The 72089-nt window shown below is 41.3% G+C and overlaps 1 pseudogene; it reads right to left on the bottom strand.

Annotated features, from left to right (window-relative positions):
• Window positions 1-55697: 55697 nt before the first annotated feature.
• Window positions 55698-66918, bottom strand: LOC116866373 (annotated as a pseudogene).
• Between the last annotated feature and the right edge of the window lie 5171 nt (window positions 66919-72089).

Here is a 72089-nt window from a genome sequence, read left to right as displayed (position 1 = left end):
CCAAAGCATCTAGTTCATTAGGCAAGAGAGGCCTTTATAAAGTCTGATTCTGGTGTGGTCATCAGGCAAACAGAATGAGAAAACATCAAAGAACAATCCCATTTCCAGAAATGATTAAAACAAATACTTCCTCTGCAGTCCCTGGTGTTCCAAGGGTAGGGGGTGGACCTTGCAGGCCAGGTGTCCTGGCACCTTTCCAGTTCAGCAAAGATCTGAAAATAACATGCTCCGTTAACACCCATGGCTTCACCTTGAATAAGCAAAACTTTCCATGCATGCCACTGCCACTTACTATTCCAGAAATGGATTAAAACCCAGAGCCACTCACTAGTTGGGTGACCTTGAAAAGTCTCGAAGCCTTAACTAAAGCCTTAGTGCTTTGCACTCTTCCCTCCACCTATGTCGTTGTAAGCCCAGCAACAATCAGTAATTCGCAGGTGCACTGTGTTTTATTTTCCTTAGAGCATTTAATATTTGAATTATCTCACTTATTTTTGCTTGTTTATCACAGCTGGCTTCCTGAGAACAGGGACTAAAACTGCCTTATTCATCTCTGAGACCTTGGTACTTAAAAAGAATATTTGGTACCTAGCAGATAATAGATATCAATAAGTATTTGTCATGTAAATAATTGAAAGACATTTAAATTATTTGAGTCAGAGTTCTATAAAAATAATAATAATAGTAATAACAATAAAAGAAAATACTTGCCCTTTTGGACTATTTTAAAGATAAGTGAAATCACGTCAACAAAAGCAGAGCCTGGCATATTGTAAGATGATCCATAAATATGAACTTAAGAAATACATTAGCATTCCTAATTCCACAAAGGTCTTTTTTTCAGGTGGCTTTCCAGAAACAAAAATTCTAAAATAATTCATACTTAGATATGATTAACTAATAATGGATCAATAAATAATATTTATAATATTCTAAGCTACCATCTACTGAAAATGCATTATAAATTCAATAAAACTTTTTTGGGGGGAAAATACTATAATATATTCATCACTTATAATGCATATCAATTTATCAAATTCTAAAAAAGTGAGAAAGTTTTTTAAATATTTTTAGAGATTTTATTTATTTATTTTAGAGAGAGAGACAGAGATAGCAAGAGAGAGCATGAACAGGAAGGAGAAGGAAAAGCACGCTCCCCGCTGAGCAAGGCGCCCACTGCGGGACTTGACCACAGGACCCTGGGATCATGACCTGAGCTGAAAGCAGATGCTTAACCAACTGAGCCATCCAGACGCCCCTGAGAAAGTTTAAACACACAGACACACACGGTATCACTTATCCCTGAAAAAAATAAAACTATATTTTAGCCCAGGTGAAAAACTCTCTACTAGTAGAGTTTAAGGTTGTACAGCTGGGTGGTGGGAAAGTTAGTGGGGAGGAAGACTATCCCACCTTGAATTACACTGTATGATTCTATGTCCTGGCCCAAGTGTGGAATGTGAGCAATGGTTCTTGCTTTTGGACTTAGGAAGTAAACAAAATCATGAGCAGACATACAGCTACCTCTCAATCCGCTTCAGTAACTAGGGTCAGGGTATGCTTGACTGGTCAAACACCCTGAGAAATCAGATTACTGAAAGGCAGTGGCTCGAAAATAAAGAACAGACTGAGGGGACACCCTCCTTTTACCACATGAGGGACAAAGATTGAGCTAAACTCTCTTTTATTAAGTAGAATCAGATTCATCTTCTCTCTAACAGAAATGCTCACTTATGGAGGGGTTTTTTTTTGGGGGGGTTGTATTTATTTTTATAGTTACCATGCTATATGTTACATCCAGGACTTATTTATCTTATAACTGGAAGTTTGTACCTTTTGACTACATTTACCCTCACTAGTTTTAATTTTATCCCCTCGTCCTTCCAGCACTCAGTTGCTGGGCAGCAGGGTTAATGACCAAATAACAGGATGATAAGAAAACAAGAAGCCTAAATATTCCAAGAGCTTAACAATCAAGACATAGCTGACCGGTCCCCCTCTCCCTCATGAGTGTCCAGTTTCTTCTACTGAATGGAAAGCGCTGTGGGCCCATCCATAGCATTTAATGAGCCTCCTCTTTTTCCACTTTCTCACTAATCACAGTCAGCAACAATGAGAGTTCAAAGGTCTTAGAGTAAAAGCTGAGATCCTGGGAAGAGAAGACAGGAGGGATTTTCCTGTTAAAGCTGTACTTCTGATATCCATACCTGAGGTGAATTGTTCCCATTATGATATATCAGTTTATTTTTTTTTTTATTTACGAACATAAAAAAGGAGTTAGACTGGCAGACAACATATTCTAAAAGTCCAGACTAAGTGCAAAGGGACGCCTTAATGTTCCTTGGAGGTGGGGGTGATCACTAGCAAGTCATGGCCTTCCTCTTGCATTTCTTTGTCCTGCCCTCTCAAATAACAGACTGGGGAGGATATGGGGGGAGGAGCAAGAATAAGGACAAAATTAAAAGGTCTGTTTCCAAAGGGAATATCAGTATATTTTCTTAAGCCCCCTGCCAGCTCCTGAGTCTGGGGAACCATCAGATTGTCTGAGAGGAAGAAGTGGGCTACTTCTAGAATAGAACAAAAATAAAAACAATTTAAATGAGCTTACCTTACTGACCTGACTAAAGAAGGGCCCTTCGATGACAGGTGGAATTTCCAAAGCTGTAAATCCATACAAGAGGCACTATTTTCAGGAAAGGCAAAACCCAGGGTCAGATGGAAAAACAGCCTTAGTTTCATTGGGGTTTTGTTTTGTTTTGCTTTGCTTTGTTTTGTTTTCCCTAAAAGGAGTCTATAAATCAATTGGCTCCTTTGTGCCTTCCTCCACACAATACAGGGCAGATTGCCCAAAGGGGAAAAAACCTCCATCCTTGTCAGACTAAATAGCAGCTTGGGTCCAGGCTGCACACACCAGAAAAGGGACAGTCGTGTGTGGCACTCATCCTTTTCAACCATCAGGGCTAGTTCTGTGTCCTCAGCAGCAACTTGAGATGAGCTTCCCTGCAGAGTCAGGCAGGCCTCTACCGCCCTCCTCTCCAGCTGTGAACACCATCCCCAGAGGCATTTCCTATAGGCATTTCCTATAATATGATGCAGGGAGTTCTAGGAGTCCTGGAGAGACCCTACAGAGATAACCAGATGACCAACATCTGGGAGTCATCCACTCTGTGCCCAGCAAACAAGACGAATGGCTGCAAAAGGAACAGAGGGTGTCACCAGGAGGTTTCCTCTTGTACTTTTAAATTTTGTTCTGCCACTGACCACACATATCCAACACAACTGAAAACCCTGAGCCGCATAGAACCTTGTTTCATCAAAGGTTCTTTGGGGTGAGGAAAAGCCCCTTCCACCTCCTCCGACCACCATTTCAGTGTGTTCCCACACCTTCCCAATACAATACAAAAGGATTTTTAAAGAAGCAGATGATTTCTTTACAAAACATGGTCAGCAAGGGGCTGAGGTAGAGCAGTAGAGAGCTAACTGTATCAGGCCCTGGCTCAAGGTTAATACAGCTGGTACAAACAGATATTTAAACTATGAATTTTAGCCCTGTTATCCATTAAGTTTTTACTTCTGCTCAAGTAAAGTAGTTGCTCTGGGAATGCAACCTCAGTGATTAACTGAGCGATTTAAGATCTTCTAAAGACCACATTTCTTCTTTAAATTAAACCAAGAAGGTATGGAAGCCTGCCATCAATAGCTTAGAACTCCGCGGACCCACCATAAGAAAGGGTTTCCCTCCACACCCTGGTGCACACCCCCATAGCGATGTGTGACTGAAACAGAAGTGTCACGAAACAGTGCTCACCCTGGCTAATTTCCACTCAATTTTTCCCTTTAAAAAAAGTGCTGCTGCAAGTTGGAGCCCACTCTATCGAGTTGATGGACCACTAACAGGTGAAGAGTAGCATTTTTTTAAAACCCTGCTTTAAATTAGATCCAGAAACCAATACTAATGCTCCCCTCTCTATTTCTCCAACATCAAATGCTTTCTCACTAAAAGCATAAACATCCATATATTCTCAGAAATGCATCGTCCAGGGTGTGTTCAGGGTGAGAGAAAGGGTAATGAGTGGGGAGAATTATTTTTAGATCATACACACCAGGAAGTATCAGCTGAAAACTTTCAGTGAGATTAAGGAAATGGCCCTAATACTACCCCACAGTTACCTTATAATGCCAAATACAATCAACAGGCTCTGAGTTCCTTCCACAGACCAGGTGCCTTGGGAGGCCCGTGGAGGGGAGGATAGAGCTGCAGTAGTGTGACTCTTTGCCGCTCGCATATTCCCCACTGGACAGACTCCCCCACACACATACACGCCGTGGGGGGGTGGGGGGCAGAAGGAGCAGCCCAGACCTGGGTGCCTCTCCATTCTCATGCTGGAGAATGCAAACCCCATGCCCTTTGGGGGTGCTGCGGAAAGACCTGAGCTCTCCTCCCTTCCCTGTCAGAGGAGCCTAAAGCCCCATGAAATTTCTCTGGCCAATCCCAAGTTACTCATCTGACAAAAAGCAGAGAAGGGAAATTGTTTATATTCAACAGTCTAAATTTCATTATTAATTGTTAAGTATTTATATCTTGGCAGGGATAAAGAGTTTATAAAGCACATTTTCCGGCCTTACCTTTCTCCTTCCAATTCCTTTCTTCATAGGGGAAAAGAAAGGGAAAGAGGGAACAATAAAATATAGAAAGTATGAGAAACGAGGGGTAAGAGAGGAAGGAAGGAGGGAAGGATTACCAAAGCTAGGATCTAATCATATCTCAATTCAACTAAACTCTGAAAATTTTTCCTTATATCTTTACAGTGAATTTTTCTTTTTTTTTTTTAAGATTTTATTTATTTATTTATCAAAGAGAGAGAGAGAGAGCACGCCCACAAGCAGGCAGAAAGGCAGGCAGAGAGAGAAACAGGCTTTCTACTGAGCAAGAAGCCCAACACAAGGCTGGGTCCCAGGACCCTGGGATCATGACCTGAGCTAAAGGCAAATGCTTAACTAAGTCACCCAGGTGTCCCTGCAGTGAATCTTTCAAGGCCACATGAGACCAAAAGTATTTGGAGTCTTAGCTGGGTCTTTATAAAAACAACAAAAATCACACATGTACTAAGGTGTGATGTGAAGTGTGTGAAACTAATGTAATGTATACTAAAATGCATCCTTAGTGCCTTTCTAGAAGTGATAAAAAAGGTGTCAAGACCACCGACCCATTAGGGTTTAGTTTCAAAGAGGTCCTATGGACTTCCTACTTCTTAAATCATTTTTATGGGTCACCCACCCCATTGGCTTCGTTTCTGCCTGTTCTTTCCATCAACCCAGATGTGCTAATGCACACACAGCTAACATCAGAGTTAATAATTTCTTTTCCAAAATGACTCTGTGATGTTTGGGGTGAGGGTGGGAGGACCAGGAGGCAGCCGAGAAAGCAGTAATTAAGCCAGGATGGCAAGCAAAGACTACAAATATTTTCTAGAGAATTAAACATAAAGTGAACTCAACCTCTCTCCATCTAATTCCAAAGGCCTTCAAACTTTCTCTTAATGACATCTTGATGCTCTCAAAGATCTCACTTCAACTGATTGCCTGCTCTGTTGGTGTTGCCAGCTTGCTTGTTAGCAGACAGGCAGGCGATGTTTTCAAGCCAATCATGAGGGAAGTGCTTAACTTGAGATGAGTCTAAAATAAGTGTTATACTCCCACCCCCCTACCCTGCCCCGTTTTGATCCTACAGATATAACTTAATGTTTAATAGGTGATCAGCAGGGCCCACTTCATTGAATTTTCTTCTCTCAGCAGGAATCCAAATTTACATAAGATCACATTCAGAATTCCCTGATGTCAGCAAGCTAAGTGAAAGTAACTGTGTGTGTGTGTGTGTGTGTGTGTGTGCGCGCGTGTGTCTTATTTAAAACTTCTTATTTAAAACTGTCTTATTTAAAACTTCAGCTTGGGGTGGAAATGAAGCCACATAGCCCTCCCTAGAAGTAAAAACATTCTCTGTGGTGGAAATTAGCTTGATGATAAGGAAAATATGTGACATCCACATTGCCATAGAAAGACACCACTAGCATGCATTTCTTACCTCCCAGAGTATCTTCCTAAGTTAGGTTTTCTCTGAGAAAAGCCACATCACAAATGTGCTATTAGGAGTCAGCAGAACTGGGCTTCAAAACACCAGCTTTGCTCCTTACTAACTTTATGACCTTGAACACATAACAAGCAAACCATTCCTGCCCTCTGTTTCCTCAAACACACAGGAGCATGCGCACATGAAATCTTATTTTTAAAATGGCAGCACTTGATTAGATGCTGTCTAAAACCGATTTCCATTTATAACCTTCTATTCTAAACATTGGAGACAGTTTAACCCCTGACAAGTATGTACGGGGTTAAAAATCTCCAAATTACCAGAGTTCCCCCTAACAGGTAACAAATGCCCCTTGCATTGAGAACAGAGGTTAATTTCACTGCAAGGCTTCCAAGCCAGGGTCATTCATTCCTTCCTTCTAGTCAATAAAATGTACTGAACATCTGCTACTTGTCCTGAGCGTAAGTGAACCTCACAGAGAGAAGGCAACAGATTTCAAAACCAGCAGCTCTGCAAGGAGGTGGGAAGTGGTTAGGGAACTTACATTGATAAATCATTATACTTAACTTTTTCAACAGATGAAATTCACATATCTGTTACTTTCTTTCCAACCCATCACCCCAACCCTTAAGGAACCAGAGCAGACAGAAATAAGACCGCCCTGCTTTTCAAAGTCTGGTGATCAGCTAGTAAACCATGGAGGTTCACAATCAGGGCAAGGAAACTCCCTGCAGCCACTGGAGCAACTATTAACATTGAGAACTGCTCTTGGAGAGAATGGCTATTTCGGGCCATTCTTCCCAGCAATTCCTTGCCCCTCACCCCCCCCACACACACACACAATATTATTCTACCTCATAAACCTCAATAAGCTCTTTTTTTTTTTTTTTTAAGATTTTATTTATTTATTTGACAGCGTGCAAGTAAGCAGAGCAGCGGGCAGAGGGAGAGAAAGAAGCAGGCTCTCTGCTAAGCAGGGAGCCTGATGCGGGGCTCGATCCCCAGACCCTGGAATCCTGACCTGAGCCGAAGGCAGCGGCTTAACCAACTGAGCCATTCAGGTGTCTTCTTTTGTCCAGGAGGCTAGGGGGTATTTTCTAAGAATCCTTTTACTCTCAGACCTAGGAGGTAACACACGTCTCACTAAGGGATGTCATAAACTCTTAGAGGGGTGCTTTTCCAAACTACATACCCTTCTACCACCCTGCCCACCACCATGAGTCAGATTCAGATACACCTTTGGGATGTGCACCCCCTGCCCTGGTGTAGCCTAGGGTTTAAGCTGAGTGTTCTGAGGTGTTGCGGCAGGTTAAGGATCTCTGCTAGAAACAACACAAATGCACAAAACTAAAGTGAATTAGCTCATCTCCCCAATTATCTTGCTACCTATCCTAACCAAAATACTTTAATTAAAACTAAGTCTAGATGTTAAAACACACACGCGTGCGTGCACACGCACACACACACACAAATATAATCATATTCCAATACAATATATATGCCCTGTTTAGGTCTTTAAATGTAAGGAAAATTGACCCCTCCTATTTGAGGAGTCAAGAAAACTCAACATGAATTTATATGATGAATAAAAAGTTTTTTTCTTAGATTCCATCTACATGAGGGAATTTGCTTTATTCACCAGGGATAATTTCAGCAAGGAATCTTACTTACGGGCTAAATTTAAAAAAGAGGAAAGGGAAGGCACAACAAATATGCCCAGTCTTCTTTCAAATGCTAGTTTTAATTCCAACTGTCCCTTTTCTGATCTGCCTTCCTTTCCTCCTCGGTGGGTGGGCAGATAGGGGGACAGGGAGACTCACTGGGGATAGCAACTGCTCTCTAGATCTGAACACAGAGATCAGATCTGAGTCAAACCAAAGAGTAGGTTCTAGTCCCAGATGGATTACAAGCTTTGTGACACTTGGTTAAGTCTTTACTAACCTTTCCGTCCAGGATCCTCTTCTATAAAAAGGAGGTAGTGTATGATCTCTGTGGGTCCTTATATCCCCATGCTCTTTTTTTTTTGTTGTTGTTCAAACAGCAATGTTTAGTTGTACAACACATAAAGTCTAGCAACATTTATACAACCAGTTGGAGTGTCTGTTGGCTTGTTTTCAATTGGGAAATTTAACCATAATGTCACCCAAAGGTTGGCTGGGACTGGTAACATTTAAGAAATGGGTCGTTCTTGCATCCGCTAGGCTTGGGCCTCTTGCTCCATCAGGACTTAGTTGTAGATAAATGGCCCACAAGTTACCAGCCTTTGAGAAAGTAGTGTCCAGGTAGAGATGGCGGGGGTGGGCAGGTGGGTGGGGGGATCCCATAAAGACATAGTATGTGGGGCAGTGGCAGCCAACATTCGCAAACATTCATGCATCTGATGGGGGGCTTTGCCCTCCACTGGGTATTTTCCACTAGCCTACAGTGACCAACTGGAGGCTTGCTCTAACCAATACAACTGATACACCCGGTAGGGCTTTTCCTACTAAGGAATCTTGTATTTATAGTCCAGAAATACATAAGTATACCATCCTAAGCAACTAGTTATAAGCATACTTTGCCTACAAGTCTGGCTTTGAGCATCAGTACCTTCTTAGGAGCAAGTAAATGATCACAAGTCAATTTGGGGGTAATCAGTTTTTCCATCTTGTCCTGTTTCCTGGTTCGCCATCAGTCATGCCCCTGTGTATCTGAAAGGTCATTCAGTGACTGTATCCTTCAATGATCTTCCTGAAAGGGCTCCATTATGCCAGCTGCAACATTTTGATAGCTCTTTTCCTTTGTTCCATGCTCTTCATTTCCTGTCTGCTTTCTTTTGTATGTTCCTCCTACATTTGTGCATCCTACGCATAGCATTAAGCTCACTGCTGCTGTTGTCCCTGCATATTTTCTCTTCTTGGAGGCTTTCATGCAATGGACTTGGGCTCAAGACTATTCCCAAAACTTCTCTGCATTGACTGCCCATTCCCACTCCCTCACACACACACACACATATGTACATCTCTAATTCTGTAAGTAAAGATCTCAGACAACCTGCTCTTCACGTCATTGATCACTCCCTAATTCCGTATCAGGAACTGAAGGTCTCGAAGCTCAACCCAGTCCACAGACATGTTATATCTGCCCCCACCATGCTTTAATATCCACAAATATACCCAGATATATTGAAGCTCTGGGCACCAAGTTCCCTGCAACAATCAATAGAAGCTGAGGATAAATGGGCTGTTGCCTCCCAGCTCACCCCAATGTCCAGTCTAGGAGCAGGTGCCATTTATTATCCCGTTTGGGCTGCTACCTCCTCACAGCTAGCCTCCTTTGTACTCCACCTGGTCATTAAAGGCATTTCAAGTTGCCACCCCAAGTCTCCATGATGGAAGGATTTTTTAATTTATCTCAGAAAATTAAATGTAGTCTAGGCAGAGCCAAGACTTTTTCTGGAAAAATGTTACCAGAAAGAACTTGAGGAACTTGGGACCCAAAGTTTCCAGATCTTTTAGTATTTCAATAATCTTCATAGATAAAATCCAGCCTTTATTTACAATATGGGCTTACCGGATACAAAAAGACATCTCTTCTTTTCTATACACAGAAGTTAGGGGAGGATAATGGCAGCAAAGGGAGGGAAATGGGATAGGGAAGAAAAGACAGTATTAGAGAATTTGTAATTTCAAAACTGAAGATTCATCATCTTTGGTCAAAACAACACAGAACTACGAAGTAAAGCCAATTAAATATAGTCTTCGGACCTTAGTTTGTGACCTAAAACAAATCCAGGGTCAGATACAGGCAAATTTATTTCCCTTTCCTCATCCTCAAATCAATTTCAATGAGCATTTATATTTACTAGGCACAGAATTAGCAAGTATTTCTACTCCTTCCCTACGGGCCTGTGGAAGTAATCACCAATGGACAGGGACATCATTCTACACTGAGCCTGGTAAGCCTTCAGACTCTTCTCAGTGTGAGGGACTGGGCAGCCCAACCCCTAGAGCTGGCTGGCAGGATGAAGCTGCTTCTCCGTGTGGACCTAACAGCCTCTTGACACCTTCTGTACATGAAGGAATAACCCTCTAAGACGTGTCTTAGTAGGAAGATGGCAGGGGGGAACATTTGAGGGAAATTATCAAGAAATGTCAAGTGAGGAAGGCAAAAGTAGACTCTCCCTGCATCTTTCTGAAAGGTAAGCAAGATCTCTCCCCAACACAGAAGGAACAAACCATTTTTCAGGGGTTTTTAATATAAATCATCTTACTAAATTCTCACAACAACCCTATGGGCTAAATCTTCTCATAGCCATTACTCAGATCAAGACACTTAGGTTACCCAATTAATAAGGAGCACAAATCTTGGCATGTAGCTATGTCATTCTGAAATCAGCCTAGAATACAGGTGACCAGCAGGTTTTATCAGCCAATGGATATGGTCAGTTTGGCTCACACAATTTTTTTAATGTGGTGTTATATTTAAAATCATACATATTTCCTCTAAGATGTCAGATTTCCCATGTCTTTTGAAAACTGAGAAGACCTGGCAACATTATGTCCACAGAGCAACAATCAGCTGGAGCTAAGGTCAAGCAGCTAATTTGATTAGAAGGAGACCATCTCCTTTCCAGTCTGCCTCAACCTCTAGCCCCCTAAACACACACGCGCGCACACGCGCACACACACACACACCCCACACTCCATGAAACGCATGCACAGTAAATACAATAGCCTGACCCCTAGCCGCCTTTGCTCTTTGCTTATGCTGGACCTTAATCCCAGGGTGGCCACACTTTCTAGTTCATTGTCCACCAACCTCCCACGTGAAGTAACTCTTCTCATACATTCTCATTCCTTTTCAAAGCTCTCTTTTCTTAAACTAGCACTGTTGACTTCTGTAATCGTTGACTTTCTCTTTGGTCCTTCACAGTCTTTCCTCAGCAGTCTTTCCAAGGGACTGCCCAAAGGCCAGAAGACTCACTGTCAAATTCCTGTAAAACTAAAATCCTGCATATTGACTGACAGGAATTTAACACTTTCATGTCACCATTAATTTCCATTTTTCCACAATCACGTTCATTGCTATTTACTAATTTTATCATTTTCTACCCTCCAGACCCAGAAAATGCCAAGTAAAACAACCTATACAAAAGAAGAACTCAAAGAATACTTCTCCCTCCTAAATTAGCAAACACGATATAGTAAATATTAAAAACTACCTGGGAACCTGGGTGGCTCAGTTGGTTAAGCAACTGACTCTTGATTTTGGCTCAGGTCATGATCTCAGGGTTGTGAGATCATCCCCACATTGGGTCCCCCGCTGGGCATGGATCCTGCTTAAGATTCTCTCCCTCTCCCTGTACCTCTCCACTCTTCCCACTTTCTAAAAAGAAAAAGAAGAAAAAACCTTCTTAAAAACAAAGCAGTGTTCAATAAAAATCTCTGTGTTTATTTCTACCCTTCTACACTGTTTCTTACCTTCATGATACTACTCTATCCAGAAAGAAGATCTGAAAAGTATAGTGAAATGTATCACCCAAGACACTATCTTGGCATAAGCTTTAAAAGCACTGTTTGATATGCAAAGATACTTTTTAAAAAATGTGCTGTATTAACTGACAAGAAAAGCCTTAATTGCTATGTATCAGGTGTTACTAGGAAGGAAGGCTACAGTTGAAAAGGTCAATAGTGGGCAGAATTGTTTATTGCTGAATTCTCTGTGTAGCACCCTTACAAATTATCATTTGAGTAAATTCATCAGCAAACTAGTCTCAGTCTCAAGCCGCCTTGCAAGGAATTCTACCCATTGGCTAATAAGGCTCTAGCAACGTCCGAACACGTGTTTACTCATATCCGTTAATTCACTCAAAAAATAATTAGCAGGCCTAAAAGACTCGGTCCTGGGAGTCATGCTGGTGCAATGCTATAGCCATCCCATATTTTCCATGCTAACAAATTACTTTCCATTGCTTCTGGCTGAAGGTATGGACTCTTCTTATGTTTATGACTCATGAAGTGAAGGCAAGACCATTGCTGAAACAAGTTCCAGTGACTGAAATCTAAACCATCAAGCCCCTGGGCCTCCCAGAAGCTCCACATTTTCTTCCTGTGTATGCCTCTGCCTTTGGATGTCACAAAACACTGCTGACTCTCTTCCCCCCTTAACTGTTATCACTTCAAATGCATTTAAGAATACTGTCTAAAATTAATTTTGTAGTATTTTTAAAAATGAATTAAATGTTTTGGATAAGTGAAGGCATGAATCTAACGATATTATCTGAAAAGGCAAAGAAAACCGGAACATGTTTGAACTTTTTAAGAATCCTTTAGAGATATTAATGAATTCTCACTTCATCTGGTCTCATGAATAAAACTTCAAGGTCACACAAGAGAAACGTCTGAGTTTTAGACAACCACTTTACCACATCAATGGAGTCAAACCAAACTCTCAGATAATATGAAAGCCTTTTTTCTGCCTTTGGGAATAAATAAAATACCAATTCGTGATGGATTCCAGTGTGAAATGGTGCTTTGTCTAACATTGGGTTAATGAGTTCTCTCTGCCTGAACACACAGGGACTGACCGGAGGGTGGGGCTGAGGGAAGACCAGGCAAAAGCACAGGAAATGATGAAAGACATTCAGTCCAGGGTTTGAGACACTCCAAAAGTAACCTACAACGCAGATAATCTACATGAAGACTAAAGATGAACAAACTACTGAAAATAGCTAACTTTAAATTCAGCAAACTCTATCAGATTCTGGTTTGCAGAAAGCTATGCTTTTGGCCACAGTATCAGAGATGGAAGTTGGTAGCACTAAAGACAAAATCCACGAAAATATTTTGGCTTCAGCTGGAACAAAAACATGATCTTTTAAGGAACTGATATTGTAGAGACTTGATGATATTCTAGGAAATGAACATGAGATAATGTTTTCAAAATAGCCCCATGATAATGTCAATGAGTAATTTCAGTTCTTATCACCATATTATGTAGTTCATGAGCAGTGCTGATATTGAGGCAAGGAAAGGTGTTAGAATGTTAAAAATAAATAAATAAATAATGCCTGCCTGCCTCCCTCCCTCCCTCCTTCTCTCCTTCTAAGAAAAACAGCTGATGAACAGCTCTGACGGATGTAAACCTAACAGTGCTCTATCACGGAGAAAAAAATGAAAATGGGTTTATTTCCCAGCATACACTGAGCCAAATATCTCGATCCAGTGTCCATCAATACACAGATGTTCAGCTTCATCATCAAAGGAAAAGTTATGGAAAATAGAGCTCTAGATCACTTAAGCTGAAAAGGGCTTTAAAAATCATCTGGCTTGGGGTGCCTGGGTGGCTCAGCAGGTTAAGCGGGCAACTCTTGATTTTGGCTCAGGTCATGATCTCAGGGCTGTGGGATCGAGCCCCACTTAGGGCTCCATGCCAAGCATACACTGCTTAAGATTCTCTCTCTTCCTTTCCCTCTGTCCCTCCCCCTCCACCCCGCTTGCACTCTCTCAAGGAAAAAAAAAAAATCATCTGACTTGTGCCCAAACTGACAGATGCCCAGAGATATTATGTAACTTTCCTCAATTACACAGCACATGAATTGCAGAGTCAGATATGTAGAACCAGGCTCTCCCCTTTCTCCTCCTTCTGGTTCTATTTCTCCTCTTCTTATAAAGACAATATGGATCAGCAAGGAAACATTGCCTGCAATGCCTATTGCAAATCTGGGAAAGTACAAAATGCTACACACCGTGGTTCCGTTTTCTCACCTCCCATTCACTCCTAACACACTGTGACTCTCTCTGGGAGCTTTTCCACTCCCACCTGCTTGACAGGTTTCACATCCTCTCTGGCAGTTTCTCCTACCCACAAGCCAGATGGAGTTAGGGGCTCCCTTTGGCTCAGCTTCTATAGCAAGAGTAATTTATTGCCATGTTGTATTTTAACCAACTGATAACCTTTCTATCTCTTACCACACCCACAACACTATGATTTCCTGGGAGCTGTGATTTCAGCTTCCTTATCTTATAGATGCTATTATACCTAGCTCTTAGCAAAGATCAATTGATTATTGAATGAACAAATGTTACCAAATTTTTGCCTCTTTGAACATAAGAAAAAGCAGACAGCCAAAATAACATGATAATACAGGATAATATATCTACACTATATAAATAGTTTTCAAATTGTAGAAGATACATGATTCAGTGCTATATAATTTCTATAATTAAAAAAAAAAGAAAAGAAAAGAGCCTAATTCTCAGATAGATACATAGCAAATTGTGCCCATGGTTTAAAATTCAAATTCATCTCTGCTTTCCCTCTCATGGCCTCTCTGCCTCAAATATTCTTCCCCCATAATTGTCCCCTGCCCATCTGTGTTCATGGGTCAGCTCAAACATTAGCCCCACACAGGGCTTTCCTCCACCCCTTGGTGACTTCAGGGCCCTTTATCATACCCTCTTCTGAAGTCTCACAGCATTTTATCTGAACCTCTTTATGACTGTATTCTACTTAAGTAAGTGGATATTTTATCTCCTCTATCTCCCTAAGCAACCTGAGGAAAGCTTTCTGTCTTTATACCCTGAAGATGTCTAACATAGAGCCTTGTCCTCGGCATATCCTTGGTAAACAGTTTCTAAATGGCCAACATAGGGAGTTTGGATTCCCTTCTTTAAGACAGCAAGGTGCATACAGACAAATCTCAACCTACAAAATCAGGGGGTGATCTTTTCCAGCTGGAACACACCATGACTTAGGAAACCACCTGTGTGAGCACTGGCCAGGAGGACAGGGCAGAACAGTGAGTCTATCAAGAGACATTTCTGAAGCAGATAGGTAAGAAGGATGCCTAACTTGGGCTGGAGGTCAGAGAAGACTTCTAGAAGAGGTGCCCCTGGACCTAAGGCTCAAAGGTTGAGTTAAACAAAGAGAAGGAAGGGCTTTCGAATAGAGGGGGTTGATTAGTTTTTAACTGTCCTTAACTTTTAAAGTACATACAGTATTCACAGATGAAATCATATGATGCCAAGGGTTTCCTTTAATATAATCCAGGGGAGCAATAGAGGCCAGTGATGAAACAAGACTGGTTGTGAGCTAAGTAACAAATATATGGAGGTCTATGATATTACAGAACTTTTATGTCTGAAATTTTCCATAATGAAAATTTTTTTCACCCAAAAGAAAAGTGTTTTAAGCCTGAAGAAAAAAAGTAAGCAGTCATAGAGAATGAAAGAAAAGGGTAACTACAGAGGTACAGAAAGTTAACCAAACAGCTCTGCAAGCCTGCCTAAAGTTGAAGACAATACATTTGTTGTAACAAAGCTGAATGACTGTTTTCCTAGAAGAACTCACAAGCTTGATGAAAAAGTGGATGTGAAGAAGGTACACTGGTACAGGGAAAAGGATCTTGAAGGATATCATAGCAGAAGGAGGGGCAAGGGATGTGACAGTATTGGCTAGAGACAAATCGAAGCATGAAGCCATCATCCTGTCTAGGTTGGACAGGAAGGGATAAGAGTATACGGCAGAAGCTGACAGACTAGGAGAAAAAGGAGCTGGAGGTCTCAAAGAAAATGCATGGATGGAAAATGGGGGTAAAAAAGCTGGAAGGACAGAAGGCTGTAGTCAGCAAGCCAGTCTATGGAGTTTATTATTTCAGTTCTGGGTGATGACAAGGTCAAGTGTAATTGTAAATGCCCGTGAAGTGCCTATGTTAAAGGATGGCTGAAGTGGAATGGAGGTGAAAGTCAAATATAATTAAGACAACTATGGAACTGGGAGGGTTGGAAGCTGAATGGGTCCTAATGAAGCCCTAAAATCTCCCATAAAGCTGAGGTTAGGTTTTAAGTTCCATAAAGACAAGGATTATGTTTCTCTCTCTCATTTTTTATTTAATATACATGCAACATCTAGTACACTGTTTGGCACAGAAGACATGTTCCCAGATGGTTGTTGAATGGGTGAATGGAAGGACTATGTCACTAATGCCTTAATGTCAAGCCCTCAAGTCTCCATTTACCATTGGTTAGTTGGTTAGTTGGGAGTGATAGAAAGGGATGTGGAGAACAAATGAATGAATATACAACAAAGCAGGATTCATAGAGCAAAAGAAATATAAAAAATAAGTAAGAATTAGACTCCGAGAAAAACTCAAGGGTTCACTTTATTAGTCATTTATACCTGAACTAATGTATGAACTGCGAGTAAGTTAATAACAGTCTTTGAGTGTATGAAGGTTATTTTAAGGAAGAGGAAAACAAGAGAGGTCTGTTTGCCTACTGCCTGTCCGGATGCTGTTTGCCAGGCCTAAGTGGGTGTTGTTCTGGATCACACCAGCCTGAGGTCACCTCTGGTTCAGAAGCCAGTGGGCAGGGCAAGGAAATCTGGCTTCTAGGAACCCCTTTTAAGTCTATCATAGAGAAGAATCAACTCTTCACCCTGCAGCTGGTCTGCCTGCCCAGGATGTTCTTGTTCTCAGAACAAAGTAGAATTTTTAAAACTATGGTAGGCTCTTATAATTGGGAACACAAACCACTACCATTCAATCATTCATCAAATTCATTTATTCGACAAATACTGAGAAACAAAATAAAATTGAACAAGTGACTTAGAAAAGGCAAAAAAAAAAAAAAGAAAGAAAGAAAGAAAAACCTAAAATCAAAAAATAGAGACAAAGTTGGGTTACAAATAAAATTCTTATTAATGACAACCTCAAACACTGGATGAGCTTACCACTGGCCAGTTACTAGGCCACATGCTTTACCTAAAGTTTCATGTCACCATCATAGCAGTCCTATGACTCAGCTAGTACTAGGATTCCCATTTAAAGTTGAGGAAATCAGCTAAAAGATGAAATGACTAGCCCAAGACCACACAGCTAGAGAGATGGAGCCAGGTCTAGCTCACACTGGTATACATGCCCTCACCTGTACTCTAGACTGCTTTATTAAACCCTGGGGAAGACACTGTAGGGTGTAAATATAACTTCATCTAGACAGACAAGAAAGACGACATGAAATACTAGTGGTGGAAGGGCTGAGCCTTTCAGGAGTAAGGAATGTTAGATAGAGGAACTTCTTACAATTATCTCTCTGGTCTCTGATCTTGCATTCATGCAATTCCTATTTCCAAAAGAGAACGCAAAGCCTGGGTTTGGGGGACATGTTAAGGGCGGAGAAAATCCTCCCAGAGATCATTTAGGCTATCAAAGAACAGGAAGAAAAAGGGAGGAACTCCAAAGTCCTTGAGTCCCTATTCTTTGAATGAAAGAGACTAGTATGTAAATAAGAGCTTTGCATACGCCAGACATTCTTTCAAGTCCAGTTTATCTACAGTATGAGTCACTTCCTTTTTAAAGCAGGAATTAAAAGAGATAGAGGCACATAATCATTACCCAGCACAAACCTTAATAGATCTTTTCTTCTCGTTCAAATGGCAAGAAGGTAAATGGCACCTCCTTTTTTACAAAACAGCAACATCATTTTGCATGTAGTATACACACCATTTGACTGGTTAATATCCTCATTCAGCAGAAAGAAATGAGCAAGTGAGATCAACTCTGCAGATGAGATGATAGCAGGAAAGCCACAGGTCCAGCCCGGTTAACCAGACACATACAAAGAAATTTGAATAATAAGAATCTTTTGAATGACTCAGGTAAGATTTATCTCCCCCAAAAGGAAGTTTAACCCTAAGTTATCCAGGAAAGATACTCATAAACCTTTAGAGGAAGTCTCACAGCAGCCCAAGGCCAGAAAATGGAAATGCAAACAAGCTACCTGGACATCCACAGATGGGAGGTCTGCCCAAATATAGTTGTATTCTGGGATGGTCAGAAAGTGAACAGGAAAGTGACTGGCCTCTTCCCCATCCCAATGCCTACTGCAAGTCTTGTCCAGCCCCGGGAAATAGGTTTTCAGGAGTAATTCATTGTTCAGGAGTTAAAGATTCTAACTGAAGAGTGAAGCATGGAGTTAAGAAAGCAAGTAAGAAGAAGCTAAAGCACATGCCTATTGTCTGGGGAATCCCAGGGGCCTCATTCATCTTTCCTGTATATGCTGCATGTGAGAGTATGCCCAGCAAGCCAACCCCTCCAGTGCCCACATTTACTAATGCTCAAAACTGACAGCCCCCAGCACCAAAGTTTAAAGGTCTTGGGATGCCCTACATAAAAGAACAAAATTTCACTGAGCATCTACCATGTACTAAGCACTGTACTAGTGGCCAAGTTTACAACAATAAGTAAAACAGATAGTATTTCTGTTCTCATGGATCTACAATCTAACAGGAGAGACAACAGGTTGACTGTTGGTTCCAATGCAGCATGCTAAGTGCTATAATTAGGATGTAGAAGGTGGGAAAGTTTCTTATGGGAACTCCAGGAGGGAAGGAAGTCTTCTCAGAGGACCTAATGTCCAAGCTGAGACCTAAAAGATGAATAAGAGTAAAGGGGATATACAAGAAAAAGAGGTAGTTTTGATTGGGTATACAAAGGGCTTGGAAAGCCTTAGGTCTGTCTCATAAAGAAACAAACCCCTGTCACTTAAGAACAGCACATTTTCTCTTTTAGCATTTTATCAATTAATCCTCCTGCATCACAAGGAAAACTCTAGCCTTTGCTCTCAAAACAGGAATTTTCCTTCCTGTTTTGGAACAGGAAAAATCCTTCACTTTGCTTATCTGGTAACTTACCTGGTAACTTGTGAGCCCACAGTAAACAGTACTTGGGTGTTACATATATCTGAGGATTGGAAGGGCTTCTCCATTCCTAGAATTTTTCCTGACTCACTCATTAACTTTTCTTAATGTACTATTAAAACTAGATAGGTGATTACTATACACACAAAACATTATACACTTTAAAGCAAATTTGGGGGAGGGGGCGCATGGGTGGCTCAATCAGTTGAGCATCCAACTCTTGATCTCAGCTCATGTCTTGATTTCAGGGTGGTGAGTTCCAGCCTTGTGTTAAAATATAAAAAGAAAAAGAAAAAGAAAAGCAAATACATAGGAACAAGTGAAATAAAAAGGGAGTCCTAGGATACCAGAGGCAGAATTATGAAAATAAACAGCTAACGTTTATCAAACGTTTACCCTGAACCAGACAGTTGTTCTAAGTTCCGTATGCATGTTAAGTGAATATATTCACATGATAGTAGGTTCCACTGAAATCTATATTTTACACATGGGTTTACTGAGACACAGAGTGCTTAAGCAATTTACCCCAAGTCATAGCGCTAGCAAGTGTAGAGTCAGCATTTGAACTCAGGCCATCTGACTCCAGAGCCCATGAGATCATCTGAGATGCTTGCCAATCAGGACAAGCATGGGAACAAACTTTGCCTCACAGGTTTGTCTCTGACCAATTCTGTATGTGCTGGCAGTGAACTGCAAACCTCTCTACTGTATACAAAGACCAAGCAACACAAACTATTCTGTGTTCCACCTGTTAAATCCCAAAGGCTGAAAATTCCAGAAATGTCCAGACCCCTCTGCAAATGCTTTGAGCAATATTATTTCCTTTGAGGGATACTATATTCTTTCATATTTTAAGCAATTTCTGGTCATGGGGATTGTTGCTTCAGGATAACTATGATTACATTAGATTCATCAAGTTCCAGACACAGTACTTGCTAAAATTGCTTTTCTGAGGAAAACTAAAAAGTCTTAAGTCATTCCTATGTCTTAGAGGAATTAAGCTGGCTGGTTGTATTGTGGGAAAGTTATCTTTAAATAATTTGTGTACAATGTGAAAGAATGATTTCAAGGAAAAGTTGTTTTTTTTTTTTTTTTTCATTTAGTAAAAAATGTTCTAGGTTTCTTCTGCCTATCCACAGGAGAATGCAGTCAGTTGATTTATTTTTTAAAGGTACCACTTATAGGTCATATGCCATTACATGAACAAAATGCCAAAATTTCTGAAAGAATGAGAACTATGGTTTATCTCTATCATTATTCTTCTATTTACAATTATCATTTTATTCTGAATTTTGTTTTATTTTTTTCATCATGATCACTGTACTCTTTAATCCCCATTACCAATTTAACCCATCTGAACATCATTTTATTAATTTTAAAAAAAGAAAGAATCTGGGGGGAAAGATTTTTAAGAATACCTATCAGTTTGTTTTTTACTGCAACAGACACCCCCTCCTAGAAGTTCTTGCGGATTAACTTTGAGCCCCTATGAGTATTCTTTTCTGTTTATCCAGCCAGGAGAATATATTGCTGTTATAATTGGTTCTCTTTTTTTTTTTTAATTATAATTGGTTCTTTTTAAATAGTAGTTGTCAAAAAAAAAAAAAAAACAAAAGTTAAAACAACTGGACCAACTATTTTGTACCTAGGGGTCAGTACTTCTCGGATCATCATTTCTATTTTCGCCAAATTAATCAAAGCTGGATGAGAAGCCTCAGTAAAGAATTATGTAAACATTGCTTGTTTAAGATAAGCCAACATTAACTAAGACCTGCAGAACTAGAGAATTAGTGGAAACTTCATATTGATATAAACAGCTCTGAAGGCTGGTAGAGAAGACAGCAGTCATCCATTATCAATTGTTTTGATAACTGATAGCCAAAAAAATAAAAACATACATACAAACAACTGAAGACCAAGAAAACATTGAAAGCCTAAGGATAGAGGTAGTTCTAGAAACTGATTTCAACAATTTCAAATCACAATTTTTTTTATTTCAAGACATTTTATTAAGAACAAAGTTTCCTCAAAAAAAAAAAAATCAAAGCTTTTCATTACATTTATTTATAATGCCTTACTAGTCAAAAGGGAAACAAATAATAAACATCTTTATCTTTAGGGAGCTTTTAACAACAGTTAAAAACAGTTTTGTAAATCTGAGTTTGTGTTTGTCCATGTTTAATTATTGTAACTTAGATGCCTGCAAATATGCCATATCAAGAATATCAGCCTTAAAAATATCAGTAACTGACATATCGGTTAGTAAATTGTGTTTAAAAAATCATATCTCGATTCTTTTTATTTTTTAACTACTTCTAAATTATCAATCATGGAAGTGTAGAATTTCCTTCTTGCTCTTAGATTTTTAATATATTGACATAAGAAAATTAAGCATTCCCTCCTGTCAAATATTGATACTCCATCTTGGAAATAAGCTGCTAAAGGAACTAGTACAATGAGGAGTATAAGCTTACCCCAATTTTAAACAATGGCCAAACCATATTTATGAAACAGATGGGAGAGCAGAATTGATGAATACTGCTTTCTAAAACAAACACAATCGTCTCGTTATTTTCTGTCATTACCCACTGCTCTCAATAAGAAAAAAATTTCCTGACAGTCTATTTATACACACCTTTATGCAAGAATTTAAGTACTTAACTACAGAAAGAGTAACCTAAAAGAAATCTATGTCTATAAAGATAACTGGTACTTCTATTCTGATTTTAAATATTGAAACACTATGATAAACATCTGGAGTTCCTTTGTCATGAGTTTTATTTCCAGCTGCCAGATAGGTCCATATAACAAGTATTTCCTTTCTGGGTATCAGGTATTTATTTCTATAAAAGATCTTATCTGTCTGAATGAAAGAGACAGATAGAATTGCTACAGTCCCAGATATGTTTATCTGTTTGCTTTTACAGTGGCACAGTTTCTCTTGCCTGTTTTTCTTTGTAACCAGTTAAGACTATTTGAGATCATTCTGCAGCTCCAAAATTTCAAAGATGCAACTGTATTGCACCAAAAAGCAGCTGAATTCAAGTGGCTCATTATTTAAGGACAAGGAGTCAAATTCATTCAGGCAATGAACAAACAATTCTGACTGTTTATGATTCAGTGTATTAACTTTTTTAAAGAGCTGGTTTTCTAGGAAACCAATTCAGTTTTTTTACCCCAAAACCATTTACACGGGTAGGTCTAAATTTTAACAGAGTAGTCAACAAAAACTGTATGTATACAAGAGCTGTTCATTGACAGTACTGAACTACATTAAACACGGATTTTTCTATTTAGATAAAATTCCTGGATTGCTATAAAGAAGTCTCACTCACCCTAACTTCCTTTAAGAACAAGGACAGATTTTCACACTGATTTAAATCAGGAACTAGTTTTGTCAGAGGCTTAAAAACACTTTGGAAGAATACAGGTGGAATTATACACGCAGCTTCCACAAAAATATATGTTAAAAAAAATCATGACCCCATTCCTCAATAATCAAAGAGAAGAGAAGTTATAATGAGAACGCTTACTCAGAAAACAGTAAGAAATCAAATTCTACTGTCAAAGCGTGATTTTTTAAATAGTTAAAAATTGTTTTAATTTTTTTTTTTTAGAGGGGGTGGGAAGAGACAGAGAAAGAGGGAGAGAAAGGATCTTCTTCTTTTTATTAACATATAATGTATTATTTGCTTCAAGGGTACGGATCTGTGATTCATCTGTCTTACACAATTCACAGTACTCACCATAGCACATACCCTCCCCAATGACCATCACCCAACCACTCCATCCCTCCCACCCCCCTCCCCTTCATCACCCCTCTGTTTGAGAGAGAGAATCTTAAGCAGACTCCACACACAGGCCGAGGTGGGGCCCCATCTAGATGGGCTCAACCTCACGACCCTGAGATCATGACCTGCACCGAAATTGAGAGTCTGACACGTAACTGACTGAGCCACCCAGGCGCCCTGATTCTTAAATAGCTAAAACATGGCTCACACAAACGAACGAACACATGTTAACTCATATTCAACTTGTTGATGGGGGAGCCTGCAGAATGGAAGCTGCTTCCAAGGGCATTTGGGGACCTGGTATTTATACAAATTTGTAAAAGAGAATGTAGGAATAAAGGTGCTGGTTAAATACAAAATCGGTTAATGTCCTACAGGACAATGAAAACATAATCTTTGGGGTTATCTTTTCTACGAGACATAAATCTATAAATCATCATGTAACCTCACAGAGTTCAGGCTTTGTTGGTGATAAACAATATGTCAAACAAAAGGTATTTTTCCTTGAATAATTATATAATCCTTGGTGGCATTTTTAATATTTCTCCAAATGTGATACTGATACAAGACCCTGTCCTCTTTTTCCTTTACTTTCACGTTTGGGATTATTTTTCTTGACACCTCTGAAATTGTGCTTAAAACAAATCAAAATGTACTACACAAAGAGCCATTATTGAAAAGCAATTCCCAAATCTGAGAACCTGCAATTTCTGGAAATGAACTTTAACTTCCTTTCTTCTCACCCCTGTTTTGAAACAATGATTCTTTAACTCAGGAGTCACTTTGTCTGCCTCCCTTGGGTCTCTCCCCAGCCTAGAAAAAGCCTGCAAGTTTACCGGCAAAGCCTTTGGGTCCTCTTCTGGCACAAACTGTACAACTAGCTTTCCTATTTTTGGAAAAAAAAAATAAAATTTACCAAACTTTATCATACCAGCATCCATTACCTGAGAGAAAAATACTTCTTTTAACCTAAGTTAAACCTAAGTACTTTCCCTCTTGTCTTTATGGTCTACTAGTGACCATCTGACTATGAGAAAGCCAATGCTATTCTCCAAACAAAATGATCACTGTGCCTTCCACTTCCTCCTAGGTATTATTTTCCAATTCCAAATTCTCTTCTAGGTGCTTTTTAAATATTCCTGAATCTGGTAGATTCCTAAAACCCCAACAAATATTGATCCGAGGGCCCGGTGTTCCCACAAATACTGAAAGAAATGAGATTACATTTTCCCTTTGTCCATTTCGACCTCCTGTCAGAGTAAATGATTAGACTGTAGCAACGAACAGGTCCAACATGGATGGAAGATAAGAAGACTCAGAAGAGAATTTAAATGAAAAATAAGTAGTTAAAAAAAAAAATAAGTACTTGCTCTCAGCTAAGGATTTGTCATTTGTTAAATGTATTGCATTTGTTTGTGTTTTCCTAACACTCCTGCTCTGCTGCAGGAGTGCAAGGCCCCAAACTCGGAAGCACGGAGGGCCTCCGCCCGCTGTACACACTCACAATGCATCCCACGAAGACCAAGTGAAAGGGAAGGCCTAGAATGTAAATGTCTCATTAGCCTGGGCCTGGGCTCGCTGCCCGGCTCTGACTGGGTTCCCAGTGACTTCTTTTAGGCATGAGGCCAGGACTTATTTTTATGTTAGATCTTGAAGAAGTGGATTCAGTTCCCACAAACCCCGTGGTACCGTGAAAACTTTAGATTCATCAGCACAGACTCCAAAAGGGGTGTGAGCAGAAGAGCAGCCAGAAAGAGAAAGACAAAATGCCAAAAAGACACTTAATGAGGTACAGAGCCGTGCTCCTTTTGGTCAGAACAATCCCAGTTTTGATCTACCAGTCAATCTCCGGAGCTAAATTCCCACACCAGCTTGAAATAATTAGCTCCCCGAGCCTCCAAAGGAAAACCTACAGTGTAGAAGTCCTGTAGGGGGAGAGGGCCATGGACAGGGAACTTCCATGTGCTGATCATGCACCACATTCCTATCCCCACACCTGTGCTTCAGTTAATTTATGCTTCACATCAACCCCATGAAGAAGGACAAGAAACAAGAACACTGTAGTCACTGCGTCATTTCTCTTCAATTTGAGTTGAACACCAAGGACCAAGCTCGTCACCATCTCACCCCTGCAGGTCATCTGACCCCCGTCAGGTAACCTCAGCTGGCAGGTTAACTGGGGTGCAGTAGCCAGACCTCTGGGGTCAGCAGGCAGGAACCCTCTGCATGGGAAGAAAGAGCATACACCAGGGAGCCCAAAGCCATGAGTGATTTTGTAGCAGAAAGGAAGTTGTTTTTGAACACATACCAACCAAACTCTAACTGGTGAACCTAAAAAGCTGAGGCTATTTGAAGAAAGTGATGGGAACAATGAATCAAAAGCTCTCTTTACTGCTCTCCATTCCCAATAGAAGCAATGACACTCAGCATTTCCAGACATTCCTCGATCCGTGATGTTTACTGAGAGGCTGCTTTCCAACAGATATCATTATAGGGTCCACGCATCAGTGAATAAGACAACAGCAATGACAAAAAGGCTTGTCTTCCTTATTAAGGTAATATTTGCTTATTAGAGAAAAATTACAAAAGGAGAAAAACCTGAAAGGAGAAATCACCTGAATCCTCCCAAACAGAAAAAAAAATTGTTAATTTTATGGTGTATATACTTCCCATAAACTTATATATATAATTATATATAATTAATGTGCATTATATATAACAAAATATATAATATATAATACCAATATTATATTCTCCCTTTAGACCTATTTTTAGCTTGTATAAATTCACACTATTTTTCCTAAAATGATAGTATACTGTACATTATATTGTATCATAACTGCTTTTTTCACCTGCCATATTATTAGCCATCATTCTACAGGTTACCCTCTGATTAACAGCTAATTTCTACATTTCAAAAGTAGAGCTAGGAGCGTTGTTTTACAGATCCTAGCCAGTGGGCTAGCCTCAGTAGACAGGAGGAAAACAAAAAGGAAAACTAAAGGCTTCCCCAAGTCTGCTAGCTGGGAGAGTAAGTGCTACAGCTACCACAGCTCCCAGCTGACCACAGGGAGGCAGGTAGGCAGCACCGTGAGAGTGGCAAGCACTAAAGGCCCTAGTTTATAGCCCTGTCTTCTCCTGGGTCAGGCAGGGGAGGGACAGCAGTTCCATCAGTGGGTGTAATAACACACAGTCCAGAATACTTGACACTTGCATCAGGCTCCTGGGAGGGAGGCCAAAGGGGAACTGGGTGTGGTCAGGGCTCTTACAGGGAACATCAAGGCAAGTTTGGGCTATCTGGCCCATGCATAAGTAACCTGCAATTTTTCTTCCACATTATATGTTACTAAAAGTCAATCATATTCTTGTTATTTATCTTAGCACTGATGCCTACATTCAATCTGGTACACGTTGGAAAAACTGCAAAACTTAAGGTCTAAGTCTTTAATAATTTCAGAGAAGTCTGGTGTCCAAGGAAAGAAAGTCTCCTTTCAAGGTGGGATTTGCCTATGGCCACCAGTCCCCACACAAAGAGGAATTACTCCAGAAGCCAACCATGGCATCATTTTTTTTTAATTTTTTATTTTTTATAAACATATATTTTTATCCCCAGGGGTACAGGTCTGTGAATCACCAGGTTTACACACTTCACAGCACTCACCATAGCACATACCCTCCCCAATGTCCATAACCCCACCCCCCTTTCCCCAACCCCCCTCCCCCAGCAACCCTCAGTTTCTTTTGCGAGATTAAAAGTCACTTATGGTTTGTCCATGGCATCATTTTTAATGAGTATCTTTTATTCAGTTCTATCAGCATACCAAAGTCTATCAACCATCTTTTTTTGAATGTTTTATCTTCCAGTGTTTTACTATAACATTCCTGCAATGAACATCCGGTTGGCAAATGTTTGTTCACTTGGTTTATTATGGCTTTAGGATAGACTCTTTCAAGTAGAGTTGTCAACTCAAAAGGTATATACAATCTTAATGACCTTTGAAATGAAAATACCAAATTCCTCCCTCAAAGAAATTTTACCCACCTTTATTCTCACTAGACCTGTGTGGAGGTATTTACTTCTCTACAACTTTTTCTACATTTGGTAATACCATAAAACAAAATTGATCTGATTTGTGAGAAAACAATTTTACTGTTTTCCTTTGTATTCCTTCATTACTAATGAGGACAAAGATATTTTTATATGCTTATTTGCTATATTCTTTTGTGAATACTTTGCCAGCATTCTTTATGCACTAAAGATATTAACCCTTTGCGTTTATCTACTTTGCAAAGAATGAACTTTTATAATGTACATACTACATATGTAATGGTTTTTTTCCCTCTTTGCCCTGGAAGTCATTCAAATGATTCCTTTCTTCCCTCACTGGCTGCACTTACGACTTTCCTAATCCTATTTCTAAAACACCCTACTATCTTGAAAAAGCTCTATATAACCCATGACATAGAGGACTCACAGGGTTACAACAAGCATTTCTTTTCACGTTGTATATTTTAGCCTCATGGTTTTCACTTTTTTGACTACAGTTGAAATAAGATATTTTACATCGCATTCAATACTCCTCCTGTAGGTATAAATGTAAATATACATATCTAAGTATGTTAAGTAAACATATATAACATATAAGTGTACATGTATAATAGAAATGAAAGTTTTATAAAACAATACTATCCTTAATACCCACCTGTCTACTGCTCTTCTTCCTTTCTTCTCAGGCTAATTGAGACCGAACTAAATTGATTCCATGAACCATTAATAAGATCCAACCCACAACTGAAGAAACACAATAATAATTGAAGGTGCTTTGGATCTAGGAAGAGATACAAGCATGAGTCTTCCCCTAGAAGACTCACACTAATATTTTTGGAGTCTAATTAATTAACAATAATGATTATTATTATCACAGCATTCTCGAGTGCTTATTATGTGCTTATGGAGTGTTTTGCATGCAAACCCTCCCATGTTTTCAGTAAGGCAGGGATTATTACCGTACCCATTTGACAGATGAGGAAACTGAGGAAGAGAGATCAAGAAATTTGCTCAGGTTCCCATGGCTAGTACATGATAGGACCACATTTTGAACTAAGCAGCCCAATCCTAGAAACCTTTATCTTCAACTCTTCCACTCACCCTGCTTCAGCTGGATACAAGTCTAGGGACACTGACTCCTAAGGATAGAAGAAAACTATCTGCAAAGGTTAGCGCCAAAGCTACAGAAACATCTGATGGTTCTAATAAGTTGTAAGACACTGGGAGAGAGAAACTTGATGATTCTAATTGGTCATAAAACACAGGCAGAAGGAGATTGGGGAACAGTGAGAGGTGACCTAGTTTCCGCCCTCAGAGTAGTTGGAAACTGTTTAAAAAGGGCCTGTTGTGTTCCCAAATCTTTCCTCTCCCTTCGCAAGGAAAGTAGGTGGAAGAAACACGAAGCCTATATAAACCAAGGTCAGAAGGAATATTAGAACAGCGGGGCTGGCTTATCTGTCAGACACTGGACAGAAATCTGAAATGAACCTCTACCCTAAACACACATATGCAGATATTTGTCCATCCTATTTCTTAAAAACACAGAACCTATAATCTTTAATGGAATGTGTACGTAAAGGTAGAGGGGAAGGGAGCTACAGTCTAAATTTGCAAGGTGAGAACAGCAGAAAAAGCAACTCCATGAAAAATGTGTTCTTTATGATGTTAATTGATGCATCAACACCTTGCTGCCCTGGTCTTCACAGAGTCCAGAATTGGGGTTTTCCTATGTCACCAACTACAATCCTCTTTTTCTTTCCTTTGATATTTTACTATTCATGCTTAAGTCAAAGACTCAGCTTGTTCTATGGAGGAGCATTTGATTTGTTGCTAAAAGGGCACCATGGAAGTGGCAGGAAGTCCTCATGATGCAAGTCTTTAAAAACTGACACAGTGATTCAGGCCAGCGTTTAGTAACATCACAACCAGGAAGTTCTTTTTTAGATCTAATCTGCACCCATCGTGCTGCAATTTATAAATAAACTTTAGCCTCTCACCTCAGCCCCAGAGTACTGGATGCCTAAGGAAAATTTAAAACAGTAACTGAATGCACACCAAGCCCAGGAGCATTCATTAATTTGCATACAGTGCATTGTGATCCTCAGATAAAAGATGCCACATTCGCAGGAAGCCTCGGGAATTTTTTTTCACAAATTAGTCCCATAATTAAACTCCTGCTAGTAGTAATTGCAAATACTTACTTCATTACAAAATAATTTCTATTCAGGAAAGAAAAAGATGCAGCTCCTCTACTTATTTTATTGTTGAACGGACATGCACAATGGATTTTTATCTAAAAACTCGGGGCACTGAGCTCTTGCTGAGATAAAGTAGGAACTATGCTGCGATAAATTAGGAGCAATGCTTTCAAATCCCCTGCATTGGAGGAAAATGTGCTTGGGCTTCCCAGGTGTGGGTCAGAGGTGGGCGGACTGAGTCTGTGGTTGCATATTAACTCCCTGACCTCCACTAGATAGCCAGGTGACAGCTGCAGTGAGGTTTCTTTGAAGTGTGACATTCTTGCGGCACTTCAAAGGGCCCGGGCCTCTGAGGTGAGTCTGTTTGTCCGGCACACCTGGTACCTGCCAACCCCAGCGGAGCAGCTGGCCCACAGGAAGCTCCTGAGAACCAGCCCGGATCTCTCTAATGAAAACTGCGGGAAAGAGCGTGGGGCCCTGAGACCAATCAAGAGCTTTGAGCCCTGTCCTTTTCTGAAAAACAATGTCTCCTCCACCGCGGTCAGATCCTTGCAGCGCAGCAATGGCCAAGTAAGGAATTCTGACTGGAAATAGTGGAAATCAAACCTTATTCCCACAGGGAAGAGGTCTGAGCAGGGAGGCTTACCTAAAAGTGAAATGTGACCCGAATGCTAAGGCTGTAAACTGCTGGGAAAGGTAGGCGTGAAACAACCACAATAACTGAAGACGACTGGCCAACAGGAGCACACAGAGGTCGGATCTAGAATAGAAACCTAACCCTGGCTTCAATGCAGGTCGATTAAAAAGCATGGAGCCTGTACCTTACGTCTTACTCCGTCGAGTCACCCTAAGCCATCACCTCTCCACGGCAGTGCTCAGTAACCGGAGTTACGGAATCCCTGCTCTGTACCGTGTGTCGTTATGTTATGAAGGTGACCAAACACAATACTCCTCAAAGAATTTACCGTCTGGTGGAGATTATCAGCTATAGACCTCCCTGTCAGGCATCTGGCCTCTGAGAGCAGACATCTTTGGGTTTGAATCAGAGCCATCCCGTTGGCTCACTCAGGGGCATTTATACTGTAATAAACGTTATGAGAATAAGGTCTCTCTCTCCTTCTCTCTCTCTCTCTAAATATCTTACTGTACTGTACTCACCCTTCTACTCAGGATGTGAGATGCTAACACCCGCGAGGCGCAGCTCGGTGGATGACGCAGGCGTCGCGGCGTCCCGCAAGCTACTGCTGAGCTGCTGCTGATTCGTCAGAAGGACGATGGGCGGCTTCCCGCCTGCGCTTGACACTGTGGAAAGCGAAACTGCGGATGAGGGAGGACGGCTAGATCTGCACTCACAACCCGCTTGTTGCTTGGAGGGGAAAGGGCTTGCATCAGCTGTCTGTGGTCCGGCCGAGAGGGCTGTGACCGTCCCTAACACGAGTGTGCCATGTAATTTTCGTACGACTTCTCGCGGGGAAGCCAGTGTCGCAGAGCCCACCCCGGTGAGTCGCAGCAGAGAGCTGGAAGGTGCTGCTCCTCATCCCAACCCACGGCAGGCACGGGCTAATGACAATTAGGTGAGATCGTGAATGTGACGCTCTTAGCAGACTGATGGGCACATATTAAGGACTCAATGTCCACAGTTCTTATTGAGATATAGGAATTATCTGGTGCACCTGGGTGGCTCCGTGGATTGAACATCCGACTCTTGATCTTGGCTCAGGTCTTGACCTTGGGGTCGTGAGTTCAAGCCCGTGTTGGCTTCACACCCAGTGTGGAGACTACTTTTTTAAAAATAAATAAATAAATAAAATACATACATACATACGTACATACATGCATAGGTATTGTCCCTGGAATAGCAAGTGATTATTTTTCATCAGCATATCTATTCCTATCATTGAGCCCACCCACATAATGAAAGAGAACTGCGGATAAGAGAAGGCAGAGGGTGAGGACCTTGCTTAACTTTGCATCCTTGCACATATTAGGGAGTACTGGAAAGAGCATTGCTTTGGAATTCAGATAGACCTGAGTTTGAATCCTGACTTCACAACATACCCACCAAGTTACTCAACGTCTGTCTCAGTTTTGCCATCTATAAAATGGAGAGAAGGATTGTAAAAATTAGACATAATGTATATAAAATACCTAGTCCGAAGCCTGGTGTACCCAGACCAGTAAGATACATCACAGCTCCAGCTTTCTCTGTTGGTTCTTCTTTGTGCCTTTTATAGATTCCCTTTTAGCAAGTGCTTTGTAAAATAGCAAAGGCCTTGAAAACTGGCTGTAAAAGTAACATAGGGTCACATGCTAACAAACATCTTTTTTCACCAGAAAGAATAAATGCAGTGTGTCAGCATATCAACCATGCTTCTGACAGGTAAGATCACAGGTAAGTCCAGTCCCAGCCAGAATGGAAAAATAGCATGAACTGACTTTTTTAAAAGACTGATTTATTTATTTGAGAGAGCGCACACGTGAGTACCAATGAGGGGAGGGGTGGAGGGAATCTCAGGCAGACTCCCCACTGAGCGCAGAGCCCAATGTGGGACTCGATCCCATGACCCATGAGATCATGAACTGGCCGAAACCAAGAGTCACACATTCAACCAACTGAGCCATCCAGGTGCCCCAGGAATTTATTTTAATTAACACACATCCTTCCCTTATTCCCACTAACTCCCCCCATGACTTTGTCTTCATTACCAACCAGGTCTTTTGCGCATGCACACATACATACACACCTGCATTCTTGGGTCTAGCCCCCCCTCTTCTTTATATAGGTAGTCGTATGTGGCACAATGTGGTGGAAATGGCCTGAACTTTAAGGCTAGACACAATTAATGACTTCCAAAAAATCAATCTTCCTTTCAAACTGAGCCAGTTTTTCTAAGACCCAGCCCAGCCTTTTCTACCATCTTTGCCAAGGCATGTATGGTCTGTCACCTAAACCTTTTAAAATACTTCAAGACTCCACTGCAGTGCATTTCTCCTCTGTCTGTCCTCTCAGGACTGCCACAGGAATCTTTACCTGGTATTTTACTTACTCCCCCGTGGAAGAACAACCCCATACTGTGAATATGAAAGCTATTAATATTATTGCTTCTGCTACCATTATAATGAAAGCTTATCTTTATGAAAGCATTGTGCTAAGGGCTATCAATACATTAGATTTTTATTTCTCCCAACTATAAAGTAAGTGTTATTTTTCCAGTTTTGCAAATGAGAAAATTGAGACCAAGTTTGGGTAGCCTGCCCAAGGCTGTAAAGCTAGAATATTGCAGCTCTGGGACTGCAAACAGGTTATTCATTCATATATCCATCTATTCATTCCCTCAACATTCAACAGATAGTTATTGAGTATATACTCTGTGTCAGGCAGAACCAGGTATATCAACAAATGAGGTGGATGCCATTCCTGCCCTAGAGGGATTTGTCTTCAGTCTGACACCAAGTCCTGATTCTTTTTTTTTTTTTAAGATGTTATTTATTTATTTGACAGAGAGATGGAGAGCACAAGTAGGCAGAGCAGCAGGCAGAGGGAGAGGGAGAAGCAGGCTCTCCTCTGAGCAGAGAGCCCAATGTAGGGCTTAGTACCAGGACCTGGGATCATGACCTGAGCCGAAGGCAGACCAGATGCTTAACAAACTGAGCCACCCAGGCGCCCCACCAAATCCTGTTTCTTAACCACTAAATGTACTGTCTCCCAAAGTAGAGGCTAAAGAGGTGTCCTGGCATTGTAGAATATACACTAACCTGGAAAAGGACTCATAATTTGACTTACCTAGAGATAGCCTGAGGTTCCAAATCATCACCCTTCATAAGCTAAAAGAAAAACTCCTAGAAGGGAGTTCAAGCTCTTCAAAGGAAAAACGTTCAAGCTCTACTCGATTTGAGTACAGTGGAAAAAGTCAAGATCTGTAAGTGTCAGCCACTCACAGTTGACCACCCTCCTTTTCTAGCACAAGGGTCCATCCTGCCTGATGGAAGGCATTTCTAGCAGATAATTCAGTTAATTTGTCAGGCTGGGTTGCCTCACTTCTAATATTGTTTCTGTATCTGTCTCTCCCATCCCCAGCCAGGCCAGACAGGGAGGCTCCTACTTAGTATTTTAGTGTGATTTTAGAAACACTGAGAAGAGCCTCAAACCAAGGGTAACAAATTGAAATATAAGACCCTACTTTATGTCCTTACACTTCACTCACCACACGTACCAGTAGATAAAAATCTGACATATTTTAGAGGAGAAATATATAATTTCCATGGTACCAAACCATCAATTATTTTTCTAGTTTTCAGAATATTTATTGTAATGTTCTGACATGCATATCATTTTAAGGAGACAACTCAAGTTTCAAAAAAGAGGCATACTATATAAGTCCATAAGAAAATATAGCCTGTCTTCCACAAATAAGATGGGTTTCACTTAATATTCATTAAAGTGTGACTTGCTTTCAGCTCATAAATCTTGAAAACCACTTCTGGCCCCCTGCATTCTGTTTTCATTGGCTAACTCACTTTTTCTTTCCCTCGACACTTTATAGTTTGTGTTTAAATATGAGGCACAGCTGGTTTTGTCAGTGGGGGTTTCTGATTTGGTTTTACAAGAAAACACAGAACAAAATCCTCAAAGAGTTACAACAGGTGTTCCATTTTCTCCTCAGAGTGAAATAATACATTGTGTAATGATGAAAAGCGAATGAAAAAGGTAAGATGATGAACTACCCAACATAGCAGGACAGAAAATACAAGATGTGGCTGCTCAGGTTTAGAGCAGCTGCCATGTTCTGCATCTTTATAGACACACTCAGTCTGTCTGTCCCCTTTAAAGAAATTACCAATGATAAGGACACAGACTTGAAAATGAATGTCCACTTTCTCAAAATGGAGAGTGTGTGTGTGTGACAGGGCTTGGGGGTGGCGATGGCAAGGGAATTCTTAACAGATAGCCTATTTTAAGCTTGTATATCATATTTCCCTTTCTGCTCACATGGCACGTATGGACTAAGAATACTCTGTGTGGCCTAATGACCAAACAAATCAAGTTCCTCTCAAACAAGAGCAGTGGCAGAGCCAAGGATTTGAGCATAAAAGACACTATATGTTAGAACCAACCTTGAGAACAGGTGAGTGATACCCTATACTGTGCTTAATTTTCAGAGGTGGTTTTTTTTTTAAGATTTTTATTTATTTATGTTAGAGAGAAAGAGAAAAGGAAAGTGTGGGGAGGGGCAGAGGGAGAAAATCTTCAAGCAGACTCCCCTCTGAGCACAGAGCCTGACTTGGGACTCCATCCTATGACCCAGGAGTTCATAACCTGAGCTGAAATCACTAGTTGGACGCTCAACCGACTGAGCCACTCAGGTGCCCCCAGAGAGTTCTTTAATTAAGGAAAGTAACAGAAAGAAGAGTGATGATAATGATAATAGCTAGGATTTATCAATTGCCTAAAATGAATCAGACACTGTTCTAAGCATTTTACTTATAGTAATTTATTTAATCCTGATAACAACCCTATGTGCAGGTATAATGGTTATCACCATTATCTGTATGAGGATCCTGAGGTCTGGGAGTGAAGTGACTGGTTCATGGTCACACAGTGAACTAGGAATGAGCCTGGATGAAATAGCAAAAGATGGAAGTCTTTGGACAAGCTTATAACTGTGTACCATGGGGAATGTTAGCTACCGTCTTGTTCAGTGTTGTCTGTAGTCAGGTAGTAAGAAACACAGGTGATTTGGTCATCCAGGAATCTTAAAAGGTCTTTAGAAGTGTTAAACCTGTTCCAAAATTTCCAATTACTCTGCCCACACTAACCACTAATTACAGAAAGTGCCAATAAACTTGTTCTATGTTCCTATTACTATTTCCAGTGCTCTAAACATATTATTCATGTAAGCTTCTCATAACCCAACGAAATGGGTACCATCATGATCTCATTTACATATTTGGAAACTGAGGAATGGCAAGGCTTAAAAATTTCCCACATTTAGACATATGGAATATGGTTTTTCCAGGATTCTAACCTGGGCTTTTATGGGTTCAGAACTTAGGGAAAGCACACACCTATTTCAGGCACTCTTTCTTCACATGAGGAGCACATATGTGTTGAAGGATAATCAACAATTGATGTCCAATAATGTTTGTTGAACTAGTTGACATTATCAAACATGAACCTTGATACTCAAAGACCCTCTTGTTTCCTGATTACACATAAATTGTCATTCATTTTGGAGCTGCAATGTCTCAAACGAATAAACAGTTACACGGAGAGAAATTCTATGCTCCTACATAGCAGGCTCTTATTTACTCTCTATTCTCCGTGCCTGTTGGAAGCCCACTTGTTTCAAAGTCTGGCATTCCCTTCTCTGGAAGACATCCCCGATCACTGCAGTGCACAGACTTTCTCGTTCCCTCCTGTGTGCTCTACAGCCAGAACTCTTCAAACTTTCATGTGCGTCCAAACTACCTGGCGATCCTGTTACAAGATAAATTCTGATTCAGTGGGGTTGGGATGAGGGCTGAGATTCTATATTTTTAAGAACCCAGGGATGAGATTCTTGCCCAGGGACCACACTGAGTAGAGCAAAGCTCTGTATCACTCCATTGGTTAAAAGGGTTGGTTAGCACCCCACTCAACTTGCCAGGCTGTGAGTGGGCAACACCTCCTCCTTATTTGTCTTTTTAAATTGCACAACATTCTACTTTAATTATTTTGAAGCACTCTTGATATTAGAGGTTCCTCACCACAGTCCTGTGGGATCTGCAGAACCAATCTTATTATCCTGGAGGAAAACTGGGGCTTGGGGAACTTGAAGAGCTTGCCCAGAGTCACCAAGTTATCCCAAGCTCTTGCCCATGGTCAGATTTTCAGGTTGAATTCGCTCAGGTCCTGCCTTGTGAGCCTACCATCATTCTTAGCAGTAGGGCATGGGGGAATGGACATGAGTAGACATGTTGTGGTCACAGTGACTGAGGAGTACCTGGTGGTTGGGGTACAGGACTTGTAACGGCTCCTGCACAGGATAGTCCAGCACAGTATTGTCTCACCCAAAATGCCATGAAGGGAAACTCACAGAAGGCATTTGGTGTACATGTGATCACTAAGCTAATGCTCAAATCTTGGCTTGACTCTTTCAGCAGCAGCAATGCAGCACAGCTAGTGGTTAAGAGGCTGCTCTGGGACTTAGGATCTGCCCCCTGATGGCTCTTTGACCATGGCCATGTTAGTTCACCCCTTCTCTGTCCCTTCCTCTGCAAAGTGAAGATGCTAATGATAGTATCTACTTTACCAGATGGCAGGAAGTTTGAAATAAGAAACTACATGTAAAGTATGCAATTAATTCTCAAAAACCACTAGCCATTTCATTATTACCATCACATTTTTTATTCTGCATGCTGTTCATTTCAAACAGAGTAATGGTTTGAAGGGTTAGTTATATCCCATCTAAACGAGGGAACAGCCATTTGTCAAAGCCAGCATGGTTCACAAGGAAATGTTCGGAACCTGTGTCCCACAACACACACGAACGCGTGCACTTAGACAAATGCAACTGTTCTGTATCTCCCTGGATGCCCAGGACCCCCATTTCACCCCCTAATAGGGTTAGAAGTAGGGATAGCACCTGACCTGCCAGAGCTGAGTGCCCTAGTTTTTTCTTTTCCTTTAACAAAACTCACTCGCTGTTACATAATCATAATACCCTCCCAGGAAACTTATCTGTATTTTGGCAGAAGCCCTATACTGACACCATATCTCACTCAAAAAAATTTCAAAAGGTCCTGGGAGGTGGGACTGTTACTCACTAATGTTGTATGAGCCCTCTTTCTAGAAAGCTCTTTTAACCTCAAACATTTGATGAGCTCTTACTCATATTTTAATTTCACATATAGTGTACCCTGTGAGGTTTTCTTTCCTCTAGCCCCTTGTCCTCGCCCCATCAACGAGCCACATCCTCTCCTCTGTGGTCCCATTACAACCAGCACCAGACCCCACTGCAGTGTATTGTTATTATCGCACTTCTCCACTCCATACTCAGCAAAGCACACGCCCACCCTAACCCTTCCAAGCTCCTCCTTCCTCTGATATATCTGGGGAAATCTGGGGCACAGGCTGCACCCCACTTCCACATTCCTGCTTGTTTACAGTTGTCTTTGAACCACTAGGTAACTGTCCCCAATTCCCATAACTTGATTTTGCAGAGCAAAATCTGTCTAAATTTCCAGACCACAGCCCCATTCTTGGAGGAGAGGAGGTCCACTGTCCAAAGGAGGAGTTCAATTCCAATTTCTTAGAGCCATCACACCTCGGTAAATTATGTCAAGGTCCCCACGTGTGAAAATAGTGACATTTATTTTTTGTTCCAATAGCAATGCTCCCCTCCCTTTTGCCCAGATTTGTTCAATCCCCAGTTCGAATCATGCATGAGTCCGCATCCAAACTAGGCCAGGAGTTACTTAAAGGCGGGGACTGCACCACATTCACCTTTACATTTCTGGGGGCCACTATGCTACCTGATGCAAAAAGTCATGAAGAGGAAGAGGATGCGGGCTCTGAGCCCTTTTAACAATCTCCCTATCATACCTCTTTGGCAACCAGTTCCCCAAATGTGGGAAATTCCAGCCTGGGAACTTCTACTTGCCAGACCCTGAAGCAACCAGAAAGATGAGCTGTGGCAAATATAAAAGAAGATACACACATTAAAACAGGCCTTGCATTTACACTTTGATTTAGCTCTTTTTATGCATTTCAAAGTGAGATCAAGACCTAAGCCAAGATCTAGAGCCAGACACTTAACTGACTGAGACACCAAGACACCCCTAGTTTTCCTTTTTAAATTAGTAAATATCTTGAGGGAGGTACTTTGAAACTGCAAATACTGTTCTCCAACTTCCATGCACCAATACCTGCCACAATTATTACTATAGTGTTCTAATGGTGATTTTCCTTTTCCCTCATCCCTTCTACTAATTGGAATCCTCTGTAAGGAAGAATTGTTCCTTTTCCTCAATTATTCAATTATTCAATTATTTATCAATATTATTATGGACTCATGGATATTTTCCTCTGACTCTAATCTAATGCTATCATTATTTATTTTGTTTTTCAAGATAACCTAATTTTTTTTTAAAGTTGGTAAGGGAACCATTGGCTTGGCCTTTCTAACTCTTTTTCCTCATCTGTAAGATGAAAATAATAATAATCATGCTGTTCTTCAAAGGTTGTTGTAAAGACAGGTGCCTGGGTGGCTCAGTCGGTTGAATGTCCAATTCTTGATTTCGCTTAGGTTGTGATCTCGGGGTCCTGGGTTGGGCCCCACACCCAGTTCTGCGCTTGGAAGGGAGTCTGCTTGGGGATTTCTCTTCCTCTCCCTCTGGCCCCGCCTCCATTTGTGTCTCCTCTCTCCCTCTCTCTCAAATAAATAAATCTTTTTTTTTTTAAAGGTCTTTGTAAAGATTAATAATGTCATGCATATAAAGCCCTCAGCTTATTACTTAGCATCCAGTAGACTCTGAATGTATATTCGCCATAATGTCAGTACAATCAGCACATGAATATGTGTGTCAGATACAAAGAGGAGCCAGTGGCACAGTGAAGTGTTGTCGGTTGTGGAACAGATGTCAGGAAGACAAATCAGGCAGGAATTCCACTGGGGAGCGGGAGGCACAGGACAGCTGCTACTAACCGGCCACCAATATTGGGCAAATCACATCCCCATCTGGAATACTGTTCCTTGTGGATACACATTGGAGGTCTGTCCAACTCTAACATTGTGTGACACTAACCTGTCTTAGATATATGGAAAAATTTGGTAACTCCCACTAAGTCAGGGAACAAATCAATAATGTTCCTACAATGACTTGAAGAAGGGACTTTCACAAAAGCATAATGTAAGAATTTTTGGCCAGAGTAGAAACAGAAATGAGAAAAAGCAAGGAAAATGACACATCTGGCTATTTTCTTGTCAGGCTAGTGTTTCCATCTCCTAGTAAAACTCTCATGATTTCCCTGCATCTGAGTGTTACATGTGGTATCGTGGGGGTTTTTTGTTTTGTTTTGGATTTTTTTTTTTGTCATTCCTTCGGATTACAAAGATAAGCAACTTTTTTCTTGTAATTACATAATTGTGTTTTTAAATTTTATTGAAAGAAATGAAAACTTTTTTTAAGTGAAATAAATTTTGTTGTTTGGGTGTATCGTTCATTTGTATATCACCAGGGTCTGAGTCAGTGCAGGTCACTTAGTGTGAGCTCAAAAAAATGTTGATATTTTTTTTAAAGATTGATTGATTGATTGATTGATTGATATGCCAGAGAGAGTGTGCACACAAGCAGGGGGAGAAGAAGGCAGAGGGAGAAGCAGGCTCCTCACTGAGCAAGGAGCTGGACAAGGGATTTGATCCCAGGACCCTGAAGGCAGACCTTAACCGACTGAGCCACCCAGGCGTCCCAGAATATTTGCTGATTAAATGAATGAATCAAGAATGAACAAATCAGGGGTGCCTGGGTGGCTCAGTGGGTTAAAGCCTCTGCCTTCGGCCCAGGTCACAATCCCAGGGTCCTGGGATCAAGCCCCACATCGGGCTGTCTGCTCTGCAGGGAGCCTGCTTCCTCTTCTCTCTCTCTCTCTGCCTGCCTCTCTGCCTACTTGTGATCTCTCTCTCTGTCAAATAAATAAATAAAATCTTTAAAAAAAAAAAAAAAGAATGAACAAATCATTCAACATATGCATTACAAAAGAAGGAAAAGCATTTCATTAAAAGATAGCAACAATATAATCACTCCAAAGGAGTTACAGAGTAGAACCAGGCCAGGGTGAAGGTGAAAAATTGTTCCTCATCTCACATGGGTTAAAAGGTCCCAGAGTCATGTAGAGGGGGGTGCTGCTACCACTGTTCTCTCTCCAGCTTCCTCTTCAGAAAAAATACCCTTTAACACCAGGCAACAAACCTCATGGGATGAATGAAAACCATTGGCCCAAGGTCAATGGCATCTGTGACAGGCTCTGGGCCTTGTTCAGGTTCCACATTTAGTGTGACTCAGATGTTACTCCCTCCCAAAGTTAAGGACATGGATTTGAACAATTCATAAGCACCTCTGAAAATAACTTCAACATGCTCCATTAATACCACCTCCAGACATACTCCAAAATTAAATCCTGCCTTGTTTGTTTTCCCAACACCTGCTCCCTGACTGACCAAACTGTTTCACACAAGCATTTAACCTACTCTCCTCTCATGGGGAAACGCCAGCTACAGGAGCCACACTGGGGAACTGCCTTACAGGCAACACGTGAAGTCCTGGTGGTGCTGCTGAACCACCTCTTGGATCAGGTCCAGGCTGAACGGGCAGCAAGCAGTGTGACACAGCGAGTCTCACTACAGCGCAGGGGATGTGTCTGGGGCGATCGGACACCATGTAGTCTTCACCGTCTTCTGACTGGCTTCTCTCCCACTGCGCTTAGGGTGCTGACCCCAGGCTCCTGTCCCTACTGTGCTTTCTGACATCACACGTCTGGCCACCTTTGTGACTTGATGCCTGGTACCCCTAGGTGAAGGGGGTCAATAGGTTAAACAGTAATTATCATCATTATTATCCCATAGTGTTATTAACATTTAATAAGATAATGGATTCAAAATTAGGGGTGCAACAAATGTTGATTTTCCTTCCCGTGTCCACAAACCTGTCTGAGCAGATCAAGGAAGAAAATGAAAACAGGAAGTAAAAATGGTTAAGAATTAGGTTTTAAGTCGCATTCCCACTTCTCTTTTTTTCCTAGTTCAGCAGAAACTATGACAGACCAAAGAAGGTCAAATAATCCTTCTGTGGAATTGCAATGAAGAGTGTGATGAAATATTCTAAATGGCACGCATGTTCTCAAAGGAGTAGGCAACGCGGGGGAGAATTCAGGGCCAGTAAATGGGTCCTTTTCATGCCCAAGTTCTGTAGATTTTAGACCTTGCCAGGCTATTTCTCAGGAAAGTTATGGGGGGTGGAGTATGGAGAGAAGAGGAGTGTTCCTACTCCAATTACAAAATGGTTTAATTTTACTTGCAACTCAGGAAACCCAAAACACAGAAGAGAGACCACTGAAAATTTCATGCTGTTTCACCTTTTTACTGTCTTTACTGTAAACGTGTCGTAGTAGGAATATTGACAGTTCACGACACAGTAAACACAGATGAGCAGTTCTGCGGAATTTGGGGGTGAGAGAGAGAACAGGACATGTACACAGCTGTAGCCCAGTATCATCAGCCCATGGTCATTATTTAATACAGATGAATTATAGAGTGCCACCAGCAGAAGATAGAAGAGATATGACCTTAGAAAATAGTGACCTTGCAAACATAGGCGGTAAGAAAAGCAAGGAAGTGATTACCACAAAAGTCACAATAGCTGTTACCTATAAGGGGGCAGGGTATGGTCTAGAAGGTAAACAAAGGAGGGGCTTCTGGGCTTGCCATGGTCCATTTCTTGATTGAGGGGTGTTCATTTTACAATTATTCATTATACTCTACGTTTATGTTTTCTGTTTGCATATTCTGTTTCATAATTTTTAAAAGGTTAAAAAAAGAAGGAAAATAATATCCCTCCCATCATTAAGGGGGAAAAAAAACAGTTTACCGCAGAGCTTAGCACTAGGTAATTTCAACATCTTCCTCAGCTGACATCCATTTTCCTCCCGTAGGTTGTTCTCTGGAAGAGAAAGAGGAGGGTGGATTTTTGAGGAGTCACAAGTAGACTGCCATTAACACTCCAGAATAGATGACTTAACACAGACAGTTTTAGTACTAGAGTATGTTTGGGATAGATTTTTTAAAGTCCAATTATTCTAGAGTTAGAATTCAGTGAGGCTCCACAAGATAACAGAAAATTCTCCAAGGAGTGGGCCATATTCACAAGTCAGAGTCATCAGACACAAAGAAAGGGGATACAAATGGGCTTATGAAATCAGCAGGAAAAAAAACACAAAAATTTTAAGGAGTTACTAAGAACGCAGTTGCTCCGATTCAGGGCATAGTGGAGCCTGGGGCCTGCATGTGAAGAAAATCCTTCCTGTGTTTGGCATCTGAGTGACTCACCCAGAAAACCATCCACTGCATGCAGCAAAGAGGAAATGAATCATGGAAGCTTCTGACCTTTGCCCTTGTCATCTCGCTACAGGGAAACCACCCACAGACAGTCTCAACAGGCTGGAGACAGGGCAGTCAAACAAGGCATATAAAAAATGATGCAAATCCATTGGCAGAAGAAAGCAAGATAATCAGGTCAGGAGAATGCAGCTGAGGGGCTGAGAATACAGAGTAAGAATTGATTTTCTGAGAAAACTTAGCAGTTGAACTGGCATCACAGACGATCTGGCAGTATCCACTGGCATGTTGTCTTAAGCAGTTATCTGAACATCTTCCACCATTAGCTGGGATGGGGGTGGAAAAGCACCATAGAGGGGAACAATGACCCAGTGCCCCCTTGGAATCCCCATCCTATGTTTGGTATTTAGAGAATTTGCTTGGCTTGCTTCAAGGAAGTAGACCAAACTCATACAAGTAGGAAAGTTGTGATGAATTTTTTTTTTAAGATTTTATTTATTTATAGGCAGAGAGGCAGGCAGAGAGTGGGGGAAGCAGGCTCCCTGCTGAGCAGAGAGAGAGCCCAAAGTGGGGCTTGATCCCAGGACCCTGGGATCATGACCTGAGCAGAATGCAGTGGCTTAACCCACTGAGTCACCCAGGCGCCCCAATTGTGATGAATTTGACAGACTCATTTACATTGAAGCAGATGCGAGCTAAATGTCTGCTCCAGAAAGTAGAGTTTACAATAAGTGGTGGAGGAGCCCTAACGCAATCCGAAGAATTATCCACAGCCACAGTCCGACATTCAGGTTGTGATTGTAGTTTTAAACAAACTCAGCACGCCTTCAGAATGCTAATCCAAAAGCCAAATATAGTTCATCCAAAAACATGTACAGAGTAGAAAGCCAACACCCAGGAGGAGAAGGAAAAGCTCTCCTTGCTTAGGGTAATGAGCACAAGCGCTTCTGCTACAGCCTCTTTCCTCACCAATCAACGGCCAGGATATTGGTGACCACCTGGTGAGCTGCCACTGTCAAAGGCATTTCCCTCTCTCCAAGGTGAGCTTTTTAATGCAAATTCTCACCTTACAGGGTCTACAAATAGTTTGGGGTCTTAGATACCTTATTACAAAATAATATACCATCCCTCCAAGAAGTGGATTTGGCTTGGAGTGAATTTGGCTAAGAAACCTTGCCCTTGCTGGTTAGGAGAGTGGGAATTAGGTGTTCATATGCCACACAGCTTAACTCAGAGCTCTGATCTGTGCCTGGGAACTCAAGCTGTAGAGGACATTAGGACACAAATGGTATTCAGGTCTAAACTCAAGAATGCAGGTTGGGGCAAACCTTAGACCCTTTCCTTTCCCTTCCACCCTCACTTCCCTCTCTGGCCACTTTTGTATTCTCTCTTCTTATCCTCACCATTATCCCACTTTATTAAATTAGAGAAAGGAGTTTAGTCATTTCTAGGTAGGCAGGCAGGATTTCTTGGTCCACACCCTATTATTGCCCTGAGCATTTACTGATGGAAATGGAAGTGATTCAGTCTTCTCTCACAGCACAGAGGCGCAGTATGATCTATGAGCCTTTGAGTGCTGCTAAATGATTTACAAACAATTGGTATCAGGGAGTCCTGCTATCATCTTCCCACTTCCTTTATGAACTTCCATCCTAGCAGTATTTTCAGCTAATGAGCTAGTATATTTTCTGTAACTACAGTAATAATTTTTTTTAAAACAGCTGCCATCTACTCAATACTGACTGTAAGCTAGGCATTCTGCTAACGGTTTTATAGACATTAATCCTTTTAATCTTCATAGTAACCATAGCATAGGGGTACTATTTCTATCACTACCTTATAAGTGGGAACTATAAGTTAGAGAAATTGTGTCACTTGCCCAAAATGAAGCCAGCTGGTAAAGGAACCAAGATTTAAGCCTAGAGCTGTTCCACTTTACAATCTAAGCTCTTCACTATCACGCTCTATGGGTCCTCTAAGGCTGGGAGCAGGAGAAGAAACAAGTGAACTGTATTTGTTGCCACACTGCCTTGGGTCACCTTTTCCTTATACTCAGGTATGTAATCATAATAGGCAGTAGAGGGGAAACATAATAAAGTCTTATTTCCATGTGGACATCCTACCTGTCATCTGCAGATTTTCTATATTTCTTTCTTATGTGTATGAAATGAGAAAGGAAGAAACCTAGCATCAGAAGTGGTAGCAGCCTGACTTCCCTCTTCCTGGATAATGGGGAATTTGACCTTTCTAAAAAGAGGATCTTTCAAGCTTGACCAATAAAAGCCCCATCAGAAACACCTCATCAAGCACACGTTGAAAGAGACCAATTGAGTTCAGCCTCTCATTTGGAATTCATCTTCTGACCTTCCGCTGGGAACAACAGTAAAGATAATACAAATCACTCTCTCAGCTTCTACCTCCATTTTTAACCTGAACTAACCTATCAACAATGTACAGAGCATCTGTCATATGCATTGGGATTAGAGCAGTCGCTGGGTAGCAATCATGGAAGAATTAAACTGTCTTTAATGAGTACATATTCCCCATAGCTTGGCATTTGGGAGCTGGTTTCATCTATTGATGACATACAGTATAGAACAGTTGGTTTCTGATTCCAGAACCCACTATATTCAAAACAACATTTTTTAGAAATTAGCAGATTAGAGACTCAGGATTTCTTTTGACTAATCAGGGTTTTGACTCCAGGAATGGAGAAAGGACATTGCAAAGACAACTCAATGTTTAGATTTTAAATGAGTATCCCAGTAGTTGGAAATCTTCCAGGGAAAAATAAAATCTTTAGGAGAAGGGAAAGGAATCGTCTTGATTCTCATCTGCTGATTTAGTTTAAACCCCATATCATATCAGGAATTTTTGTCCTTAGGAAAACGTGTTTTAGAATCAGACAGATCTGGTGCAAGCCCTGATTTCCCACACTTACTATCTCTAATTTGGGCAAGTTTTTCAACGTCTCTGAGTAGCCGTCTCCATCTATAAAATGGGTTGTAAGCACGGAATGCATCTTCTATGTAAAAGACCAGCACAGAATGAGAACTCACTATATGGCAACTTAAAAAAACTGACATTCACATTGCATTTTTCCAGTCAACCAATTTGAAAACTAGATGCCAAAGATGTAACGGTCTGTGCAAGATAAGGCCGCACAATAAAGACTCACCACCAAAACCCTGGCAGATTTTGCTAAAGGAAGGAGGAGGCATTTCTTTCCAAGGAATTTCACCCATCTCACACTCCCCATGGACCTGAAAGGGGAAACCCATTTGAGACACCAATGGATGAAGATTGAAAACTTGCCCTTAACTGTGGCAGAGTGAGAATTCACTAAGATAATCAACAATAACAGGCTTCAGAAAAAAAGCCTTTTGAATTCAAACCCAGTTATTGGCGGAAAAGAGCAGGTCAGACAAAGGGAGCCGGGGTTCCATGTGGAACTGGAATCTGAGTTCCAGTTAACCCGGATTCATTAAACAACTTAAACCAAAAGACTTGAACCATGGAGATCGCTTACATCCAGATCTCTGGATCAAATAACTTCTTCCCAAAATAAAGCCAGTGGGAAACTTTCAAGTAGAGTTTGATAATCTCAAACAAAACATTAATGGCAATTGTTACATGTTTTATCCCAGCTGTCAATCGTATCATGGACTTGGCATGGGGAGAATCACCAAAACTTGCCCAAATTAAGTTTCATTATTAGGGATGTATGATTGATTTCCTAATGAAACTGAGATACCCACAAGTAACATAATGAAGGTTAAGAAAAAAAAGCAAAAGCACCAAAAACTCCATTCTGAGCCTTATTGATTAGAGTCCGATAAAACAAAAATGTAAACCAAATCTCAGTATACAAGTCAAAAGAAATAAAATGGGGGAGGAGAAAGGGGAAGAATAAGGAACAAAATGAGCCAAAGAGACAATTGCCAAGTTCTCACAGCATCTACAGAGAAGGGGAGGAGCAAACATAGAAGCTGACAGGAAAAGATTCAAGAAGGAAAGTGTGGGAAAATGTGAAAGTGCCTTGAGGAGGAGCCAAGTTTTAGTGGGTGGGAGAGATGAAATGATAACATCTGTTGCCGCCTAAGCTCTGAAGGGAAGAATCAAGAGTCTCCTGAAGACCTTTGAAGAAAGGAGAGCGCTCCCGGAAATGGGGCAGAGGCCACGCCGTGTGAGCTTCAGGTGGGAAGAGCCTCACTCATCACAGCAGTGGGCTAAAGACTGTGGTTGTGAACAACATAATAATAATAAAGGCTTGTCTCACTCCTGCATAGAGTTTTTTTTTTTTTTTTCCTTCTGAGGTAATCTGTGTGGAAAATAACTCCCACATATTTCTTTCACAGCTGCTCTTATCCACGGGGAAGTGACATGAATGGGTTAACCTGGTCACAGCAATAGAACATGGAGGGGGGTGACTGAGAGGTGGTGCCCCCCCCCTCAGCTGACTCAGCTAGGTTGTGGCAGCTGGAAGCCTGGAGATGTGATATGCAGCTCAGCTGGTCCATCTGTTGTCTGAGGGCTCTGGTGACCTGTCTTCCCCTGAGATTCAAGAGATTACCACACACTGGCAGCTTCCCATACTTCTCAGCTCCCTAAGACAGTCACGTGCCCCAGTAAAGTCTCCCAAGGCAGGGCTATGAACCTCATCTTATACTAAGCAGCCTTCTTGCCCATTCCTCACCCTTGTTTTCATTTCCCTTTTCACTTGGGTGAAAGGAAACAATTCCAGATTTTGGTATTTGAAAAGACACCTCTAACTGCCAGCTTGACACCTCCACTTGGATATCTCCTATTAAAGACATCAAACATGAACTCATGATCCTCCCCTACCCTGCTCCAAAGCAATCCTGCTCCACCTAAAGTTTCCCCCTTTCAATGGATGGCAATGGCATATTCTTCAGTCCCTTCTCTTTCACTGGCACCCCGCATCCGGTCCATCAGCAAACACTACCGGTTCACCACCAGAATATACCCAGACTCTCAGCACTTCTCAGCACCTCCATTATCCCTCACCAGGAGAGTTGTTGTAGCCTCCTAACAGGTCCCTGTGTTTCTGCCCTTGTCCTCTGTCATGTGACATGGTGGGCCAACTGACGCAGGTCATGGCGCTTCTCTACTCAGACCTTCCAGTGATGTCTAGTTGCAGCTGGAGTAAAAGCGAACATTCTTATCGTGACCGAAAGGGCACACTCTGGCCCCTGGTGCCTCTCTTACTTTATCTATTTCTACTGTCCCCTTTCTTCACTCCAGGACACCCACTGGCCCCCTTTCACTCCTCCAAATATACAAAGTATACCTAGAGTTCCTAGATTTAGTAAATAAAAAACTAGACAGTGTGATTTTTTAGTATAAGTGTCCCCCAAATATTTTATGGCACATACTTCTATTTAAAACATAGGTATTGGGGCGCTTGGGTGGCTCAGTGGGTTAAGCTTCTGCCTTCAGCTCAGGTCATGATCTCAGGGTCCTGGGATCGAGCCCCGCATCGGGCTCTCTGCTCGATGGGGAGCCTGCTTCCCTCTCTCTCTGCCTGCCTCTCTGCCTAATTGTGATCTCTCTCTCTGTCAAATAAATGGGTGAAATCTTAAAAAAAAAAAAGTAGGTGTTGTTCGTCTGAAATTCATACTTCCTATATTTTCTCTGGTGAGCCCAGGGACACCCCCACCTCGAGCCCTTTGTACTACTTGTCCCTGCTGCCTGGAACACCCTTCCTCTGAGATTTCTGTGGCTCGCTCTTTCACCTACTTCAGTCTTTTGCTCAGACGTCACCTTGGGGAGGCTGGCCCTAGTCACATGAGAAACCATACTCTGGTTCTTCCTATCCCCTTTTTCCTCTTTATTTTTCTCTAAAACATAATTTACATAATTTACTCCACCAACTGAAATGTAAATTCAATGAGGGCAAGGCAGGTGGTTTTTTTTTGTTTGTTTTTCTGCCTGGTTCACTGCTCTGTCTCTAGCACCTAGAACATTACCTGACACCTAGTAGACCATTGATGAATGTTTGTTGAATGAATGAACAAACCTCTTAAAGCTGTTCATAATAAAGCAGCCAACAACAAATTGCCACTGATTCAAGGATTTTTAGACTCCACCCTCCATCCATGTTGAGATTCCTAAAGAAGCCCACCCCATCCGTTTCCAACAGTGCCACCCCAGAATGAACCATCTTTCTCAGCTACCCACAATACAGATCGTCTTGTTTGATACCGATTTTAAAGAAAATGCCAAATGTCATAAAATATAGATAATGCATTAACTTTACTTTGCTGTGCTTTACAGCTTACAAAACGCCTTCACCTCGTGAACTCCTTTGAAAGGCCTTAAATGCAAGAGAATCAGATTCATAAAGACCAACTAGTTTCACAAGAGGAAAATTTGGTTTTCATTGTAGTAATTACATTCGCAAAGACAGTACTCAATCCAACCCAAAATAATTCAGCCCAATTTCTGCCATACTCACCCTGCTGAAAATGTTCTTTCGAATCCAGTTGAAACTGTTAATGCTGTGACAAATAACTTATGAAAATATATTTGCAGTAGATAACACCTTGACTTTGTATGTATGTGTATTTCATGTATGTGGTTGTGTGTGTGTGTGTGTGTGTGTGTGGTTTTAAGAAATTAATAACCTGCATTACCTCTCCTGAATAATGCTCGCCCAATTAATCATTAAACATGTGAAGGTTTTATATCATCCAAGTCTCTTCGGTGTTTACATTAGAGCATGAGAAAAGTATCCACTGCTGTATCTTTCAGAAGGAGCAATGTGCAGCTGCTCTTAATTTTCAGCTGGAGGAGGGAAAAGGCATTGAGGCACATCTCTGATTCGCATACCCCAAAACTAGTTTCCTTGAGTGTTTCTGAACAAGCTAGGGAACACAGTTGTGTCTTAGCCTTCATGCAGCGGGTAGTTCCTAGCCTCAGCTACACATTCAAGTCACGTGGGGGAGTGTTAACAATCACTCACTGATCGCTCAATCCTATCCCAGAGAATCTAATTGATCTGGCCGGGAGCCTGGATCCTGGGAGATTGAAAAGCTCCCTAGGTGAGTCTAGGAAAGAGCCAAGTTTGAGAACTACTATTTAAAGTTTCCCAAAAATTGCACGGTGGAAAGAAGCCCTTTTTGGTTTTCAGTGAGACACCACATTTCCAGGTTTCAAAAGCTCATCTCCAGATTATAGTGAAGTAAATGAGTTTGAAGGAGTGGGGGAAAGCTGCTCTGATTTTATCTAAAATCAATGTGTACTGTTTGAGGAAAAAAAAATTATCCAGGCTTTAATATAAACAAGAGAAGTTTCAGTTCAGCAGCCCTGGGAAACTCCCCAATTTAACGTAGCCTTTCAACGACTCTCACGTGCATTAACTGTGGCAGCAGAAATAACTGACAATGTGCTCTTTATTCACACCAAACACGCCAGTGGACTTCAAAAGAAAATCAACATTTACGGTTTAATTACTGTTTATTCCCTGTATTCAAATCAGCTTTCTTTGGCTGCCCCCTTCTAAATACTCAGAAGGGGATTTAATCATCTGATCTAATTCTTCCAAAGAATAGAAAGTTATCATTATGACAGCACAATGAAAAAAAATCATTAAACAAATAAATGAGAAAGAAACTGTATGAAGCGTAACCACATTGGGTATTTTTTAAAGCCTCTGTAAGATAAAACAGTTCATTTTTTGAAAGACAGTAATTTAGGGGTTAAAGCCTGATTTCTCTTTTTTTTAAGATTTTCATTTATTTATGAGAGAGAGGTGGGGAATGGGCAGAGGGAAAGGGAGCAGCAGGCTCCGTGCTGAGCAGGGAGTCCTATGCGAGACTCGATCCCAAGACCCTGGATCATGACCTGAGCCAAAGGCAGACGCTTAACTGACTGAGCCATCCAGGAAACCCTTTTTTTAAAAGATTTTATTTATTTATTTGAGAGAGAAAGAGAGACAACCTGATTCCTCTTTCTTAACTGAGTTTCAACTTATTATGTCTATGCTAACAAAATGAAATGCATCAATAAAAAATATTAGTGCTTAAACTCAATGTGGTACCATCTACACCAGTGCTATCCAATAGAAATATAATGGAAGCCACTTATGTAATGCGAATTTCCTGGCAGATATATTAAAAAGTAAATAAACAAAAAAAGTAAACAGGGACAGGTGAAATTAACTTTTATAATTTATTTAGTTTTAACCAAATATAGTCAAAATACTATTATTTCAATTAAATCATATTAAAAATCATCAATAAAATTCTCTACATTTTTTTGTACTAAAAAATAGAGAATCCCGTATGTATTTTATATGCACAGCACGTCTCAATGCAGGCTAGCCCCATTTCAGAGCTCAATAGCCCCATGTGATAGGTACTAGAGAGGGCAGGTCTCTAGCAACACAATAGCCTGAAAATTAAAGTGAGTATTTTCCCTTCTGGTCTTTACTTTTTGGCAAAGCACCTTTAGTTGTGCTAAACAGAATGTGGGCTTGGTGACAAATGACCCATGCTGAGCACTTTCTACCCTTTAAATTTTTTGCGCGGCTTTGCTGGAAATGGAAGCTACAGTTTGGCCCTTTTCTGCACTAGTATAATTCATGTTTGCTTTTCATTAGCCAAAAGAATGATTCTGACTCAGCCTGGTTCTTAGTTACCCCTGAAAATTGATAGCACTTGTCTCCAACATATGACCTATCCATGTAGACACAGTTGTTTTAACACCTTCTTTCCCTTGGTTAGTAGTATTTGTTGATTACACTGGAATGGCTCTCTCTACCTTTGTTAACTGTCATATACTGGGATTTTGCAATTTTATTACAATATCCTGACAACATAGCCTCTTAAACAGTCCGCGGGACTACCATTGTAGACAATGCTTTTACAACTTAATGTTTTTACAATAAGTTAAGCTTAATCTTAACTTTCAATGACCTAGGCAACAGGACTTGTTCAAATTTAACCCAAGTCAACTTCCCATAATATCTAGAAGAGATCCAGGCAATCTTTACCTAGGCCTCTCTCCACACACTCTTTGAAGTTACATTATTTCTTAATCACCCTTCAGCCATTGGTAAATACACTGCCTTCTCCAAATCAAACAAAAGCTCTCCATGTTCTCCAGCTAGTAGATGATGTCAGGAGAAAAAAAGTGAAGGAAACATTTATATTTATGCCACAAGTCAACACATTGTGACCCTCGCCTCAGCCTTCAAGGAAAGCAGATCAGAAAACTAGCTACGGCACAGTTTGTCACAAGAATGGATTTCAAGAATTCAGTTATCAGTTTTGTCATTTACCGAGATCACTGGAGTGTAGTCATTGTGCACTGTGCAAATATAATTTGCCTTCTTTGCAATGGCTTCATTTTTTTCATGCACAAAGCTTTGCATTTTAAAGAATCTTTGCACATAGCAGAGCCCTGAGAGGAGGGATGAAGAATTCTGAAGGCTCAAGGACATATTTTTCCATCTTTTCTCAAGAATACAGTCTCACCACTGGAAAGGATTTATATTTTGACATACACAATGCACACAAAACCAGAATAAGAATCTGCCACGGATGCCTATTACTTATACACCAAACCTGAACTCCCTCCAAAGTCTGACCTCATACAACCCATCATTCTGTCTCACTACTTGCTTTCATATAATCTTCCCTCCAATCAGGATGGTTTCTCTACTACCCCTCACCTAATCTCTTGGCTCCATTCACCACTCCCCCCACCATCACATACTTACTCCTGCCTGCATGCCATTACCCATTGTTTTCCATATACCCGGAATACCCTCAATGCTCAGGTGAACTCATAAGTATCAGTGAAGGTATTCACTTTATACCTTATCACTTCTAGGCTTGGGTTTGCGAGGCTAGAATTCACAAGACCCGTTTATCCCCCATCACAGTAATCATTGCCTGGCTTGACACTGTAATTAGCTAGGATTCATGCAGGAATGTTTCACTGAAGTAGAAGAGGCACTTTTTATGCTCAATCGCTCTGTATAAGGAAAGGGGATATTTATTCAAGGAAAGGCTAGCTGCATACACATGTAATTTTTTTAGGAAATGTCTGGGGTTTTTTAAATTGTAATAAGATACACTAACACAAAATGTATCATTTTAACTGTGTCTAACGGTTCAGTTCAGTGGCATTAAGTACAGTCATACCGAAACCATTATCACCATTCATCTCCAGAACATTCTCATGTTAAACTTTCTCATCTCAAACAGAAACTCTGGGGCTCCTGGGTGGCACAGTCAGTTAAGTGTCGGACTCTTGGTTTCAGCTCAGGTCGTGATCTCAGTGTCTTGAGATGGAGCTCAAGACCGTTTGGGGCTCTATGTCAGAATCTGCTTGGGACTCTCTCTCCCTCTCCCTCTGCCACCCCCCACCCCGGCCCCTTAAATAAATAAATAAATCTTCCTTCTGTCTCTATGAATGTGACTGTTCTGGATACCTCATATAAATGGAACCATGTGTATTTGTCTTTCTGTGTCTGGTTCATTTCACTTAGTATAACATCTCCAAGTTTCATCCATTTTATAGCATGTATCAGAATTTCCTTCCTTAAGGCTGAATAATATTCCATTATGTGTATACACCACATTTTGTTTATCCATCAATGAACAAATGATCAAAGAAAAGGGCTTATTTGCCCTTTGAAGCTTCTTAACCTCTGCTTCCCATCTCCCTCATGGCAAAGTAGAAGTCCCATAATTTATTAAAACACACACATGCACAAGTTTCCATAGCAGCTTGCTATTTAAAGTTCACAAATAGGTCTTTTGAACATTTGGAGACTGACTATTTGATTTCCCAATCCCAGCTATCTCCTACCCTGATCAATCTTACATTTGTTAACAATGAACTGAATTCAGTTTTCAATCCCAGCTGCCCTGACTGCTTCTCACTCAGCTTGGGTATAGGACTAGGATTTTCTGAAATTTCCTTTGCTAATGATAGAAATTAATTTTTTAAAGATTATTTATTTGAGAGAGAAAGAGAGAGAGTTTGAGAGAGAGAAAGAGAGAGATCACAAACAGGGGTGAAGGGCAGAGGGAGAAGCAGACTCTCCGCTGAGCAGGGAACCTGACACAGGGCTCAGTCCCAAGTACCCTGGGATCATAACCTGAGCTGAAGGCAGACGCTTAAGGACTGAGCCACCCAAGTGTCCCTAGAAATTAAATTCTTAAGTCACATGTAAAGAGACACAAACGTCCTATGGAGGGAGCTTTTCAGTACCTGCCCTGATCACTTCTCATTTATATTCATCCCTCCTTTAACTCACATCTTTGTGTCATTATCATTATTATTATTACTAGTACTTTAGGGCTTTCCATGGCATGCAGCATTAAATTCTATTCTGTATTATTATTTCCTTGATTTGTCTTTTCATTTTGTCTTCCCAGCTCCAGTATAAATGCTTCAAAGCACGTTCGATCTTGTTTCTTTTTATACGCGGTCTATACCATAACACAGCACTCGTTTGTTGGTCCAAAGAAAATACCGTCTGACTCCTTAATAGCCTGAGGGTCACGGCGGCTCACATTGTGGGTTCTCAATAAAACATTAAGCAAGAATCTCTTTCTCCGTGGGTTCAAATGAATCATACTTGAATTTTACACTTTCTTCAGATATCCTGACTCACTAACTCAAATATCTAACCATCGATCTGACCACACTTAGTAACAAAGCAAGGGCACGGGTGAAGCATGCTTCTTGCTGTCTTACACCTTGGGTGTGCTGCATTCCTGAAATTACTTAAATAGATTTCACGCTGTCTTAGAAACGCCAGACAACAAGCACCCAGCAAGTGGGCAGCCATGGACAGGGGAGGTACTTGAAGGTACAACAAGTCATTCTTCAGGGAGGGACCCAGTTGTGAGTGAGGAACAAGTTTTCGGTAAGTCCACTTCATGAGCAAGGAAAGAGGCCACAGATGCCAAAGCACAAAGACTTAAGTGAATGGAAATGGTGTCCACCTCCATGGCGTGATCTACCTGCCCTCGCTGTGCAGAGGGGGCCCATTGTAAATGGAAAACTCTCCTTACTCACAGGGAATGATGATAACAACAATGACAACAGGTGACAACAGCGATCATAGCAACTAATGAACACTGACTTTGTACCAACAATTCGCTAAGTCGCTTTTGTCAAACACCTCTGCAAGTCAGCTATTATAATATCTATTTTACATGTGAGGTCATTTCAATTAAACACCATAGCCACTTACTTATTCAATCCTAAATCCCCTGGACTCCAGAATCTGTGCCATATATTTTATCAGTCAGACTAAGCCTGAGGGGGGCAGTGAGAATGTGCTCTAACTTATACTTTCTTCCTCAGAAAAAAGATTAGTGCTGATCTAATATCCCAGACCACTCTGCTTAACGGCCTGGTCTCCCAAAAGTTCGTGTGAAGTACTATGAGAATACCACCTAACCGCACCATAACTATCTAGGGTATCATTCAAAGCATGTTTCTCTTACCTGGGACAAATGTTAAAGTAACTGGGTCACGAGATAAACAAGCATTAACTGGGATGGCCCTGAGAAAACTAAGATCTACTTACATATTGGGTTTTGATAGCAACATGGCAGATTAAATGGCCAACTATTTGAAATATTAAAGTATTTTTACAGTGAGGTCAACTGAACTATAACTTACATACAGTAAAAATTAACTTTATTTAGGTATCCAGTTCTATGAATTTGGACAATCATGACAAGCTGTCCAAGCTCTTTCAACTGCCATCATAGTCAAGACATGGAAGATTTCACTACAGAATTTCTAGTTAATCCTCTCCTGGACCCTATTATGTCCCTGTAGCATTGCTTTCTCCAAGTGTTATATTAAAGGAATTACATAATGTTGTTTTCGAACTTGGCTTTTGTGTGTTAGTGTAAGACATTCGGGATTCATCCATGTTGTTTTGTGGATCAGGAGCCCATTCTCTTTTCTTGAGTGGTTTCCATAGGATAAATGTGCTTCAATTTGTTCACTATTCATCAATGGATAGACATTTGGTTGTTTCCAGTTTGGAGCACTTATGAATAAAGCAGCCTTATAAACATTCACGTGCAGGTTTTTGCATGGACATATGTCAACACTTGTGTAAATACCTAAGAGTAAAAATGCTGGATTATATGGTAAATATGAGTTTAATTTACAAGAAACTGCCAACAAGTTTTCCAAAGTGGTTGTCATTTTTTGCATTCCTGCCAGCAATGGATGATGTTCTATTAACCCCACAATATTTTAAAGATTTTATTTATTAATTTGAGAGAGAAAGCACAAGCAGGGAGAGAAGCAGAGGGAGAAGCAGAGACTCCCCATTGAGCAGGAAGCCCAATGTGGGGCTTGATCCCAGGGCCCTGGGATCATGACCTGAAGCTGAAGGCAGATGCTTAAGCCACCCAGGAGCCCCTACTTCGACATTCTTGACAGCATTTGGTATCTTCAACTTTGGTATCTTGGCGAGGTTTTAATTTTCATTTCCCTGATTATTCATGACGTTGAATATCTTTTCATGTGCTTATCTGTCATATGTATATTTTCATTGATGAAATGTCAGTTTAAGTCTTGAGCCCATTTTTTTATTGAACAACCTTATTTTTTGTTCTTTTATTGTTAAGTAGTGACAGCTTGTCACCTATTTTGGTTATCTGATGTGTTTTTAGAGGCTAAAAAAATGTATGGGCACGATCTACTTCACAACAGTGAATATACTTAACACTACAAAGTTGTACACTTATAAAAATGGTTAAGATGGTAAATTTTATGTCACGTGTTTTTTATTTGAGAAGGAGCACTCTTTATTGGGGAGGGAGCATTGCACTTGACCGACAAATGAAGGCAGCCTGGGGGGCTGCTCAAAAAGGTATGCAGGAGGGTTTGCTAAGAAAGATCAATGGGAACATGGGTTCCTCTGGGCAACTTCCCCAACCTCATCCTTTCACAGGGTTGGGACACCCCCAACTATTTCCTTGAAGGCAGCTGTGGTCCACTAGAGATACAGTCCTCAGGAGTACCTTCTTGGTTTTTACACAGAATATTTTCTTTAGATTTCTTGAAGTCTTTATTTGTTACTTTCATTCAACATTTTCTCAAAGCTTCTGGATGAGCTTCTGGACAGATTGCCTCGACATCGGAACCAGAGAGGTCATCTTTAGCCATGATCAAGTCGTCCGGGGTCACACCACCATCCAGCATCATCCTGCTTGTATGGATCTGAAAGATGCACTTCTTAGTCTTGTCATTGGGCAGGGGGAGCTCAATCTTCCTGTCAAGATGGCCTGGTCTGATAAGTGCTGGATCCAAATTTCCTATTCAGTTTGAGGCCATGATAACTTTCATGTCACCCCTTGAATCAAATCCAACTAACAGGTTCAACAGTTCCAACATTGGTCATCGAATTTCTCTCTCACCACCAGAATCTGAGTCATAACTTTTTGTTCCATTGGCATCAATTTCATCAATAAACACAATGGGTGGTGTGTATTCTTCCACAACTTGAAGCAATTCTCAAACAAGTTTGGGCCCGTCACCTCGGTAATTCTTAATAAGTTCAGTGCCAATCACTCTCAAGAAAGTGGCTAAGGTTTGGTTTGTTACTGTTTTGGCTAATAAGGTTTTACCTGGGCCAGATGGACCACAAAGAATGACCCCTTTGGGGCTTTTATACACATCTCTTTATAATATTCAGGATGAGTGAGAGAAAGCTCCACAGATTACTTAATTTCCTGGATTTGGTAGTCCAACCCCCCGATATCAGCATAGGTTTCCTGGGTCGTCTTTTCTACCTTCATCACTGTGACCAAGGGATCTGTTGTCACCCATCAGCACCCCTATTACAGCATGCTCCTTGTGGCAGAGCAAGACAGACTAATCTGTTTCGAACAGATACTTGTCTACAAAGGAAAGAATGCTGACGTAGTGTTCTGAGCCTATAGATGTAAACACAATGGCATGATTGTTATCAATGGTCTTTTCCAAAGTTTCTCCTGATATTGGGGTCCCCCTCAGATCGTACACCTTAGATCTTTCCTCCTCTTGCTTTTCTTCTAAAGGCTTCATTTGTTCCTGATTTCTAATGAATTCTTCCTCAATGAGAAGAGAGTCTTTAATTCTCTCTAACTTCAATAATTATAACCAGCACTGAGTGTGAGGTGTCACCAGTGGCAGCTTGCTGGCGGCATCTGGTCCCTCTCTTTTTTTTTTCTTCTTTTTCCCCCTCTGGTTGATACAGGGAGTTCACATTTCTTCTGGCAGCAGTGGTTCAAGCAGCAGAAGCAAGATAGGTCAGAGAGTGGTGGTCACGGCCCTGGAGGTGGCAAGAGGATGACAAGGACAAAAAAAGGAAATACCAACCTCCTGCTATGTGTATTTTAACAACAATTTTTAAAAGTATAATGGCTGAATGGCAGTCTAGGAGCCAGATTGCAATGTGTGCTTCTCCAGGAAACCCATCCAAGAAGCCAACTGCTACTACTCCCTCCTGTACTAGAAACAAATGTCTCCAGTTCTACTAAGGCCAGAGATCCTGTTCCAAGCCCAAGCAAGATGAACCTGGGAGCCCTGCAAATCTGAGGATGATGAGGTACTTGGAAAATTCCTGATGAAAGGCATCCTGGGATAGCCAAGATTATTGGTGCAAGCAGTGTGTGGTATCCAAGATTCTTGGTGTGAGGCACCGTGAGTTATCCAAATCTTCTGCTTTCAAGAAGTTCATTTCTAGCTGGAATGACAAGCTAAATGGTTCTCTGTTGAGGGGCGCTGGGCTTTTTAAAGTTGTAGATACTTGGGCCACACAAGAGACCATGGTGGAACCAGAATCTCTGAGTCATTACATTTTAAACATGCTCTCCAGTTCATTCTTATATGCATTAAATGATTTAAATAATTACAAATATAAAAACAGAAGATCAGCTAAATCAAAGATCAACAGACTTTTCTGTAAAAGGCCAGACAATGAATATTTTAGGCTTTTTAGGCCATACAGTCTCCGTCATCTGCACCAGCTACATACTTTGTGGGACCCAGTAAAAAATTGTTCAAAAATTCTCAAAAATTATTGACTTCAAGAGGGCCACAGCAGAGTATTAAATCAGCACAGGACCCTGCTAAGCCCAGGACTCCTTGCCACCACACAAGTCATGCCCCACGAAGCAGCCCCATCTGTAGCAATTCCAACTCTACAACTATGTGTCCCCGCCATCGGTATATGCAGAAGCAGCTGCAGACAAGTACACAAATGGGCAGGTGGTGGCAGGTGTTGCTCAAGGGCTCTAGTCTGCCCACCCCTGAGCTAGATCATCTTTTAGCAGAAAGGCCTGCTCCCTGATGTTCAGAAAGCTAGCGAAAGCTAATAAAAATAGATAGATAGATAGATAGTCAAATGAAATTACATATTTGCTGAATAAGTACCATTTCATACATGGGTTAATTTAGTTAGGTAACTCTTCAAAGGAATTTATATTGATAGTCTTATTTAATAGGAGAGAATGAACAGGTTGCACTGCATGGGGAAAGAAATCAGGGAGCTTAGACACCAAAAGGACATCCTGCAGTTCAGAATTTCTCTGATGCAAACCTTGTTCCTGGCTTATCTGTCATCTGCACACCATAATTCAGTTAAAGTCTCTTTCAAAGGAATCTGTAGTCTGTTAAATTGTACAAGATTATCCAAAAAAGTAAAGACGGTTTTTGTGTTTGAGTCAGAAACCAGATTATAGCAGTACAGGCTTTTCTATCAAAGTAACCTAAGGACGATTTGGAGTTCAGTTCAAATTGGAAAAAGAAATAGCAACTTCCAACTGGAAATACCTAATCAGCTTTTTCGTGATGCTACTGTCCAACTATAGCATTACAGGCATCTTACTGTGTCTAACTTCATATCTTGTCTCCTACCATGTAGTATTTCAGGCCCTCAGCTCTCTTTCCACTAACAAAGTTAGAACCATTTTTTTAAAACCAAGATGGTATATTTCAAAGTGATCACATTTATTAAAAAGCCTATAGCTCAGACACATGGGAGGTACTCACAACATGTTTGCCATAGTCTAGGGATAAAATTACACAAAACTAATCATTAGAAGAAACATTATTAATTCATCAGAGGGGGTTGGGGGAAACCGCTGACATTTTTTCCAGTCTTAATTGTCCTGGAGCCCATGGCCATGACTGTTTGAGGAAAACATATGCTGCACAGCTGCAAATGTAAACCTGATTACCTCTAAATTAATAACATGGAAGAGGCAGCACTTGCAGCTGTGAGAGAGAGGGAACCCAAAGGAACCCCAGTGCAATAGAATCTTCCTAACATTCGTAATGTTTGTTTTATCATAACCAGCTTTAAAGAATTATAATAAAAATCCCTGAAGAGGGGGGAAGCACAACAAAGCCAGAAAGTTTGCCACTGCCATTTCCTTGCTCTTGACCTGGCCCTTGGGGTCATTACCATCTGAGGTTCCATTGGTTTTCTTTCCTCAGCTGCTGGCTCTGAGGACTTTCTGGAACCCAAAGGGATCACAAAGGGAAGACTGCAAGTACCTCTCAGTGGCCAGGCAGCTAGCATTTCCAGTCTTTACACCGCATGTCAAACACGGGAAGCTGGAAACGAAAAATCACAGCTGTGAATTTCTGCTTAAGGTTCATTTTTCAAGAGCAAAACTAATGTACCATGTAATAGGGGGATGGGGGAGCGGGGGTGGAAAACTTGGGGCAAAGTGCACGTATACTTCAAGAGACAACATTTCTTTCAACATGCACTAAGAGGAAGAAAAAGAAAGACGTCTGTAGGTAACGTCGAGTCCGAACGGTCTTGGGCTTGGTCTGAAATGAAGTCTAATGCCTAAGTTATAAAGACCCATTAGTAAATTCATCAGTGAGACCTTCCTTACATTCAGGTTGAAGTAATCCTGACATTCACCACCCTGTGTACGAATCTTCCAGGGATCTGAAAAACATATAGAGTCCCCATGCTTGACCTAGAAGCTTTAACTCCATTTTTATTGGGGAAGCAAGAAGGGTTCTAATAAACTCAGGGGAGACTGAATACTAACGGATTTGGTAGAGACTCTAAATGCTACTGGAAGAAAGAGAAGGGTAATGGGTGAATTGACTGTAAGCAAATGATTTCCCCTCTCTGAGTTCAGACTGCTCATCTCTAACATGGATATACTAATGCTCACCTCACAGGTTTGTTGTAAATGTGATTGTAAATGTGTCTGGCATCTAATAGGCCCACCAGTGTTAACTGAATCTGAATCTGGAGCAAACATGTGGAGAGTCTGGTGGGGAGGAACATGGATCCCTCGGTGACTTCGGGAAGCAGAGCCCTGCCTCCCGTCTTGATACATCCTGGAACATTCCAGAAAAAAAAAAAAAAATCATTGTGCTGACAATTTTAGGTCTTTTTGTTACCACAGTTTAAAATAATAATCCTAGGTAATCTAGTTAGAAAGCTGTGGGATAAAAGCAGGGCTCTAACAAAATGACATGCCGGGGATTAAAGAAAAAAATAATAAAATAAGAACTTCCACTTATGGAGGACCATCAAATGCTTCCCGTGGTGATGATGGTCACCATCGTTGTCATAATGTTGATCATGTGCCAATCAATGACTGCTCTGAGCACTTCATGTATATTGTGTATATTAACTAATTTTAATTCTCTGATCTCTGTTAGGTGAATTAGCTACATTATCCACATTTCACAGGTGGATAAACTGAGGCATAAAAGCATATAAATAACTTGCCCAAGATTACATAACTGTGGGTAAGATCTCATTTGGCTCTTTCAACAGCTAAATCTAGGAGATGGGTCTTATCCTCATTTTGCAGATGAGAAACCAAGACTGAGAAGACCAAAGCATGTCTGAGGACACACTGCCAGGAAGGGGGGCTGCTGTGCTTGGCACCCAAGACCTTCCAGAGCCTGTCCGTTCACCCACTCCCCCGGAGAGTCCAGAAGTCAACTGGGAGTCTTCTTGAGAACCCAAGAGTCTGGAGGGAAGACTTTATTTGCACCTTCCTGTCAGAGCTAATTATTCAGTGGGTTAATCTATCTCTTCATCTTCCACTAAACTTAGTACTACTTTTCAGTAAAATAAATAACAAGCTTGAATTTCACCAACCTGGGCAAATCCCACACATGTTACACTGTCTGAGAGGTTCCAAGGCTTCTTATTTCCTTTCTCCTAGGGGAATGGCTGTAATGAGACAGGAGCACCTCTCAGTGAATTAATAAATAATAATAAAATGAATTAATCAGGCAACAGATTAATACAGTGATCTGTTGATTAAGAAATCCTTAGAAACTACTTTATAGCAAATTATGTGGTTTTTTTATTTGAAGGAAACTGGTGCCAACACCACAAAAGGATATTATATAGAGACAGGCAGGAGGGAAGTGTCCCCTGGGAGCTGCCCTCCCAAGGGAGAACTGACAGCATACAAGGCCAAGTGGGAGGTCTGTCTTCCACTCTAGCCTCTTCCACTGCTCACTGTCCACCCATATTCACACCCGTTGTCCTGTATTTAAATCAGATGGATTCGAGTCAGTCATTTTCAGGCACACTGATTACATACACAGAAACCTGTTACACACAGTAACCTGAATGCTTTTCAACCCATTGTTTCAACAGCATTTGTATTTTATAAGGTGTTTGTCTATGTCTAACTTGGGGGCAAAAATCCATGGTTTGCTATTAACTGAATTTCATGCTCTCTCCTGACAGGTAGAGAACTAATTATCTGAAAATCCTCTGCAGACTCCTCTAGTAACATACACAAACACACACACACCACACACACATACACTACACACACATATCCATCCATCTATCTATCCGTCTATCAGTGAGTTCATCTGGAGCAGAGAATTATGTCTTACTCAAGTTTTTAACACAGACCTTATCAAAGTTCCTGGCAAGTAGGAAATGTTCAATAAATATTTGTTGAGTAAATGAAATAATGAAATATTGAATAATCCTTATTCAATATTTATTTAATATGATTGAATGAATAAATGAAAGGGGAAGAAATGATAGACTAGAATCACATAATGGTGGTTTCTTGTTTCTTGGGTATTCTCAAGCACATGTGCACACACACACAAACATGTGTTCAAATATTCACTAACACCACAAGCACACACGCACACATGCACACACACACAGACCATCACCACTACCATCCACACCCGATTTCCCAAGGTTTGGCTCAGAAATAGCTACAAGGGGGACACCTGGATGGCTCATTTGGTTCAGCATCTGCCTTTCAACTCAGGTCGTGATCCTGCAGTCCTGGAATTGAGTCCCACATCGGGCTCCTTGCTCAATGGGAGTCTGCTTCTCCTTCTGCCTTCCCTGCTTGTTCTCTCTCTCTCTCTCTCTCTCTCTCTCTCTCTGGCAAATAAAATCTTTTTTAAAAAGGGGGGTGGGGGAAGGAGGGGAAGAAATAGCTACAAGGGACCACAGCTTCAGGTAAGTGGTGACAAAAACCACTAGTCCTTGTGGGTTTAAGTCCTTCAGAGGCAGCCAGAATGGAATCCTCCCGTCACTCCCTTTGCTGGTAGAAGCAGAGTAGGGCTACTTCCCCCATCCCTCTGGCTCTCACATCAGTCCAACCCAACTGCTGCTCAAGACTCAGGCACAGACATTGTGTTTTCACCGCACTTAAATTCCGTCCAGTTAGTACTGAAAGTCTTGCTAACCCTTACTTCTGTCATCCTAAATTAAATATTATTACCGTCTCTCGTATCCTACCTCTGGTAATGAAGTCTCTAACAAGATGCTGTGAAAAGCCACTGTTGTGGCATCCTTCACATTAAACCTAATGATGTCCCTCATCAATAACAAGAGCACGAGTAACCCGTGGTGCATTTTAAGGCTTTACTGGGTGCTAAGGCTTCACAGGCACGCTTCATTTAATCCTCCCAGCAGAAAGGTAGGCATTACTACTGCTACTACTGCTACTGCTACGACTGCTTTTATTCTTATTTTTCCTTTTTTCCAGATGAAAAACTGAGTAATAGAGGCATGATATCACCCAGGATCACAGAGTGGAGGAGCTGGGACTGGAATCCATGAACTCTAACAACAAAGTAAATGTTCTTACTACCGATATCCCAGTTATTTTGAATGTGCCATTCGTCTGGGAGACCGGAGTGAATACTGCAAAGACCCTGGTTTGAATCCTGATGGCACTACTGGGTGTTTTGGGCAAGTTCCTTGACCTCTCTGTTTCCTCATCAGTAAAGTTCAGAGAACAAAAACTAATGTACAGTTTATTGTGGGGATCAAAAGAGGTCTGAGACAGGAAGCATCTTACTACCACAGTCTGGCACCATGGATCAATGACTTCTTCCTTCAAGTTTCCCAGCCCACTGTGTTAGCCCTCATCCAATGATGATACGTCGGTGGAAAATGTATTGAACCCTCGATGTGTATACCAAGAAAAATAAATCCCCTCGACCTGCGAGACAGATTGAATGACTTAAAAACAGAAACAAATCTTTCTAGCGCAGGGGAGGCACAGGGCAAACAGTCTTTACAGACACTTGCAGAAAAGTGGGGGTGAGCTGTGAGTTTACTCTGCATAGACACAGCCCTCCCTGCTGGTTACCCACACCCCACTGGGAGGTTTTATTTGACTGGGCGCTCCTGCACTTCTCAGTTAGAGTGGGTCCCTCAGCGGGAGAATCATCAAAGCCATTGACTCCTGCCAAAAAAAATGTGTTGGCACGTGATGTATCACAAGCTAATGATTTTAGACTCTTTACAGACATGGGCTAAAACAGCAAAGGTTTCCTGTTCGCTTATTAAAGAGCCCAGAAATTTTGCAGGACTATAAGGTGGCATTGAAGAGTTGTATCTATACAGAAGCAGAGTCGAAAAAGATAATGTCAGATAGTAACATAGTTAAAACAGTTGATACCTAATACTTAGGTTTTGACTGATTGTTTACCTAAAAGTGAAGGGGTTGGCGGGGAGGGGTAAGTTTTTGTTTGTTTGTTTGTTTATCCTTTTACCTCTAAGTTTTTAACCTAGCCTGTAGAGCCAACTGTCCCAATTCTTAACATCATGTAGAAGTTTAGAAACAGGCTTAACGCTTGCTGAAATACAATATCATTTCTTGGTGCAAATAGAGATCACTTATAAAATATGAGTGAATTTCAAGTAAACAAGTGCAAACAGAAATATCAGTCTATTCAAACCTCCTTTTTCTGGCTGAGATTCTTATTAACTAAACTGACATATAGCAGCACTCCACTGTATTAAGAGTCATGACTTGAAAAAACAAGTTTTATAATAGAAGGGTGATCACAAAATAGGTGTATTAACAATATTTAATCCAATCTTCAGCATATGGTAAGCACTCACTGACCAGTCACTACTTTATAATATGTGTGGAAGTACTAAGAGGGTAATAACAATAGCAATATTTATCTCCTGTATGCCAAGCACGAAAATATATTTATTTATAATTTCAAAATGAGGCCTATCCATGGATCAGGAATTATCGGTCCTGTTGTGCAGATGAGAAAACAGGTCTAGTAAGCTATCAAGTCTACTGAGTGATAGAGTGGCGTTTTGGCTCTTGGCATATCTAATTCCCAAGTGCACATTTGCCTTGCCCTGTGAGGCCAGGCTGTGCTGAGCAGAATTAACTGAGACATCAGCACGGTCATGTGCGTCAAGACCATGAGCACCAGAAACCCACCCTGTGTGGATATCAAATGAGATCCAGTAACCGGACCATTTCCTCTTTCCCTTTCCTCGAGTCTCAGCCATCACTCTTCTTCCCAACGCCAGGATAATCTGGCTGAAACATGGAGCCCACTGGGGAGGTGTGGAGGTGGGGCTTAGACATGGCCGTGGGCAGTAGACCCGCATGTTTGCTTGATAAAAGTCAGAATGCCCTAGTGTACACGGTGCTATGTGTTGGCAAAAGCCAGGAGGGCATTTTTCTGTTTGCCGAGTAGCTGATGTTCACATGTCCAAATCGCTCTTCTTTGAAGCTCTTCTGCTGTGTTTACAGTTATGCCCTAGTCATTAGCCAACAGGGACTTGGGGAGTAGAGTGTTCTGGGAATACTTCCTGTCAGGTTTTTCCCAGCCTCTCTTTGGAATGCCTCTGCAATCCGCTTTGTATCTCTGGGGGTGGTCCAATGTGCCCAAAGGGATTCTGCCTTGTATTACTCAAAAGGATTCCCAGCACTCAACCTCAAAAATAGCTCAGGGCCTAATAAGATCTCATTGAAATAGTCTCTGTTTTTGCTTAAAAACACAAGTCTGGCCTGGTGTCTACAGGTCTATCCATAAAGAATGATTTTGCTACTTTTTAAATTATATGTCACTGTAGGGTACTAATTTATATGCCTAATTTGGAAACTGTGAAATGCGACAAGCTACCAGCAGTCCTCTAGCTGTGTGAGGAAGCCCTAAGCCTACCAGAAAAAAACCGCAAATGGACTTGGTCTTGCCAGTAGACACCTGGTAGACTGAGGTTAACACTCCTGAGCAAATGCTGCCTTGATTTCCTGGAAGAGCGGTGGGGAAGTAAGAAAGATGAACTGATGATTGGGGACCACCCAGGAGGAAGGCATCTAAAGGCAGATCCTATGTGGGGACCTCTGCTGATGGACACTTCTCAATATCACACACACTGGGGTCACAAATGACATCTGGCCTGGGCCAGGGAGGCCTCTCAAAGTTCCTCAGTGGATGATGGTGTAAACTGAAAGAGCCAGATTCAACTCCAAGATATCAAAAGGCCTTGTGGTCACTGGAGGGACAAACCATGACAGAGGACATGGCAGCAGTCACGCTGATAATAGCTTTGACTGAACGGTCAACACCAAGAATCAAGCAGACTGTCTAGACCTTCTAGGGAAAAAGGGGAGGACACAAAGGTGAGAGGGTGGGGGTCCAACCAAATAGCACTGTTGGCATTGCCCATGCATTATCTCCATGATCAGGGGGTCTGGGGACATTTCGATTTCTTAAGGCCATAATACTAATCGAAACTGGCCCATCTCCTTTCCCCTTTGTGCCACCCATGCTTACTCCCATCTGCGGGTTCCCATACGGCCTCATTCTTTTCTCTGCCATCTGTGATTCTGATCCTCTGCTGAACCCCATTTCCATCTACAGCTTCTTTCCTTCGCTGGTGATGTGCTACCATATACTTTGATGGCACATGCTCACCACCAGGGAAACTGGAGCTGCTCCTTTCCTGGGATCCTAGCCCTCTCAGGGCCCATGCACTCCATGAGAGAAGCCTCCTTCTAGAAAGTACGGTGAGCATCCTCATGTTAAGAGGTCAGACGTGCACTGAGAACAGATAGTGTGGAAAGGAATGGGTAGGGGGAGGCACAGATTATGGGAAGGAGTCAAAAGGGAAGGTCCCCATCCATGCAGTAGGCAGACTGCCCAGATGTCAAGTGCAGGGGCCTTGGAGGGATGAGGCTGGAGGCAGACCAAGGTCGGGGTGGAGTGGGGAGTACAGAAATGCAGCTCTTGGAAAGAAGCTCACTGTTGGGCAACATCATCACCTGCTGTAGAAGACACCGATGGAATCAGGTAAAAATGTGAGAGCTTCCTTACAGTTCCGGGCTATTCACCCTTAATTTTCTCTTTGTAAGGGTTAGAATCTGCATCAGCACTCAAAATCTCTCCCCTTTCTGCTTCCTAGCAAAGTCTGTCTTGCTGTTTACATGTCTGCCGTGTCTGTAATGTCCACATTCCTTAGAAAACCAGTCATCCTAGCAAAGTGTCTTCCAGACACTCACACTTCCTCCCAGTGGGAGATGAGGGGGCTCTCACCACGAGGAGGTGCCTCTCACACCTGAAGAGCAAACCTGGATTCCACAGCGTTTCCCGAGCCTTTGTTCTGCACACCGAGGGAGGCAGCTCTGCTCTGGGGCTCAGCAGAGACTCCAAAGGCGAATGAGACACGAAGCTGGGAGGTCAGCGCGTGCTCCTTCTGTGCTCCCACACTGAGCCTCGGCCCCATCCTGGCCAAGGGGTGGTTTTGCCTTCAGTTTCTGGGGCCCGGAGGATTCAGTCTGGATCCCCCCAAAATGATGACGGAGCTGGAAGAAACGGACATAAGGGGTTTCGTCCTGGCTGGAACACCACAGGGTGGGATGCAGTCAGATGAGAGAGCCGGGGAAGGAGGGGCTGCAGGCTGAACTTGGCACAGCATCATTCTGGTGATATTACAAAGTCCCTCCAAATGCTTGTGGGGTTTTGTTTTGTTTTGTTTTGTTTTTAAAGGAAGAAGCAAGAGGGCCAGAAGGGGCCAGATTTGATAAATTATTCAAAAAATCAAAATCAAGGGCTGGTGAGAACAGGGTGAAGGCAGCATGCTGAGCGGCCCAGGTCTTGAGTCCCCATCCCCCTGGCTTGATTTTAGCTCCTTTCCACTTGTCTTCTTTGTAGGTGCCCTCACCCCGCTGGCTGGACAGTCCTGTACCCAGCCTTCCCATTCACCATGATTTATGTGTATTCCTTGGATAAGACCAGGGGTTCAGTCTTGGCAAGGTGGGAGGTAGGGTCTCTGGGATGACAAGATGTTCCCATTAATTTCCCAGGAATTCATCCTGTCATTGCAGTTGGGAGACAAGGCTTCCATTCCATGCCTTATAAAGGCATGTGTGTATTTTTTTTTTTTAAATAAATGCTCATTGAAACTAGTCTTTATGTTTTTTCCTCTTGATCCACAACCCCATCATTCCATAAATAAAATGATAACTTCAAAGCTCACAGACTGCTTAGCAGGGTGGTCTGGGAAGAGAATCTGCAGGCTGTGTGATGGCCTCTGACACCACACTCTTCTCTGGAAAGTCATCCTGGCCTCGCAGCTGCTCTCTGCCAAAACCCTCTCTCCCCAGGAAAAGGTGAGCCCAGCTAGGCTTGGGCTGGAAGCTGGCCTCCCATTGTAGAAGAACAGGGCCTCTGGAGTCTCCCAGATCTGTGTCATTGCCTTCTGATCTTGGGAACTTATTTAACTTCTGTAAGCCTCTATTTTCTTATCAGAAAAAGGGAGATAACACTACCTACCTAGTAGCACTGTTAAGATAAAGGACGTGTCATAAAGCAAATGCTAGAACAAAATAGTAACTATTATAATTACATCTTAGGTATTTCCTCAATCATTATTGTCTCTGGTTACATTATTGAAGGTACACACTGCTCACTGCAGTATTCAGGTCACAGAGGATTTAGCTCAAATAAATTTTCTGCCTAAATCAAATCTTTTAGAAGTACCCATTTTCAGTTCAGGCCAGCATTTAGGAAATAATTCATGTTAGCATTTATTCCAGCTCTAGGGAATAATCAGGCACTTGGGTCACATACTGTCTTCCATCATTCTGGTCAGGAGTTTTCATTGTACAGCTGGGTTTCCATTGGGTAGGAGTTAAAGGAAGTTGAGTTGAAGGCATATTGGGCTGTTGAAACAACAACAAAACAAAACCCTACAAAGTAAGCATGTCTTGTTGTAGATCCTTCTTTGCCCTAAAGGAAGGATGAGGGGAAAGCACAGAATAAAGACAGATGGTCTTTTTTTTTTTTTTTAATATTTTATTTATTTATTTGACAGAGATCACAAGTAGGCAGAGAGGCAGGCAGAGAGAGCGGAGGAAGCAGGCTCCCCTCGGAGCAGAGAGCCCGATGTGGGGCTCGATCCCAGGACCCTGGGATCATGACCTGAGCTGAAGGCAGAGGCTTAACCCACTGAGCCACCCAGGCACCCCATGATGGTCTTATAAGCTGACGGACATTTCAATGTCTGTGGCTCCAGTGGATTGAAACAAAGAGGTCATAAGATGGGGTCTTTAGCATACACCAGCAACAAACTCTTCTCAGTGTTTTAGACACAGGCTTCCCAGCAGGGGGAGAAGTCTGTGGAGTTGTATCTAAACTTAACTAGATAAACAGAAGAGATCATATATTCACCTATGGGTGAAAGCTAGAAATCCCTTCCTTTCCTGTCTCTCCCAATGCAGGCAGAGATGACATAAAATGTCTACCAATCTCTCTCTCTCTCTTAATTGGGTAAAAATAGATATAATGCATTAAGTACTAAAAAAGAATTGATGCATTGGGTTAATAACATATATTGATTGCATTTACTGATCATGTACTACAATACAAAGCACTTCCACAAACATTATTTATTTTAATCTTCATGAGAGCTCTATGGAACAGATTTCATTATTCCCAGTTTACAGGTAAGGAAACTGAAGTTCAAGAATATGAGGTGACTTATGCAAAGTCACACAGCTTAGGAGAGACTGAGCCAGGAATAGAACCTAGGTCCTCCAAATTCAAAGCTTCTACTCTTTTCAAAGAAAGGCAGTTGAGTCTAGAAATTAATCATTGTAAAATATTATCATTGAAAGGGAGCCATCAAAGACGTATCTCTACACCAAGTCATTCACTGAGGGTCACACAGCTCATGAGCAGCAAAGCCAAGTCTAGACACCAGAAGTCTTTGCACTACTCTGCTGACCCTTAAAGAAACTCCCTAAAGAATAAATTATCAATTTATAATAAACACTAAGCGTGTGCCTCTTGTTGAGCATGAATGAAAATCATTCATTTCTTTTCCTGTTTCCCTGATCAGGATCTTGTCATGGAACCCACAAATGTGGGTGGACATGAGGTCTCTAAAAGGGCTGGCTGCTGTAAGATCCCCAAGCACCACTGATGGAGACCTACCTTCAGTGCCCCGGGTTCCTCTGAGTACCTTAGATATTTCTTGTATCTCCCCCATGTCAATATGACCCTGACACAAAGGCATGAAAGTGGCCTCCTCTTTCTGTTTTAAAATCTTTCTAGTTAAATTGTTTAAGTGTAAAAAAGAACGAATTTAGGAACACCTGGGTAGCTCAGTCGGTTAAGGGTCTGCCCTTGGCTCAGGTCATGATCCCAGGGTCCTGGAATCAAGCCCCTCATTGGGCTACCTGCTCGGCAGGGAACTTGTATCTTCTTCTGCCTGCTACTCCCCCTGCTTGTGCTCTCTCTCTCTCTCTGACAAATAAATAAATTAAAATCTTAAAAAAAAAAAAAGGAACATTATTACAACCGTACCATATTTGAAAGGAACATGTAAGACCTTAAGAGGAATTGTGACAATATGTGAAAGACTGTACTTTGATGTTTCTAAGCATTCCCCCATGTCCCTAAGAGGTTTGCCTTGTATGTTCATCCCAATGCATGGGCATAGCTTACGGTTAAACCCAAAAGCAATAGAGTTAGATGCTTAAATGACAATCCTGGTCCCACTATTTGCTGGCAATTGTTTTCAACTCCCAATTTTCAATTTCTCAACTGCAAACTAGAAGGTGATTAAAAAAAAAAAAAAAGATGGCTTAGACTGTTAGTTTTCTTCCCCCAAATCATTCTTGCCCCTCTTTTTTGCTGACAGAACCCAGATTTTAGTGGGGGAACATGCCTTGCTGAATGAATACATTTCTGGCCTTCCTTGCAACTTTGGATGGAAAATAAGACATAAGTGAAAGTCATCCTCAAGGAATTCCAAAATTTCTCTAAAAAAGAAATACTTAATGTGGAAAGCATTCCATTTGATCTGCTCCCAGTTCCTCTTTCTTCTTATTTAGGACTCAGATAATGCGTCTGGTACTTCAGCAACCATCTTAGATCATGAGGATAGAAGCTGGTACCAACTGGGCAGTGGAAGAGAAAGAGAGAAGGAGCCTGTTTTTCTTTCTTTCTTTCTTTGTTTTTTTTTTTTTTTTAGAAGGAGCCTGTTTCCATGATGACCAAGAAATCACTGTACCAGTCATAAACCATCTACCTCTGGACTTCTTTTATATAAAGGACAAATATATCTCTATCTTAATATGCTTATTTGGAGCTGCTTGTTAAATGCCATCAAATCTAATGCTGATTGAAGTACCTACATCAAAGATCTCTATACTAAGCAAGTAAGATAATTCCTATAAAACGTGTAGTGTAGGGCCTGGCACTTAGTGACTACCCAATAAATGTTAGTTGCTGTTGCTGCTATTACTAATACTCCATTAACTGTGGTTAGTACTAGACCACTAATAGTATTATGTCTTATCTTCCCTGGGCTTCAGATGCAAGTTTCTTGAGAGCAAACTTTATAGTCTATTTGTTTGTATTCCCTGCAGGCCTGCTACTACACCCTGCACATAAATTTTTCTTAAAGGCATCTTCTACTTACAGAAAAAATAAGTTTAAAGTTTATTTTTTAGCTAAATTGGTTGAGTAGAATCAGGCTTATCAATTATGGCTAACAAAATCTGTAGAAACAGTTCCAATTTTTACATAGGTGTCCATATTCCCTAATTCTGTGTTAAAGTAGGTGTCTTATTTAATGTGAATTAGCAACAGTTTTGTTATGGTGTGCTGTTAACAAAACATTAGCAAAAAAAGGTGCAAAAAATCATGGCAAGTCTGCCCACCAGACCTCAGAAAGATCTGCCCGGGACCAGCAAACTCACCGTTACTATTGTAGCTATTCCTTATTGAGCTCTTACTAGGAACCTGGCACTGGGCGAAGCACTTTCTGTACCTTGTCTGAATCAATAGCTGGTATCCGTCCTGTGGGAGAGGCAGGTTTGCTTTCATCCCTTCTGTGCTATAGTCTAATGTCAGCTCTTCAAACTCAAACCTATAGAAAACTCACAGAAGTCCTCCCTTTATTCTGTATTTACTTCCCTTCTTTTCTCATTTAGAGGTGAAATAGTTTTCAAAAGAAAGAAAAAATCTTAATTCTTCATTTCCCTTTTCCTCCAAAATAATCACTTTTTTTTAAAGAATGGCATTCAGGGAGCCTGGGTGGCTCAGTCGGTTAAGCATCTGCCTTCAACTCAGGTCATGATCCCAGGGTCCTGAAATCGATCCGGCTCCCTGCCTAGCAGGAAGTCTGCTGCTCCTTCTGTCCCTCCCCCCGCTGGTGCTCCCTCTCTCTCTCAAAAACAAATAGATAAAAATTTTTGTAAAAGTTTAAAAAAATGACGTTCATAATCACTTCTTAGAAACAAATCAAACTCTTAGAGGTTCATAGGAACTTTACCTCCTGAGAAAATGGGAAATGTTCATTGGTATTTGTGGAAAGGATGAATTGAGGACGTCTTTAGAAAAATACATTCCTTGGCCCTCCATTCTCTTGCAAGACCTCTTCACTCC

This window comes from Lontra canadensis, unplaced genomic scaffold (assembly GCF_010015895.1).
Source record: "Lontra canadensis isolate GAN:19392208 unplaced genomic scaffold, GSC_riverotter_1.0 scaffold9, whole genome shotgun sequence".
NCBI lineage: Eukaryota > Metazoa > Chordata > Mammalia > Carnivora > Mustelidae > Lontra > Lontra canadensis.
The sequence above is the reverse complement of the archived record's forward strand: the minus strand, read 5'-3'. Positions and strand labels throughout refer to the sequence as shown.